The following is a 60948-nucleotide window of genomic DNA, read 5'->3' on the forward strand; positions in this document are numbered from 1 at the left end:
ACGTTATCCTCCATTTGGGACATTTGTGCCATCGCCAAAATAATAGCCTATTTTATCATCTACCTGAGGGAAAAGGAAGGAAACAAGGATAAGGATGGGGATAAGGACAGGTAGGGAAATAGGAAAAGTACCCTGGAAGAGGATACTAACGCATAAGCGTACCACAATGGGTTCAAACAGCGCCCTGAAAAGGGCACTGTAATAACGCATAAAGCGAAAGAGAGCCTATAGCTCTTTACCACAGCGGGTTAAGAACAATAGAATATCCTGAATATTCAGGTCTCTGAAGTCAGTTTCACTTAATAAGTGTTTACCGAATACTCGGAATCTGAAGCTTTATCCAACACTTCGATATCGGAATAGCTGGATCAGGACCAATGAAGTCATGTGATGTTCCAGTACGAGCTAACTCATCAGCCAATCCATTTCCAGCGATGGAAGAATGGCCAGGCACCCATACAAGGTGAACAGCGTTTGTTGAATGAATTAACTACATCGGCTGTTTTCCTACTCTCCGCATCGACCAATGTGGCGCTAGCTTCTATGCGCGAAAAATCGCTAAAAGTAAATCGCAAAAATATTGTATGGCGAATACCATCTAAAGGCAAATTATTCAAAGTGGAACACATTATTCGAAAAATATTTGGTAGTGGTTGTGCACAATGGTGACCACTATTAAGCCTACCAAATATTTTTTCGGGAAAAGCTTTGTATTTCAAGTAATTCAAGTTTAGATGCATTTCGCCATACAAAATTAAATTGATTTACTCCTGCTGATCAACTGTGGCTGCGCGCAAAGCGGGTAGTCCATTTAGCTACTCGATTTGAGTTCGACAAGCGATAACTATCTTCGACCTGGAGTTGGCCGAAGCAAGTGCTTTAATAGCAGCCTGGCTATCTGAACAGAAGTATATTACTTTGCCCATTACGTGCTGCTGAAGTGCTGATTGCACTCCGCACACAAGAGCAAAGATTTCGGCCTGAAAACGGTGCAGTGTCTACCAAGTGAGTAAGACAGATACAGCCTTAGCTCACGAGAATAAACACCAGCACCCTTTTTGCCACCACACAAGACATCCATAGGCCAATATTGGCCGAACAAAAGTTGTGTAGATCCATTTGATATACTTGGGTTTAAGACCCCAAGTTGTACCAAAGGTTCGCCGGCATTGCCCGAAGGCCATACAAGTATTCTTGATTCTGAACTCAATGTGAGGTATCCAGGAAAGCTTGGTATCAAGAATGACTCCCACGTACTTTACCTGTTCAGTCACATCGATTTCAGAATCAAAGAGATGCAAGGTCGAACGCCATTACAGTTTCGCCTTTCCGTAAAAAGAACAATAGATGTTTTACTCGGATTAACCGAGAGGCCATATTGGCGACACCAACCCTCAACTACCTGAAGCAGTGATCCAAAATGTACTGTCAAAAACTGTAGTTTGCATGATAGTCGTGGGTGTATGGTCTTGACTATCAGCAACAAAAACATTCACGTATGACCGGATGAAATATTCATGGGTGACTGTGACATTTTTTTAATCACGGCAAAAAATGTAGTGGATTTGCAAATTCCGAAAACTGCGAACGGAACATGCTTATATCTTAGGAACCGGAAGTGTGAAGAAGCGGAGACAAAGCTTTACGGATTGTGCGTTCCGAGGATCATAACCACCAATCGAGCAGGGGAACAAAAGTCAGTGGCTCCCAACTGAATAGTTACGACCCACGTCTAACAAATCAAAAAGTCTCATGCCATACGGATACTTTCGGACCTGGGTAATTGAGTTGAAACCCGATATCCTAGTCCATTTTGGAATTAAATGTGGCGCTTGGGGTTTCGGGGCAGTATAGGGACACTACTAAGGGTTTCCGCCATTCTCAAAAACGCCTCTGTAATGACTTTGAAATCAAATCCGCTAAAAATCCTCTGAAGCTTCTTGAAACGCCTCCGAAATTTACCTTAAACCCCCTGAAACCCCATGTTACGCACCTTAGATCCTCCAAAACCCCCGAAAACGCCATGTAACGCCTCCGTAACGTTTCTGAAAACCTCCTAAAATGCTCTGTAGCTCTTTGGAATGCCTCCAAAATCCTCCTAAAACCCCTAGAAACCCCATGTAACGCACCTCAGACCCTCTGAAACCCCAGAAAACGCCATATAACGCCTCCGTAAGGTTTCTGAAATCCACCGAAAATGCTCTGAAGCTCTTTGGAATGCCTCCAAAATCCCCCTAAAACCTCCAGAAACCCCATGTAACGCACCTCAGACCCTCCGAAACCCCAGAAAACGCCATGTAACACCTCCGTAACGTTTCTGAAATCCGCCGAAAATGCTCTGAAGCTCTTTGGAATGCCTCCAAAATCCCCCTAAAACCTCTAGAAATCCCATGTAACGCACCTCAGTCCCTCCGAAACCCCCCAAAATGCCATGTAACGCCTCCGTAACGTTTCTGAAATCCGCCGAAAATGCTCTGAAGCTCTTTGGAATGCCTCCAAAATCCTCCTAAAACCCCCAGAAATCCCATGTAACGCATCTCAGACCCTCTGAAAACCTCCAAAATGCCATGTAACGCCTCCGTTTCTGAAAGCCGCTGAAATGTTATAAAGTTTCTTGGAATGCCTCCGAAATCCCCCTAAAACCCCCAGAAACCCTATGTAACGCACACAGATCGAAAGGGGAGTGTAAAATTGTGTGACATATGATACACATGTTCGGAGCGTGGGATATCACAGAAGTTTACATGACATATCATGTAAAAGTCATAAAATATCATCACAGACAAACAGACGTAACACTTCGAACATTTTTCGAATCATATCATAGTCACGGAAACATGTTCGCCCAATGCTAAAAGGACTGAGTTTGGCTGACCATCAACTAGGTGGCGGTAGTGGGCAAACGTCAAACTCGAGCAAAAACTATGCGAGCGCCACGGGTGGTCAGTTGGCCAACTATCCAATTTTCAAATAGACCGTTAAATCGGTGTACGATGCAAAATATCAGAGTGTTACGTCTGTTTGTCTGTGATATCATGTAAATTTCCATTATATGTCATGTGATTCAGCATGACTCTGAGTGTAACATAAATTTACATGATATATCATGTAAACCATCATAACACTAAGTTTACATGACTGAAATGATGTTTACATGACGTGTAAATCTCATTATTTTTATCTGTGCACTTTATACCCTCCAAAACCCTCAAAAATGCCATGTAACGCCTCCGTAACGTTCCTGAAACCTGCTGAAAATGCTCTGAAGCTTCTTGGAATGCCTCTGAAATCCCCCTCACAGCCCCTCGAACCCCATGTAACGCACATGTGACTCTCCGATACCCCCGAAACGCCATGTAACGCCTACGTAATGCCTTTGAAATCTGCAAAAATCCTCTGAAACTTCCTAAAAAACCTCCGAAATCTTCCTTAACTACCCCCCTTCCTCCTCAAACCCCAAGTAACGCCCCTGACACCCTGCACGAGTTTTCCGCATTTTTCTTTCGCAGTTTTCGGAACCACTGGAACTCCAGCTCTACATTTCAAAACTGTCATTTCGTACTCCCATCATCTTGATTTGTGTTACAATCATGGTGCCAAATGTTACATTCATGGTAGACGACATTCATGCATCGACGGCAGCATGAATGTAGTGTGTGACGGTAGTATGCAACATTAGTCATGACGGTAAAGGCGTTGCGATGATAATGAAAATAATGTACTATACGGTTCACTGACCTGAAGGGCGCTTTGCATCAGGTCGAAAAGGGTGGTAATATACATACCAACTAACAATGCTAGGTAGGGTAACGGTTAAATTTTGGACCCCTAGAGGACATTGGTTTGAATTTAATTCAAAATTAAACAGATTCAGAGGGTATTTACACATAATGACGATGTTAGTCTGTTCGTAAAAGCCTCTACTGTCCGTTAAAAATATCCACAAGGTCATTTCTGACTGAAAATTTGATGAAAATAACTAATTTTTGAAGCATCAGTTATCACTGTTTTGGACACCCCAATATATTTTGGACCCTCTTCAGTATATATTTTGGACACCCGGTGTTTAAACTCGTTTGAAACTATTTTGGAAGAATTTGTCACTTGAATATGCTGGATCACATCCTAATCACTTGATTGACAAAGGCTGATTAGACGAACTTTGCGAATTTAATGCGCTAGAATGATAAACGTTTTTGTTTACATCTGCAAGTTTCCTCAGCACCCGCAATCTCTTTTTGTAAACATGATGCGAAACCCGCATGGATGGCGAGATTGGCAAAAAATAATTTCCAGTCAAATAAGGATGTTTCCAGTGAGGAAATGATTGCTGCCCGTGCAGAGCGATCTTATTCAGCGAATGATTCTAAAAATTTTCGTCATCTAATCATTAAACCTGTGTAAGTTGTGACAATAGGACACAGGGGGTCCAAAATATATGGGGGTCCAAATTATATTGGTTACCCTAGTCGTTGGCAAAACCATAAGTAGGAAAACCGCTATTATTATTGTCGTTTTCGTTTTTGCGGCGGTGCTACACCGCTTCGTGCTACACTTTTCACTGAAAAAACGAACATTTTCGGTGCAGTTGCGTTGGTGTGTGTAATAAAAACCAAAATATTGACAGCTTTGCAAACGCTGATTGGTGGACACGGTGCACCTGCTACACTCTCGATTTTTTTAGTAGTAGTAGTAGTAGCTTCGTGAACTGCACCCGCTGTAGGTATTCTAGCTAACATAGTACCCTGGTACCTGCTAAACAAAAATGGTCATATTTTTGCCATTTTGTCGCCGATTCTAGCAATCTTGGGCTAATGAATTAACTACATCGGCTGTTTTCCTACTCTCCGCATCGACCAATGTGGCGCTAGCTTCTATGCGCGAAAAATCGCTAAAAGTAAATCGCAAAAATATTGTATGGCGAATAGTATCTAAAGGCAAATTTATCGAAGTGGAATACATTATTCGAAAAAATATTTGGTAGCGGTTGTACAGAATGAAGACCGGTTTTCTGCCTACCGAATATTTTTCGGTAAAAGCGTTTCGTTTCGAGAAATGGACTACCAGCTTTGCGCGCAGCCACAGTTGATCAGCAGGAGTAAATCAATGGACTACCCGCTTTGCGCGCAGCCACAGTTGATCAGCAGGAGTAAATCAATTTAATTTTGTATGGCGAAATGCATCTAAACTCCAATGAATTATCTACATCGGCTGTTTTCCTACTCTCCGCATCGACCAATGTGGCGCTAGCTTCTATGCGCGAAAAATCGCTAAAAGTAAATCGCAAAAATATTGTATGGCGAATACCATCTAAAGGCAAATTCTTCAAAGTGGAACACATTATTCGAAAAAAATATTTGGTAGTGGTTGTGCACAATGGTGACCACTATTAAGCCTACCAAATATTTTTTCGGGAAAAGCTTTGTATTTCAAGTAATTCAAGTTTAGATGCATTTCGCCATACAAAATAAAATTGATTTACTCCTGCTGATCAACTGTGGCTGCGCGCAAAGCGGGTAGTCCATTACTTGAAATAGAAAGCTTTTCCCGAAAAAATATTTGGTAGCCTTAATAGTGGTCACCATTATGCACAACCACTACCAAATATTTTTTTCGAATAATGTGTTCCACTTCGAGAAATTTGCCTTTAGATTGTATTCGCCATACAATATTTTTGCGATTTACTTTTAGCGATTTTTCGCGCATAGAAGCTAGCGCCACATTGGTCGATGCGGAGAGTAGGAAAACAGCCGATGTAGTTCATTCATTTAATTTTGTATGGCGAAATGCATCTAAACTTGAATTACTTGAAATACAAAGCTTTTACCGAAAAAAATATTTGGTAGGCTTAATAGTAGTCACCATTGTGCACAACCACTACCAAATATTTTTTCGAATAATATATTCCACTTTGAAGAATTTGCCTTTAGATGGTATTCGCCATACAATATTTTTGCGATTTACTTTTAGCGATTTTTCGCGCATAGAAGCTAACGCCACATTGGTCGATGCGGAGAGTAGGAAAACAGCCGATGTAGTTAATTCATTCGAGTTTAGATGATTTTCGCCATACAAAATAAAATAATTTTACTCATGCTGACCAACATTGAACGCACTCCCTGCGGATAATCCATTCTAGAGCTCGATTTGAATAGGTCGTATGTGCTTTCGTCGATATAAAAATCGATCAGTTTATTTTAGTTACTATAGCAATATTAATTATTTTTCGAGAACTTTTAGTGATTGAACGGAAAGCCTGGTAAGTAAGGAATCGGCTGTATGTATGAGTTTTGTTTAATTTCAACAGCTTTCGCTTCAATAAGCGAATCCAACTGATCAAATTTTATATCGACGAAAGCACATACGACCTATTCAAATCGAGCTCCAGCATTGCTTGCGAATGTTGCTGACTGCACCCCAAATTGGACTGACACAATAGTGTGCACATACGTTCAAAGTGTGATTGCAACGTAGGGCCACGTCGGATCGAGTTGAGGTCTTCGGTGCACTTATTCCTTGTAAATGGAGGAATAAGTGCACCGAAGACGTCGAGACGATCCGAGGCAAATGTGCACTTCATTAAAAGCTTTCTATGTCAAGTAATTCAAGTTTAGATGCTTTTCACCATACAAAATAAAATGGATTTACTCCTGCTTGTCAACTGTGGGTGTGCGCCAAGCGGGTAGTCCATTGGAAATCATTGGAGATATACCATGACTCCGTGCGGCTTCCAATATGGCATCGAAAGGCACATTGTCGAAGGTACCCTCGATATCTAAGAAAACACCCAAGCTAGATTGCTTTTGAGCGAATGCTTTCTCGATATCGTAAACAACCTTGTGTAAAAGCGTCACAGTGGACTTACCAGATTGGTAGGCATGTTGGTTCACCTGAAGAGGCACGTTGGCCAGATTAACATCACGGATGTGATGATCCACAATGCGTTCTAAGCATTTCAGAAGAAAATAAGTCAAACTGATAGGTCTGAAACTCTTTGCTTCTTCATACGACGCACGACTTGCTTCTTCATACGACGCACGACCTACTTTCGGAATAAACTTCATAGTAATATCCCGCCAGGATTTAGGAATATACCCCGTAGCAAAACTGCAAACAAGTATTTTTTTCAAAACATGTGAAACGACATCGTTTCAATAATAATTACACAACGTTCGAGTCAAGCGAAAACGATAAGTTTCGCCTGAATTTAGGTTAAAGTGCTCGAATCAATAGTGCATGATTAGTTAATGTGAGGAAATTCGTTCTGGGGGTAATTAAAAAGGTCCAAAAAGCCAGCTAAGAAAATTATAAAAAGAAATCAATAGAATACGGAATGCGGAAATGGATAAAATCTAGTACTGCATACTAAGTTTCATGGTGAAATACAGAACTATGATCGGTCTTTCCCTGTTAGACAGCCGAGAAGAAAACAGCTAATGAAGATTAGAGTGCAAAGAGAAAATTATTCAAAGTTCTTTAAAGTAATAGTGAAATTAAAAGCAGTTTAACCGTGAAATTAATTTAATTAACTTGTTTTCCAGAGTTGTTATTCCATAGATGATCAACTGAGTAGAATATATGAAAAAAAAACGTGAGTCGTGTGAGAAATTACTACTGATCATCGTAAGTCTACGAGTGAGAGAAAATTAGAAGCAAGTTATAAATTACAAAATTTTTCTAATAGGTACAAATAGCAGAAAGTGAGAAACACAAAAATTAATCGTTAAAATCACTGAAAAAACGAGCAAGGTAAATATGGTATACTTTGGTAGAAGAAAATGTGTCCTAATATGTCAATTTTTGTTCAGCCAGCACGTGGCGTTATCCCGTTTGGGAACAAGAACGGTGGTGTCGGCCCCTCGCCGGAAAACTAATTGGGTGTGAGGACAGGGCAGAAGGAAGCTGGGACGATTCGCCTAGGTGCGCCTATCGCCTCGTGGCTGCGTGCCACTAAAGGCCATCTGGAGTGCGTAGGCCGTCGTGAAGGATTCTCGGCCTCGCCGTCCACCAACGTCACCAAGGTGGTTAACAACACTGCGAGAGATCTAGCAGGGGAAAGGTTGCCACGCCAGCGACATCGTTCCTTGACTCACGTGAAACTTCGCTTCCCCGTCAATGAAGATCACTTTCCGAAGCATTCCCGAAGTTGGTCCACAGTCGACCTAACCTCACCACCCACTGCCCGAGAAAAGCCGAAGGAACTCCCACATAGTGAGACGGTTTCGTAACCGCTGCCGACTGCATGCTCAAGCCTCACAGGTCGTGATACTCTCCCTCTCGACCTCTCACGAACAGCGGCGTCGTTATCATCCGATCGCTTCATGCGCTAGATCGGCCCCGACCTTGAGGAGGTTTCAACCCAATACCCGTCGGTCGCCGGCTCCACGAATCCCCCGTAGTGTACCACTACCATCTCACACTGCGACCGCCAACCATCTTGGTGTTTAGGTGGTTCCACGACATTTCAAGCCATCCGAGGCACGGCTGGCGTTGTGGAGTAAGTCGGCATACATCCGTAAGTACCTATGGACCACAGAATGTAGGTCAGTAGGTCAGGGAATAAATGTGATCAACAGCTTTGGAAAATTTTACAAATTTTGTTTTGATTATCCGCGTGCTGATGCACGGAATAGTTTTGAATAGTTTCCACTTTGAATAAATCTTCAGAATGACTTTTAAACTTACCTTTAGTACGATTTATTAAATTTGGAATCGAGAAATCAAGGACATTGGAATTTTGGATTTCATTGGGTTCAGACTTTGTAGGGTTGGGAAAATCTCGTGGAGGTCGGTCTTGCTGTGGGGTTGGACTTTAGCTAGCTGGGCAACCCGATCTGCAGTTCCTGGCAGACGATGTGATCGTCTGGCGCGAAAGCTGGGAACTTTAGAGGCTCCACCAAGACCTTCCTTACACATGTTTGAAATGATCAAATCTGGAGCTCGATTTAAAAAGGTCGTATGTGCTTTTGTCGATATAAAATTCGATCAGTTTATATTAGTCATTGTAGCAATATGGCAGATATTTTGCAAACTTTTAATGATGGAACAGAAAGCCTGTTTTGTGAGGATTCTGCTGTATGTATCAACTTTGCTCAATTACAATGGTTTTCGCTATAATAAGCGAATCCGACTGATCGAATTTTTAATCGATTAAAGCACATACGAAAAATTCAAATCGAGCTCCAGAAATCCCTTCTGGGGCAAAATAGGATAAATCCCATCTGCCACAGGAGATTTGAAAGGATCAAAGCTATTAAGTGCCCACTCAATCGATTCTATAGTTACAATACTCCGAGCCAAAGCCAGGAAATCGTAACTACAAGAAAAGACATCAGGTTCATCCGAAGATGTAATATCCACACATCCAGGGAAGTGTGTGCTGAATAAGCATTCCAGAACTTCCTCATCAGAGGAAGTCAGATCGCCATTTGGCAAACGAAGTTCATTTACCCGGAAATCCTTAGATTTCGCAAGGATTTTATTTAATCGACTGACTTCACTCAAACTGGAAACATTCGTACTTACCTTACCGATCAGGCTAAGGCCGGGTGGCCTCTGATGTACATAATAATCGTCTCCATTCCACTCGGTCCATGGCTGTTTGTCTCCAGTTCCGCACTCTGCGTAGGGTCCGCAGATCATCCTCCACTTGGTCGACCCACCTAGCTTGCTACGCTCCACGTCTTCTTGTACCGGTCGGATGACTATCGAGAACCATTTTAGTCGGATTGCTATCCGACATCCTGATGACGTGACCCGCCCACCTTAGCCTCCCGATTTTCGCGGTGTGGACGATGGCTGGTTCTCTCAGCAGCTGATGCAGCTCGTGGTTCATTCGCCTTCTCCAAGTCCCGTCGTCCATCTGCACTCCACCGTAGATGGTACGCAACACCTTCCGTTCGAAAACTTCAAGGGCGCGTTGGTCCTCTGCACGTAGGGTCCATGTTTCGTGCCCATAGAGGACGACCGGTCTAATCAGCGTTTTGTAGATGGTTAACTTCGTGTTACGGTGAACTTTATTCGATCGTAGAGTTCTGCGGAGTCCAAAGTAAGCACGATTTCCTGCCACAATGCGCCTCTGAATTTCTCTGCTGGTGTCATTGTCGGCGATCACCAGTGAGCCCAAGTACACGAATTCTTCAACAGCCTCGATTTCATCACCGTCGATATAAATTCGGGGTGACGGGCGCGCTGATTCCTCCCTGGAACCCTTTGCCACCATGGACTTTGTCTTTGACACATTAATGACTAATCCGATTCGTCTGGCTTCACTCTTTAGTCGGATGTACGTTTCCGCCATCGTCTCAAATTTACGAGCAATAATATCAATATCATCAGCGAAACCAAGTGCGGACTTCGTGATGAACCACTCGTGTTTATCCCCGCTCTCCTAATTATGTACACCCTCTATAGCAATGTTGAACAGCAAGCACGAAAGACCATCACCTTGCCGTAACCTTCTGCGAGATTCGAAGGGACTCGAGAGTATCCCTGATACTCGAACTACGCACATCACTCAATCTATCGTCGCCTTGATTAACCGTGTCAGTTTATCCGGAAATCCGTATTCGTGCATAATTTGCCATAGCTATTCTCGATTGATTGTATCATACGCCGATTTGAAATCGATGAACAAGTGATGTGTGGGCACGTTGTATTCGCGGCATTTCTGCAACACCTGGCGGATGGCGAACATCTGGTCCGTTGTAGCGCGTTCACCCATAAATCCAGCCTGATGTTGCCCCACGAACTCTCTTGCAATCGGTGATAGTCGGCGGCATAAAATTTGATAGAGTATCGTGTAGGCAGCGCTCAGTAGTGTGATCGCGCGGTAGTTCTCGCAATCCAACTTGTCGCCCTTTTTGTAGATGAGACACACGATACCTTCCATCCATTCCTCCGGTAATACTTCCTCCTCCCAAATCTTGGTAATGACCCAGTGTAGTGCTCTCACCAGTGCTTCTCCACCGTGTTTTAGTAACTCGCTTGGTAGTTGATCTGTTCCAGCGGCTTTGTTGTTTTTCAACCTCTTCAATCTCTTGAAGGTCAGGGGCCGGGAGTCTTTCGTCCTGTGCACATACTCCTAAATCTGTTACCACGCCACCTTCGGTACTTGCAACGTCGCCATTGAGATGCTCATCGTAATGCTGCCCATGCTGCATTCTTCTCGTTTTTCAACTGTTCACATTCGCCGCCGTACCAGTCGTTTTTGTGATTCGGAGTCGCGAAGCCTAGTGCTGTAGCCTAGGTACTACCTATCACGGAGACAAATTTCGGTCGTTCGAAACAAAAACATTCATGTTTATTCGGTAAACTGATAAAATATCTAAAACTAAAATAAAATTTTTAAAACTAACTCAATTACATATTGATTTCTACAATACCCATTGAAGAGCCCCCCCCCGTTCCGCCGTCGAGAACATGAACAAAACTCTCAAGTTCCAGCTGCAGCACCAAACAAGATTTCCTCTTGAAAAAAAAGTCAAGTTTCACCAAAAGTTTCCACGATATTACATTAATGGATTACCGGCAGGGAGTGCGTTTAATGTTGCTCAACAGGAGTAAAATCATTTTATTTTGTATGGCGAAAAGCATCTAAACTCGAATCTGGAGAAGTTGATGTTCGATCACCACAAAGAATAAACACTTAACAAAAGCTTGTTCTAACGTGACTACTAGGGAGAGTTCTGGCTACCAATTTTCCACAAGACTCTGGAATAAAAGAGGAATTCCAGGAGAAGCTGTTATTGAAAATGCTGAAAAACTTTTGGCGGGAATGCATGATAAGTTTCTGATAGAATTTCTGATTAATTTTTCAATAAAATTTTCTTTTATATAACTTGAAAATCTTTAGCGGAAATCCCGGACAAATTTTTCAGTCAATTTCTCCACAAATTTCTTCTCCTTTTTTCTCAAGGAATCTTATGATTTTATCAGAATTTTACCATGGATTCATTCTTATTTCAGTAATCAAATCTCCCAACTCAAGAAATTTTGACTGAAACTCTTCAAAATTATCTGCCTTAAATTCATGCTAGATTTCCTCTAAAAAACTCGTAAAAACTTTTAGTCTTCTCCTATTAGAGTTAGTCGTAAGCTGTGTACGTAAAATCAAACTCAAGAGTTCCAAAGGTACTTCTAAATTACGAAAAAAAAACTTTAACTTTTTCAAGAACTCTGTTGAAAATTTCTTCAATATGTTTTCGATACCTTTAGACGGAAAAAAATCTGGCAGGATCTTTATGACACCTCAATTTTTAGAGTTTTGTAGTTTCTCTAGAATTCAGTCGAATGTTTCTTTTCAGGACTTCCGGTAAGTTATCTTGAAGAATTGCACAAAAAAAAAATGTTAATCAGTTTTGGAGGAAAAATTTAAAAAAAATTAATGACTGGACAAATGGATGCAGTCTTTCTAAAAAACACAAGTAGACAATAATCTCTCTCTCTTTTCTTGGCGTAACGTCCTCATTGGGACAAAGCCTGCTTCTCAGCTTAGTGTTCTATGAGCACTTCCACAGTTATTAACTGAGAGCTTCCTCTGCCAATGACCATTTTGCATGCGTATATCGTGTGGCAGGCACGAAGATACTCTATGCCCAAGAAAGTCAAGGAAATTTTCTTTACGATAAGATCCTGTACCGACCGGGAATTGAACCCGTCACCCTCAGCATGGTCAAGTAGACAATAATGTGAAGTTCAAAAATCAAATCAAGAGAAGTTCGTAGTTCGTCGAATTTGCTCGAGATATTTTTAAACTCGGTGGCTTTGCGCCACTCTCGCGAACGAGAGACCACCGGTTCAATTTAAGATTTGCCCGACTATACGACGACTCTTACCTCAAGGGCTTTCTCGAACTGTCTCTGGCCGAAAAAAAAACCATAAACGTACCAAATCTATTATACAAAACTTACAAACTGAACCAATAACAGAAAATTTACGCAAAAAGAAACAAAGCGGAATAAATAACAACAAGTAAATGAAAGAAAGTATTTGAAGTGAATGTATTGTATAATCGTCAAAAGGGAAGAAACTAACTCAAATTAAAACATCAGAACAAAACAAACAATTGAATTCATTAACGTGCCATTGAGCGTCAAATTTGTGTTATGTGTTGTGTGTGTGTGTATTCATGGCCATGAGTGACATACCTGCGCAGGTTTTGTTCGTCGACGCTAGCTCGCTGTCCTGAATATTCGCCGGACTATAGGTGCGGAGGGGTGTCGGCGGTCCGGTACTCTGCCTGATCGTACGTTGGCCGCACGTAGGTAGGTCGGAAGTATTCCCCTTGACTCCGTTTATCTGCCAGTAATTGGCGAGCGAGGACGAGCGTTGTGGCTTAAAGCCCTAAATAAAAAGCGTCTTTGGACGCTGAGGTCCAAAGAGGGAACACAAATTAAAACAATATACACTAAACGAATTCACTTTTATATTTACCTTTAAAACAACAAATAAGCGCTCAGGGAACAGAGTGTCTGCCCCTGGCGACAAAATCCACAATTTTAAACTATTAAACGAAAAACGAGGAACATTAGAAACAAATTCACTTCAAAAACACCAATTTACCAAACTACAACTCTAAGAAACACTACACACCTTTAAAAATAACAAACTGGGAGAAGGTCGCCGAAGCTCACTTCTGCTCTCCAGCCGACTTTACTATAAAGTGATGGAGTCAAGTCGATTTCTCTAGTCAAGTAAATCTCCTGCTATTGAAGCAGTCGTCTATTGAATGTACAAACAATTATTTACAAGTGCGCCAAATTCAAATCGCACATGGCTGCAAAAACTATTTTGCGCCATCGAAAAAGTCCTATAAGATACATAATATGAATCGTCATTAGCTTAGCCTAGACACAAACGGATAATCTATACTAAATGAAACGGTTCAAACTCAAATTCAAATTCAACGAATCTAATTCGAATGAGATTTTACTTAAAGAAAATAAAAACGTCAAAAGCTACAAATTAACTAAAATAGTAATAAATTAAAGAAGCGAACTTTGAATTATAAATCTAAAATATATAAAAAAATAGATTTATTCAAATTTATCCAATTGAATTCAAACTTTATTTTACTTAAAAAAAGAAAAAAAACGTCAAAACGTTACAAGTTTCATGTACTACTCTTTTTTTCTTGTTTAATTTTTTTTTCCTGAAGTGAAGTTTTGTGGGGGCCCTGGTTCACTGGTTTCCGAGATATGGCACGATACGGTTCTAACTTTGCGAAATATTAATCAATCGAGCCCAAATTTGTACCAATGATGCACATATAATAGGTTGACAAACAGTCAAAATTTGAGATTTTTTGATGCGCTCTATGAAAAGTTATAGCATGTTAAACTTTTTTGTGAGAGAAAAAAAAATGCCTATCCCAAACATTTTGGCCATCCCCTGTATATTATGGGTAGTAGGAGAAGCTGTCAATCATATAGATTGGGTCGTTTATGTTCTAGCACAGACAAACAGACGTAACACTTTGATAATTCCCATCGTACTTCGATTTAACGATCTTTTTCAAAATTTGATAGTTGGCCAACTACCCACCTGTGGCGCTCACATCGTTTTTGTTCGAGTTTGACGTTTGCTCACTACCGCCACCTAGTTGATGGTCGGCCAAACTTGGTCATTTTAGCATTGGGCGAATATGTTTCCGTGACTATGATTTGAATCGAAAAATGTTCGAAGTGTTACGTCTGTTTGTCTGTGGTTCTAGTTTGACGTTTGCATAATACCGTCATGTATTTCACGATTGACAAAACATTGCTTTGAAGTTTTATTTAACCAAATTTTAAATAGATAAAGATACTAAAGACTACGCCAATCAGTTTTTTTTGTCATGATAGTTCTTAAAACTGATGAAGTCTTTTTGACAACAAACCGTTCGTTAGAAAAAAGTGATAAGTTGATCTTACATTTCAGTGTATTTTTTATTAATATTAATATTAATATAATAATAAATGTCAAAACTTACTTTAACGGTAATGATCTATCCTCGAGCGTACCGGACTGCCCTGTTGTCAACTCAGTAGCTCTATTCCGAGTTCGGTATTAATCTTCATGTGACCATTGCTAAAAATTATTATCGTCACTGTTGGAAATGGACTACCCGCTTTGCGCGCAGCCACAGTTGATCAGCAGGAGTAAATCAATTTAATTTTGTATGGCGAAATGCATCTAAACTTGAATTACTTGAATTACAAAGCTTTTCCCGAAAAAATATTTGGTAGGCTTAATAGTGGTCACCATTGTGCACAACCACTACCAAATATTTTTTCGAAAAATGTGTTCCACTTCGATAAATTTGCCTTTAGATGCTATTCGCCATACAATATTTTTGCGATTTACTTTTAGCGATTTTTCGCGCATAGAAGCTAGCGCCACATTGGTCGATGCGGAGAGTAGGAAAACAGCCGATGCAGGTAATTAATTGTGTCGCCTCTTAGAACAGGATAACCCGGATAAAAACGAACAATTAAGGCTATGGGAGAAACAATTGAAAAACAAAAGATTCTTATGTTAACATTGCTTTCTATTGTGAATGTATTATACAGTATTTTTAAAATTTAATTCTTTATAGTGATTACAATAGGTTTACATTAGATTCCATGGTTACATAGCCAAATAATAGATTAACATTTGAATTCATTGTTATTTTTGGATTCAGTGTTCAAACCATTAGTTTACAATAGAATGTATCAGTAACATTGAAATGTACCGTTTTTCAATGGTCTGGACGTTTGAAAAAAAAACAGCTTTTGATTGATTCCGAAACAGTGTGTATCGATGACAGCCAAGTTTCGTTGAAATCAGCTCGGTCGTCGGCGGTAAGAAATTTCAAAGAGTAGTTTCGTGTGCGGGAAAATGCGCTCAACTGCGTAAATTTTCCGCACGGTAGTAAATATAGTGTAGTGCAGTGCTAAATCCTTGGCTACATCATTCAACAGTAGCGGCATTTCAACAGGTTTGTATGTGTTTTGTTTGCACTTTTGCGGAAAGTTGAGTTGGCAGGGCAGGGTTGGTAGCGAATCACACTTTCACAGACAAATTCACAGGGTTGGTTCGACCTTTTTTAACCCTAAAAGGGATACCTGGGGTCCATTGGACCCCAGGTGCCTTTCAGAGCTCGTCTTTGATGGAACACACTCAGCGAGGTGACGAACTGAGGCCATGAAGGTATCCCTTTTAGGGTTAATATATAATAAAATCATCTAAACTAGTAGTTTTTGACCTATTTTTAAGATTTTTTTAACAATTTTCTAAACTAACATTTGAAAAGGGCTTATTTTATTGTACCAATATTTTAAAAAATATTAAAAGAAAATATTGAAAAAAATGGAAATATAGCAAGAAAAAGTTGCAAGCTTTTGCTTATGGATGCTACGAATGGTTTGCTTATTTTAAGACCTCCCCAGAAAGTATGAACGCATAGAGAAAATACTGGCGATTATTGATTATTGACTTTACATACTTGCGCAAACGTTCTGTATAGGGAAGATTCAAATATTACGTCCATCGTTTTTCGGCATTTCTAGACCCCCCCTCCCCCCTCTGTCACGCACTTTTCCTATACCCAATACAAGTACTGTCACACTTTTCTAGACCCCCCCTCCCCAAAATCATGGACGTAATTTTTGAACGTTCCCATACAGGGCCTGCGATGCGACAGCGCCTTCAATTTTGACATCGACAGTACTTTTTAGTTGGGTTTTGCCCCAGCCAGCGAACATCTAAACATCCAGGCAGCCCATCTCATGAGCCCCAACGAACGCCGACTGTACATAAAATTCTAAGGTATATTTGAACCCAAGTATCGTTATTAATCACCCCTTCTCATTCCTCAACAGTCACAAGGACGTCAATCCGGTGCATAAGCAATCAACCCTGAGCTTGTTCCGATGAATGCGCACGATCTGGATTGGTTCCTGCGGAGAGAAGAGGGCGAGGGCAAGGTGCACTGCGAAGAGTACGGCCGGATGCTGAATGCCGATCTAAGCAAGATCTGCATGAGGGACAAATAGTATAATGGACTTATTGTAAAAACTCTGATTTTTTCCATTCCTTTAATTTGACTGCAATAGTTTTATCATCAAACTCTTTTGGTGAAATCAAATGTGAAACTGAGTAGAACCGTAGAGCCATCTTTTGCATTTGGTAGCTTTGTAAGGTCTTTTAATATAGGTTCGCTCTTTAAACCTGGATACATGCATGCGTTTGAATCAAATTCTACATTGTATGTTGTATTCCACAAGCTGTAGTTCATCAAATGTCTTTAAGTGCTGCAATAATGGTTAAACACGCTGTAATGTTACATTTGTACCTCATCACCCACTAAATGCAGCTACATTAGTGGACTAATAACACTTAGCGCGCTTCGGCACGGTTCCATCATGCCGCTTATAGTGTTGCCACATATAATGCTTAGTCTGCTAAACCCAGTTATCTGGCTGTGGGGCATGGGAGCCAACGCTTCAACCATCAATGCAATTAAACATTACTCGATTTACTACATGAGTGATCCAAATACATATTTGATAATTGTTCGATCTGTTTTTGAAATGTAGCTTAAAATATACAAGCTTCTAGTCCAAATGCATAATAATAGTTCAATTTCGCTTCATTCAGGATTTGCTCAAGCAGTTTATATTTTTTGTTAAGTTAAACTTAGAGGCTTCCTTAGAGGTTGAAGTTAGAATTTTCTGTTTCACAATAGAAAACAATTTCCTTGACAATTTCCAAACCATTCGATTTAATGTAAAAATAGTGCAATACAGTATGTTCTGTATCACAATAGACAACAATTTCAAAACAATTGAATCTAACGTGGAGCCAGTAATAAAGTCACTGCTTAAAGCAACACGTTTACCGTACATTTCACTGTTAAGAACAATTTAAAAACATAAGAATCTTCTGTATTACGATAGAAAACAATTCCCACACCATTGAATCAACTGTGGAATCAGGACTGAAATCACTACTCAGAACAATACGTTTACCGTTCGATTCACTGTTTGAAACAATTCGAAAACATAAGAATCTTCTGTATCATAATAGAAAACAATACCCAAACAATTGAACTCAATGTAAAAACAGTACAAACAGTATGTTCGGCTTCACAATAGAAAACAATTTCAATACAATTGAATCAAATGTGGAACCAGAAATAAAATTACTACCCAGAACAATACGTTTACTGAGCATTTCACTGTTTGAAACAATTCGAAAACATAAGAATCTTCTGTATCACATTAGAAAACCATGCCCAAACCATTGAATCTAATGTAAAATCAAAGTTTAAAACAGTATGTATTCGTCTTATTTAACTGTTCAAAACAATACAAATACATAAAAATCTTCTGTATATTTGATACCACGTATCGGTATTACCAACATTTCATTTACATTAGAATCTTATGTTTTGCGAAAAAATATGTATGGAAAAAAGTCCTTTTTTGTATTGTTACGATACAATTCAATGTGAAATCCTCATTCACATTTGATTCTATTGTTAGAAACATTTGATTCTATTGTTTTTCTATTGTTATTATAACATTGAATTCTATTGTGAGAGCATGGTTTTCAATGGTACTGTCACATTAGAATCCTATGTTTTTCTATTGTATTTTTTATCCGGGAAGCTTGGTTTAAAGCAAAAATGTTTTATCAGCGCGTTAAGAAGTTGTAGGCATGGTAAACTCTTGGTTTTAATTTATTGCCCGTACTTGTAGGGAATGGATCACTAAAATAACTAAAACGGCCGCTATGAAATGAACTGATAGCGCCACCGTAGCCTTGTGTGTTTGACGTAACTCGACTGCTGTCACTGTGTTACCGTCCACATACAATGGCGCTTTTGTTTTGATGCGGTGAGTAGCGGCAAAGTCGGCTTCAATGATCCATTGATAATGTTATTATAAAATAATGAGTAGATGATTTGCTTCGGTTTCCCGAGACATGTGCTCGTTGTTAGGGGCAACGAGAACAAACGGTCATAGTAGTCGGGGACCTACTTGGAAGGCAGAATTGATCAATGCCGTTTTTCTTTTTTAACCTTGGTTGGAACTGGATTGGCGGAAAATGTGTAAACAAACAACGTCAAACATACAAAATCGGGTTGGGGTTCAAACTGTGATCTCATCCAGTTCCAACCCAGGTTGGAACTGGATCAAACAGAAAAACGGCATAAGACGTGGTGATATCAAGACGCTGTTTCAGAGCGCAACCCGCATAGAAAAATACCAATTGACATAAAGTCCAAACATTAAGTTTCTTCTTACTGATAAGGTTAGTTTTTCTCAAGATGTTCCTTTATTGTTGAACAATGTAAAATATGATGCTGACGACAATAAATTACAATTTGGTCAAACCATATCAGGTAGTAACAATATGTTATAGTACCCAAGTATTGTTGAGCTTTATGAAGATGCTAACTCGTTTGCAATGGTGGTAATATGAGGTCACTTTATATCAAATTGTGAGCCTCGAGGTGAGCCTTTTATATGCGCAACACACTTACACAAGTGTATTTCACTATAAATTACTGTTATTTAACACTTTGGCAAACAGTTGCATGCATATGTATTTGTGAGCGACAGGTTTGAAGAACCGTTTTGCTGGTAGCTTTTTGTGCGCAGATTCTCAGCAGATTCCCAGCTTGATTTCTCGCGGAACATTTTAAATGGTATCATCTCAAAAACGTGAAGAAAACAATGCAATTATTTTTATTCCAAGACAGATCCAACATAAAAAAGTTTGTTAGGTAAATACTGAGGGGTGATACACAAATAATGTCACGCAAAAAACAACCATTTTCAACCCATCTTACCCCCCTATGTCACACTTTTTGCACCTTTTTGTATGAGACCTCAAAAATTTCTGTGACGTGATGACCCATACGTTATGCAAAACCCTCCCTCCCCCTAAAAGCGTGACGTAATTTGTGCCGTCGTAAAATTTCGATTTTAATTATGCCATGGAAATGTTATGTCACAATTTTGAGAATAGGACCTTTTTAAATGTTACGCGAGTTCCGCTCAGGAGAAGCTGGTGCTTTGTAAACAAAATTTGCAACTCTAGCAAGTTAGCCAAATTTACGTTTTCGACTCCGTTCCGTGATGTTTTTTGAACTGGTGCGGGACCGGCAGGATCTCGTGCGGGGATCGCAGACGGTGACCACGAGTAGCGAAAACATGGAACTAGTTTTGGAGGTAAGTTTTTTTCTGGATCACGATGTTCCATTTAGAACTGAATTTGTCATCTGGTATTCTATTGCAGGGTTGCTGGAAATTCTTCAGTACAGGTTGCGGAAAATCTCGGTTGCGGAAGAAGCTGTCAGATCTGTCGCCGAAATTGTTGGATAATGCTTTGGTGAACTCGGTCTCGGTCATCTCAGTTCATCCAGCAGAGTCTGGAGCAGGCGGTTAAACCCGAGTTAAACCGGATGTGTGCGACGCAAGCGGAGGCGGTATTAACACAGACGAACGAATACGATTCGGAAAATACGGAAATGAGGAGAATCAGATGATCAGCTGAATCCAGAAGCCACTCCTCCCTCCTCTGGACTCCCAGGAACCTCTTCTTCACCAGCTCAGAAAGCGGATGTGAAAATACGTCGGTTGGGATAGAAAACGTGATGCAAATCGTTTGGAACCTAATCCGGCAGTAGGAAACCTGCAGGAATCGGTTGATATGTTGCTTCCAGGTTTACTATTTTTGAAACTTTTTATTTGTAGATTGTGTTACGTTACACCCAGACTTGGGTTTGTAATTTTATTCAATATATAATTATTGAAATAATCATTGAATATATAGCTTGTTTACTTAACAATTTTTTCAAGCAATTTGCTATTTTTAAGTAACTGGTTTGACAAGCAAACTATTGCTGTTACAATTTTCAATGAAATGAACATTTTTCGTCAAACAATTTGTGTTTTTCAAACAATGTACATTGAATCGGCCGAGGAATCGGCAGAAAAATGTTTGCTTGTGAAATCAGTTGCTATCGAAAATAGCAAATTGCTTGAAAATAAGTATCTATTTTTCTTAAACAATTTCAAACAATATAGTATGCTGTTTATTGCACCATATTAAACAATAAACGAACAATTTCATTTGATGTTCAAATTTTATGCATAATTTATGGTTCAACTACTCTGCAACAATCTGATATACAATAACATTTGTGGAAAATGGATTATATATCCACAATATGGCTTACTGTATTGCGAAATTTTTGTTCGAGAAAAATGCTGATTTTTTATTGTAACCTAACTTAACCGCCTATTCGTCATATTGTGATTTGGCCCATTACAATATGCCAAATGAGTTACTACAATATACTCACACTGCCACTTAATGTGATGACGAATTACATATGATATTGTTCAGGAATTGTAGTGAATTGTTGAGAACAATATGCGAGATAGTGTACATACAGTTCAGAACTATGCGGGAAGTAATTGAAGAATTAGATTTTCCGTTCATCATCTGATCGTGGTTTATTGAATCCAGGATTGGATCTTACTTTGGATTTGAGCTAGACCCTACAACCTGGCGATGAGGATAAACTTAGGTAAGCTTAAAAAAAAAGCAATGTTGAAGCTGAAAAGCGAAAACAAAAATGCCTGGGCTAGGAGAGTCCACTGAAAGAAGTTACTTAAATGCGTTGTAATAACTGAAAATGTTCAGTAAACCCCGGACCGAGAGTGTCTACTTTGAGGAAATGCTTAAACGCGGTTACAGAACTGAAGGAATTCAGTAAAACCCGGACCGGGAGGGTCCACTATGTGAGAAAATGCTTAAATGCGATGCCAAAACCAAAAGAGGCCGGGAGGGTCCACTAAAGATGAAAAAAAATGCATGCTGGTAGCACATGGGCTGGGAGAGTCCACTTACTTGGGGGCTAAAAAAACGGACCGGGAGGATCCACTGATTTGCTGCATGTTGCCAGAGCCTAAACTGGGAGTTAACCTAAAATAATTGTTGTATTGAATTATGTTGCATTTGAAGCATAATGGACTACCCGCTTTGCGCGCAGCCACAGTTGATCAGCAGGAGTAAATCAATTTAAATTTGTATGGCGAAATGCTTCTAAACTTGAATTACTTGAAATACAAAGCTTTTCCAGAAAAAATATTTGGTAGGCTTGATAGTGGTCACCATTGTGCACAACCACTACCAAATATTTTTTCGAATAATGTGTTCCACTTTGAAGAATTTGCCTTTAGATGGTATTCGCCATACAATATTTTTGCGATTTACTTTTAGCGATTTTTCGCGCATAGAAGCTAGCGCCACATTGGTCGATGCGGAGAGTAGGAAAACAGCCGATGTAGGTAATTCATTGTCCAGAACTGGGAGAGTTAAAAAATGGAAGTTAAAGAAAACGTTTGTTTACCAAAGTGTCTTATTTTGTAAATTGAAGTGGTAAAGTATGTTGCCTAGGAAACCATTGTACTACGTGCCTACCGATCTTGCATTACTTAACATAGGCAACCGCCCAACCTTCATGGTATCTGCTAGAGAGGAAGTGTTAGACATAACGCTTTGCTCTAGTAGAATTAATCAGATGAAGAATCTTTATCTGACCATCGCTACATCTTGTTTGAACATTTAAATGTTACTTCGCAAACATTGCGTTTCAGGAATCCCCGGTCAACAAACTGGGATCTTTTTACTGATTTGGTTGCGGCCAAATTTCATGGATACTCACCATCCATTGACAGTCCAAGTGATTTAGATGATGCCGTTGATACTACAACGACCTTCATCATGGAAGCTGCCCTCTACGATCTGTGAAGATCACAAGAGGAACCCCTTGGTGGAACTCTTATCTGGAGAAACTCAGGAAACAATGTAGAAAGAGTTGGAACAGACGACGTTCGGCTGGTTTGGAGGCTTTCAGGTCGGCTCGCAAGGCCTACAGGAAAGCTCTCCGGTTTGCTGAATGATCCGTCTGGAAAAACCTTTGTACGAATGTTTCCAATGTTTCTGCAAAACGGTGAGTCGATGAGGAGAGCGTCCAACATAGCTCTGGTCCTCACAAGTTCCTACCTCATGCTTCCACATAACAATAACGATAACAAAGACCGCCAGCTAAGAGTTGTGTGCTTAGCTGGTAGTGCAGCCTGGGCATTATTGTCCTTCTGACTTCAGCTAGATTGAGGAGGTACGATTCGAGCGAGAAAATACGACTCGATACAATCGGCAAAGACCCACGCGACGAAATAAGGACTACGATTGGAAACTTGGAACATGGAATTGCAAGTCACTAGGTTTCGCAGGATGTGACAGGATAATCTATGACGAACTACATCGCCGCAACTTCGACATCGTGGCGTTGCAGGAACTTTGTTGGACTGGACAGAAAGTGTGGAAAAGCGGGCATCGAGCGGCTACCTTCTACCAAAGCTGTGGCACCACCAATGAACTGGGAACAGGATTTATAGTGTTGGGCAAGACGCGACAACGTGTGATCGGGTGGCAGCCGATCAACGCAAGGATGTGCATGTTGAGAGTTAAGGACCGTTTCTTCAACTACAGCATCATTAACGTCCACTGCCTACACGAAGGGAGACCTGATGACGAGAAAGAAGCGTTCTACGCGCAGTTAGAGCAAACATACGATGGTTGCTCGCCGCGTGACGTGAAAATCGTTGTCGGCCACATGAACTCGCAGGTAGGAAGGGAGGAAATGTACAGACCGGTAATCGGGCGAAACAGCCCAGGGGGCCAGCGAAAGGCAAAATCCCCGTAGCTCACAACAAAAACACATTTAAAATTGTTTTTGCTGAAAATTTATGCATTACACATTTTCTTACTGATTTATTTGCTATCTCCGCGTTGTCGTGTAATTTCGAACGATTGCACCCTAAAATTTTGGTAACCTTTTGCTAGTTTTACACGTTTTATTTAAGTAATAATTTACGGTAATGACTAATTCGCAAATGTCGTGCACATCCCAGATCTGTCAGAGTGCCCAAAAGTGTCAATTTCCCAAACATGTCAAATTCATGTGGACTACGGCACATCTATTCGTGGTTGACGTCCGTGCTGCCCCGCTGAAACAGCCTGCACGCCGTATCGAATGATAACGGCCAGCGATCCGTAAACTTTGCAGCCTCCCGTGGTATGGTAGTCCGAAGCACCTTCTTCCCCCGCAAAGATATCCACAAAGCCACCTGGAGATCACCCGACCAACAAACAGAAAATCAAATCGACTACATTCTAATCGACGGTAAATTCTTTTCGGATATAACCAATGTCCGCACATACCGCAGTGCGAATATAGATTCGGATCACTACTTAGTCACTGTATGCATGCGCTCAAAACTTTCGACAGTTATCACCACGCATCGAAGTCAAACGCCGCGGCTCAACATCGAGCAGATGCGTAACGTAGAAGTGGCTCAAGACTACGCGCAGCAGTTAGCAGTGGCACTACCAATGGAAGAGCAGCTTGGCGCAGCTACACTTGAAGATGGCTGGAGGGACATCCGATCCGCCATACACGCAGAAAAAGCATGGTAAAATCAAAAATATTTCAGGTAAACTCAAATAAATTGTCAATTTGTTCAGGCAACAAAAATAAAACTGTTTGGAGCAAATCGAACGTCACATTTGAAGCAAATTCAATCCATTTTTGAAACAAACATGCATCTTCTGACAGGTTAAGTTAGAAACAAATGTATACATTTTTGTTTTTAAATATTTGTTTCCCAATTCAATTTACAAAGTCATTTCCTTCTATATATATATATATATATATATATATATAAGTTATCGCATCAGTTTGCCCCAACTCCGAAGAAGCCATACTTAGCCAACTAGGAGACATCCAACAACAACAACAACAGTTAGCAACATCGCTAGCAACTTTGAACGAGCCACACAACGGACGATGAGCAAGATCAGCAGTTTCCACGGAATCCACACCTGTCTTCAACCTTACTGAAACCAGCATGTCAGCATCGCGCCACCGGACGACGCGATCCAATTACGCATATGATAAATTAGCCAGGGAATTATTCCTCTTCCTAGCCAGGCCTCTGTAAGCTTAAAATAATAAACGACATTTAGTCTTCATCCATTAATCGACGAGTTCAGTTCTGTTTTGTTTTTTAAAAAACCCGATCCTAAAGCCGAACTCAAAGCTGGCGCAGTCTCGACTTGGGGGATAGCCACCCGTTGTGTTTCATAGTGAAATCGTAGTGTGAAAGCAGATAGGAAACATTGTGTTCATCTAGAAGCTGCAACAAGCGATCATCACCGGCAGAACCAACGTAGGAAGAGCGCCCCAAGGAACCAGAACGCTCGGTAGGCCCGACCAAATCATCTTACCCGCTCTTTGCGTCGCTGGCTGCATACCAGTCGACTCGAGGTAAGTGATCTTTTTTTTTATCTATTCAGTGTTAGTTATAAGGAGTGAATAAAGTGTTAGTTATAAGAAGTGAATAAAGTGTATGATAACTAGGAATATGGAGGCTTTACAAAGGTTGGTTGATGAACTCACCAACCAAATGGAGGCTCAACGGCTCCAAATACAAAATTTGGAGGAAATTAGGCAGGCTTCGGGGGTCCGACCTGTCCCTTCAGTAGTGTCACCTACAAACTTCGATGCATCTAGGATTCCTGATGCAATTAAAATGGTCGTACCGTATGCCGGCGACCCCAAATTACTAGCAACCTGGCTGAAATCAGTCGAAGATAAAATTAAATTTGCGGAAGCAACTTGCCCGTCACAGCAAGACATCGATCGTGCTATGCCCCTATGGACTAGCATCATACGAGACAAAATCGTTGATAAAGCTAACGAAGCTTTGGTGTCAAACCATACCCCGGTTGTGTGGGCTGATATACAAAGCACTTTGAGAGAATATTTTGGGGACAAGAGAGATCTCGGTACACTTGTCACCAAAATATCATACCTTCAACAAGGCCCGAGAAGCATTACCGATTTCTATAATGAATGCAGAGAACTTTTGGCGGATATAATAGCCAAGATTTCTCTCGACAACGACACGGCGGCGTGTGCTAAACCACTAGCAACAAGCTATGAATACATGGTAACCAACGCGTATATTGATGGTTTGAACGAACCCTACTCGACACTCACTAGAGTGTCTCGTCCGGCCTCATTGAATGAAGCGCATCAAAGCGCAATAGAGCAGTACAACGCGTCTCAACGAAAAAAGGATAAGTTCCCTAAACAACCAGTCACTTTTCAAAAACCAGCCTTAAATAAACCACAAAATAGCTGGCAAAATTCTAGACCACCATACAAACCCTTTCCTTCAGTTCAGCACACACCCTACGGCAATAGATTCCCACCATTTCCATCGCAAAACCCATCATTTAACAGATTCCAAGGTAATGCGTCTTCAAACAATGCGTCTCCGCCACCTCAAGCGATTAAACCCGATCCATCGGGTCAAAATAGATACCCTTTTGGTCAGAACAGTTATAAGCAAGTAGTTCCTTACCAAAGGACAGCACCTACACAAGTAAATTCGCACGAAAGTTCGGAAGAAATTCCTGCCGAACTCCCCTATGCCGAGGATCCTTACATCAACAACCCACAACAGCTAGAAATTTATCCACAGACGGAACCATGTGATGAGCTAAATTTTTGTACAGATCCGGATCAACAGAACCCGGAATGAAAAATAATTTCCTTCCGTATCTAGAAATACCCAGAAGAGACGGCAGACCTCTGAGATTTCTAGTTGATACGGGGGCAAATAAAAATTACATTACCCCTGAGCTAATACCTGCTAGTAGTATTGCAACTGGACCCCAGCAAAATATTAGGAACTTGAGCGGTACGCATCGTATTAATCAGTACACATATGTGAATCCATTTGTCAACTTTATAAAAGACCTACCTAAATTAAAATTCTTCTTGTTCCGATTCCATGATTTTTTTTACGGATTGATCGGATTTGAATCTCTTCGAACTATCGGTGCGGTAATTGACACAGCATCGAATACCCTTGCAATAAACAATACAACGATAACATTAAAAAAAAAGTTCCCAACTAAGGAACAACTCAACTTCCACGAAGGCGAGACCTTAGTGAAAGAATTTCCCGTTCGAATAAAGGATGGTGATTTCCTAATTGAACATGACATAATGATTGGTCCAGAAGTCATTATACCCTCAGGAGTATACAATGCTCATAATGGTATAGCCACCTTCCCGTTGATCAACCAGAGTAATAAACCAGCAGTAATGAGCATCGACAATGAGGCGATATTTACAGAACTCCTGAATTTTGAAGAGATTGCTCCTAGCCAATCTTCCAAAGATAAAATAAAGGTTAAATTAGACCTTACGAAAAACATTCGAACGGACCATCTAAACAAAGAAGAAGAAGAAAAACTCTTCAAAGTTTTAAAACAGGTTCCAGAGGTATTCTACACAAATGATGAAAAATTAACATTCACCAATGCTGTAAGACATACCATTCACACGAAGGACGAATTACCCGTCTATTCGAAAAACTATCGCTACCCCTTCTGTCATAGAGAAGAGGTCCAAAAACAAATCGTACAAATGTTGGACCAAGGAATAATTCGTCCATCGAACAGTCCCTGGTCCTCGCCAATATGGGTCGTACCCAAGAAAGCCGACGCTTCGGGTACAAGGAAGTGGCGACTTGTAATCGATTACCGGAAACTCAACCAAAAAACCACCGATGATCGATACCCTATCCCCACCCGAATAAAAAATACAGTAGAAAAACCGAACGTTGTATTGTAACAGTACTATTTAAAACCATATTTTTACAATAGACACCACTGTAAAAATAAAAATACAAAAACAATAAAATGTAATGTAGAACCCAATACAGTAAATTGTAAATAAGATTTTTACAATATACTATACGGGTGGTTAAGTATCGTAACAATATAAAAAAATATTTTTCTCCATATATATTTTTTTGCAAAACCATACATTATATTGTAAATGAATTGTTATAAATACTGATACGTGGGTTTTAATAAACCGTACATTGTATGGTACATGAATGGTTTCAAACAATAAAACGTACCGTAAATAAATTGTTTTTAATTGTAATTTCACTACTGGTTATATATTTAAACAAATGGTTTTGGAATTGTTCTCTTTTGTTATGTTGTATTATTTTACATTACATAAACCATATATTGTTATATTATCTTGTCATTTTCCTCCTGTTAAGGGAAGATTCAAATATTACGTCCATCGTTTTTCGGGATTTCTAGACCCCCCTCCCCCCTCTGTCACGCACTTTTCCTATACCCAATACACGTACTGTCACACTTTTCTAGACCCCCCCCCTCCCCCAAATATTGGACGTAATTTTTGAACGTTCCCTAATGGCATCTTAGGCTTATTAGATTTATTAGAATGCGCTTAGGGAATTCTCCAGAGCGTTTTGGATAACCCTTCATAAATAGGATCGTCCACGTTTAAGTCTGAGTAGTCTCTGATTGCATTAACAGTTGAAGCTTAGGCTCCCATGCCCCACCAGCCAGATAACCGGGTTTTGCAAACTAAGCATTATTTGTGGCAACACTTTGAGCGGCATGATGGAACTATGCCGAGCGCGCTAAGTGTTATTAGACCACTAATGTAGTTGCATGAAGTGGGTGACGAGGTACATAAGTATCATTACAGCGTGCTTAACCGTTATTGCAATATTGAGGCACCAGTTTGACTAAAGTATGAAATACATAACAACTCATGAGATAACTGTCAAGTTCGATTCAAATATAAGTTAGGTTAAAAAGCGAACCCGCAGACGAACCTATATTAGAAGTCATTTCAGTGTTCAGTCCAGTCCATATGTTAAAGATGGCTCTACGTCGAAGATAAAGTTTGTCAATCGCATTTGATTCGATTGTGGTCGAAGGCAAGTTCACATGAGAGAAGAGGAGAAAACTCCCCTAAATGCAAATACAGAAAGAATAGTGTTGAACTCATTCACTGATTTACGGTAATCTGACATGCATCTTTCCGGGTTGGCCTACATTCGTATTTCTCTCATCGCACTCTACACACCTAGCCCGCCATATCTCTTGGACCCCTGCTTTGACCTGCAGTTCTTAGGACATCTGGTTTACCACTGATTTAAACATGTTATTGACTTTAAATTAATGTTTCAACGTATTCACTTTTTTCTCTTTCCTTTCCTTTGCATCAAAAAAGTCACAAACATCAACAAAACAAAGCACGGAAAAAATCTTAATTAAAAATTCACGGAAAAATAATGTTTCGGAAAAGTGAATAGTTCAAACGTAAGAAAAACAGTATAATATATTGTTACATAAAAATCCAATGTAAATGTATAGTATAGCGAACCATTTCATTACAATACACTTTATTGTAGCTGGTACACTGTATGGTGCAGGAATGGTTTTCACCATACACCCTATGGTTGGTTTTTATCCGGGCAATATCACGGACATACTCGATAAGTTGGGGAGGTGTCAATACTTTTCAACCCTGGACCTTGCTTCAGGGTTCCATCAAATAGAGGTCCATGTAAAAGACATTCCTAAAACTGCGTTTAGTGTCGAAGGCGGACACTACGAGTTTGTCCGAATGCCTTTTGGACTGAAAAACGCACCTGCCACGTTCCAGCGGGTGATGGACAACGTTCTCCGAGAGCATATCGGGGTACGTTGCTTAGTGTATATGGATGATATCATCATCTATTCCACTAGTTTACAGGAACACTTGGTTAACCTCAAAAAGGTTATGGAGACACTTCGCAAATACAATTTCAAAATTCAAATTGATAAATGCGAATTTCTTCAGAAAGAGGTAGCCTTTCTTGGACACATTGTTACTCCCGAGGGAGTGAAACCTAATCCAGAAAAAATAAGTGCTATTAAAGGTTGGCCATTGCCCAACAACGAAACTGAGCTTAGAGGATTCCTGGGAGTAGTTGGTTATTACCGCAAGTTCATCAAAGACTTTGCACAGATAGCCAAACCCTTGACTCAGCCGTTACGAAAAGGAGAAAAGATTGAACATACGCATGAATTTGTTTCCGCGTTCAATCGGTTGAAAAGTATTCTAACTAGTAGCCATGTGCTACAATATCCAGACTTCTCCAAGCGATTCATTTTAACAACGGATGCTTCTAACTACGCGTTAGGTGCGGTTTTATCTCAGGGCCCCATTGGCCATGATAAGCCGATTGCATTCGCCTCGGGCACGCTCACAAAAACTGAGGAGAACTATTCGGCTATCGAAAAGGAGCTCCTTGCTATTGATTGGGCGTGTAAATATTTTCGACCATACTTGTTTGGCCGAAAGTTCACTCTTTTTACTGATCATAAGCCGCTCACTTACGCTCTGAATCTCAAGTCGCCAAATGATAGGTTGATCAAAATGAAATTGCGTTTAGAGGAGTTTGACTATGAAATCCAGTACAAACCGGGCAAACAGAATGTGGTAGCCGACGGATTGTCTAGGATTTCACATGAAATTAACATGAATGAAAGTGAATCATCATCATCATCGGATTCAGAGACGGTACATTCAGCTGAATCAGATAATGAAGACTTAATCCGCATGGTCGAAACACCGCTGAACTTTTTCAAAAACCAAATTCTTATTGAAAAGGGAGAAAAGAATGAGGAAAAATACGAAGAGATATTTCCAGGAATCTTCAGGCGGACAATGACGCGTGCTTTCTTCGGAGTCCCTATTGCAGTACAAATCTTCCGCGAATACATGCACCCTACAAGAGTAAATTGTATTCTCTGCCCGGAGGAATGGTTGAACATCATGCAAGTGACCTACAAGAATCACTTCTCACGCGCTAAAAGTTTCAAAATAAAATTAACACAGTTAATTTTACAGGACGTCACCATAGAAGAAGAACAAAATGACATCATTGAGGACACACACCAGCGTGCCCATAGAGGAGCAGTGGAGAACTACGAAGTCATTAAGAAGAAGTTTTACTTCCCTAAAATCAAGGACAAGGTACAACGCTTTATCAACCTCTGTGAGACGTGCCTTGAGAGTAAGTACGAAAGAAAACCTTACAAACTCAAATTTGCCGAAACCCCTTTACCAAGAAAACCTCTCGACATAGTCCATATTGATATCTTTATATCAAGCCCTAACATATTCCTTTCGGCAGTAGATAAACTTTCAAAATTTGCAATGTTAATACCCATAAAATCCAGGTCTATACCAGACGTAAAACGCGGCCTCGTTAAATTAATTTCAACATATGGAACTCCTTCCATGATAGTATGGGACAACGAAGCTGCGTTCAAGTTAATTGAAGTCCGAGGACTTCTCCAAAGGTTAAGAGTGCAGTTGTACTACACCCCATCGAACCACAGTGAGGTCAATGGAACGGTAGAACGATTCCACTCTACCCTTAACGAAATATTCATTTGCATTAAAAATAAATATGACGATCTCTCTAATAAAGAAATATATCGCATCGCGACTACTTTGTACAACTCTACGATTCATAGCGTTACTAAATTAAAACCAATTGAAATTTTCTATGGCATAAAAGAAGGAGAAGAGAGACCCTTAAACTTGGAAACCATACTAGAAAACCGCAATAGAATCTTCGACGAAATTATAGAAAAACTACAAAAAAACCAACAACAAACATTAGAAAACAGAAACAAACACAGAGAAGATGATCCAAATTTCATTAGAAACGAACGAGTCTACAATAAAATTCAAGGTATCAAAAATAAAAGAAAAGCCAGGTATAAAAAAGTTGTAATTAAACATAATAGAAGGAAAACTTACGTGGATCACAGAGATATTAAATTGCATAAAACCAAATTGAAACGGAAGAGGAATCCCTTACATAATTAACCATATAGTCTCAAACCTCTATCTAACCTACTAACACCCTGCTATATTTGTTAATTTACAGACCGGAATAATCCCCTTACTGATATTGACGATCACCCTTACTCAAGCACAAAAACTAACCATTAGAAACCTGCACGACGAACCTTTATTGCTTGTAAAGGAAAGACATTGTAAAATTCAAACTGGAACAATTAAAATAATCCACCCGATAAATCTGTCTTCTATAGAAGAAACAGCGGAGATCCTGATTAAATCATCTTACCATAATAATGCCCAAACTACTAATCCACTAACAAATATTTTAAAGTATAAAGCGAAGAAATTATACAGCAACATATATCAACTGAAACCTCAACCACACCACCGATCAAGGAGGTGGAACACCGTTGGAACTGTGTGGAAATGGATCGCGGGAACCCCCGACGCATCTGATCTCCAAGCCATCAATACTACGATGAACGACTTGATTGACCAAAACAACCAACAGATCATAGTTAATCAAAATCTCAACACTCGGATTCAGCAACTTACTCACGCTATACAGGAAGTAACCAATCAGGCCAACCTAAACGACTTGCTAATGGACGACATCGAAACAATTACATCCATCGTAAACGTAGATATTCTCAATCAGCTGCTCGAGGACATTCAAGACGCAATTCTGCTCTCAAAAATGTCTATTACTTCAAACAAAATCCTATCTATTCGAGAAATTACAACGATAAGAGAACTTCTTCAAGACCAAGGAATTAACATTCACTTACCGGATGAAGCACTACAATATGTTACGCCAAAATTCGCAACGAGTCACGGAACATTATTATATTTTATGCATGTACCACTGTTAGAGGAGAACACCGCGGAAATCATCAGACTATACCCAATCATCAATAGTAATCAATCAATCATCCAATTCCCAGAATTCATAGTCAAAAGTGGTAACCGTATTTTTGTCACACAAAAACCGGAAGACTTCGTTCAAAAATCTTCATTCTTGACGGATCTCGGGGATGAATGTATCAAACCGTTAATAACCGGAGTGAAGCCTAAATGCAACGTTGTATTCAATAATCAAACAATAATCAAACTAATTTCTGACAACACCATTTTGATATCCAATATAAGGAATCAAACATTAAAATCAACCTGCGGACCAGATAACCGAAGCCTAGAAGGAAATGTGATCATCAATTTTGAAAACTGCACAATACAACTCAACAACGAAACATTTAGAAACGAGGAATATATCGGCGAGCCCAATATCATGTATAACGCATTCTATAATCTCAAACCAAACTGGAAGCTACAGGAAGACATCGATTTAGGAAAAATTCATCACGACACAATACAAAACCGACGACACCTCGAGCATGTATACCTAGAACAAAACAATCTCAACTTTAAGTTTTGGAGCCTGTTTGGAGGATTTTCTTTTACCGGAATTACAGCAGTGATTATCATCATGCTAATCATAATCAGATACGGTGGAAAAGGACCGGGACGTTCCTCACTTAGGCAGGGAGAAGTTATCGCATCAGTTTGCCCCAACTCCGAAGAAGCCATACTTAGCCAACTAGGAGACATCCAACAACAACAACAACAGTTAGCAACATCGCTAGCAACTTTGAACGAGCCACACAACGGACGATGAGCAAGATCAGCAGTTTCCACGGAATCCACACCTGTCTTCAACCTTACTGAAACCAGCATGTCAGCATCGCGCCACCGGACGACGCGATCCAATTACGCATATGATAAATTAGCCAGGGAATTATTCCTCTTCCTAGCCAGGCCTCTGTAAGCTTAAAATAATAAACGACATTTAGTCTTCATCCATTAATCGACGAGTTCAGTTCTGTTTTGTTTTTTAAAAAACCCGATCCTAAAGCCGAACTCAAAGCTTATATATATATATATATATATATATATATATATATATATATATATATATATATATATATATATATATATATATATATATATATATATATATATATATATATATATATATATATATATATATATATATATATATATATATATATATATATATATATATATATATATATATATATATATAATGAGTTTGATGTACCTTTGAGGCAACAAAACTCACAAACGGGTGAGCCGTTCAGCATGACTCTTGCATGGTTTGATTCGTATTCATGGTAATGGTGGCTGTGTTTATATGTATAAAAAGTTACGAAAATCATCTTAAAAGAAGAGTAATTGTAGATTTACTAAATTCTCATGAGCGGTGAAGAAATTCAAAGCGATCGCACTAAAACCAATCTAGAGTGTGGTACCAAAATGAGCCCACAACAGTTGTCAAACAATCGAGACCAAAACGGCAGTACAACGTCTGCCGGGACAGCTAGTAAAGAATAAATAAATAATAAATAATAAATGAATAAATCCACAAGTAAATCTTGGGCATCCGGAAGAACAAACCACGCAACAAGCTGATACCAACACCAAAAGGCACCAAGCACACTACGAAATGCGCAGTAGGGTATTGTAACATTTGGGCAGGTGTACCTATTTTGGGCACTTGCCGCTATAACTAAGTCAATGAATTACCTACATCGGCAGTTTTCCTACTCTCCGCATCGACCAATGTGGCGCTGGCAATTACCCGCTTGGCGCACACCCACAGTTGATCAGCAGGAGTAAATCAATTTTATTTTGTATGGTGAAAAGCATCTAAACTTGAATTACTTGAAATAGAAAGCTTTTACTAAAAAAATATTTGGTAGGCTTAATAGTAGTCACCATAGTGCACAACCACTACCAAATATTTTTTCGAATAATGTATTCCACTTCGATAAATTTGCCTTTAGATGCTATTCGCCATACAATATTTTTACGATTTAGTTTTAGCGATTTTTCGCGCATAGAAGCTAGCGTCATATTGGTCGATGCGGAGAGTAGGAAAACAGCCGATGTAGTTAATTCATTGCTCCATGTTCTTCTGAAGAACATGAACCTAGGTATCTAGGCAATAAAATAAAAATCAGTAAATGTGAAGTCTGGCGAATAAATAAATGTTATAAATTACGTTATATAATATTACGTACAAATAATAATGATAGAAAAGTTCTTATCGATTCGCTAAATTCCAGTTCCATGTTTGACATTGTTTGAATAAAGTAGTCAAGCAATGGAAGCTTGTCTTCAATTAAGTCTTGTAATCTTGTGTTGCAACCGGACGATAAACGATAAGCATTTACATTCCTTCATATTTGATGGAAATTGTGGGGGGGGACGGACGACGATATGTTTCATTTTCGCGCCGTCGCATTTTTACTATTTTCAGCATATAAAAGGATCGTATCAGGAGTTGCGATGTTCATTGTCGGTAAAGTGTATCAAAGAGACGTATTAAATTATCACTAGTGTGCATCATAGCGCTTGCTCTTCGTTGCTGCATCCGAATCAGAGCAACAAGAAAAATGTGGGTGAAAAAGCGTTGTAATAGGATTAAACAAAATTACTGTAAACTCAAAACGCTAATGTGTGACTTTGATATCACCGATGATGGTAGTGCACGCTGTAACATGTGATTAATTGAAGTTTCAACTAAGACAAAGCTGCCTATGTACTAAAAGATCAAAAGTTTTTAAATGGGCCACAATGAGAACATCATATGTATAAAGAAACTGTTAGAAGTTATTTTTTCTTAAGTGAATTTAAATAAATGAAAAATAAAAAATCGTAGTGCGCTGTAATCTTAGAAAATGTGTTTGGCGATAGTCCATCTTACGAGCCGTTTTTATGAATGAAAATTTGACAGGAGGTAGCCTCACTACCACCATGTGAATATCAATATCATTATCAACATTGATGTCGTTTCGTAGAATGGCTCATTAACGGCTCATAATAAAAAGTAAAGTAAAAAATCTTAATTTCCTTAAAATGGCAAACGGCGTGAGTCTTATATGCTGAGTTGTTGTCCTGAGCGAATGCAAAAGGAAACAGAGATCACAATAGTTCAAAGTAATGGTCGCAGTGGTTTAAATCCCAACAAAAAATAACGTTCACTGACACTATCCCAAGCAACCACGCTGCTCAAGCCGTAATAAATGCATAAATACGGTAAACATAAAGCAACCATTACTGTGTATGTACTTACAATTAAAGCTAAACTAAAGTGGGAAAGGGCCCGATTATAGTCACATTATAGCCAACTTCAATTTGGCTTAATTGGGGTCCTTTTCCAAAGGTCTTTTTGGCTTAATTGAGGTACTTTTACTGTCCATACACAGTAATCCAGTAAAGCATGCTTTATATCCACCGTATTTATGCATGCATTACTGCTTGAGCAGCTTGATTACTTGGGTACGACAAGATGATAAACTTGCTCAAAATTTGTGTTATGTGATGAGTCAGTTTTCTCGAAATGCGATATTTTTTGTTTGTTTCACGAATAACATGTTTATTTACGGGGTCGTCTAGTATCCAGTTAACCCGGTGGATAGGTTTTGGATGGCTAATCCCAAGACGGCAGGTTCGATTCCCGGTCAATCCGGGATAGTGCAATTTAGTGGAACGTTTTTAATTATGTATTTTTATTAACGATACGGTGTATCTTACAAATGTACCCTTTGGAGGCGAATGAAATTAAATAAATAAATTTAAAGCCTCAAAAAAATTGTGCACTTCCATTTATTTTGTGGCCTTAATAGTCAGTATTGCAGCCAGAGCCGTAGCGTGGTCCCACGGCGCCCTTGGCAAGCATTCAGATTGGCACCCCACGACAATTAGACATTATTATTTTGCTAAATTTGTTTATTCAAAGTTATTAGTACGAAGGAAATCGTAGTTTTATTTTCGGATTTTTTAAATGAATTTTGTTTTCAAAAATACTGAATTGAATTTCAGGAGCTTCCAGAAATCCTCAAACGTTTTTACTATTTTTTGGCTATAGCTTCAACTGGTTTTACCAGAATTTTCTAATAACTTCACCAAAAGTTCCTTCTGAAGTTCAATCAAAATATTTCTTAGATAATTTGCAGAAATCATTAGACAAAAATGGAAATGAAGGAATACCAGGAGAAATTTCTAAAGGAATCTCTATATGAGTTTTTGTTGAAATCTCTGGATTTTTTGCTGGATTCATTGAATGAAATTATGAAAGAGATTGTGAAGGAATTCCTACATTTATCCGTAGGAATAAATGATTAAAATCTTCAAGAAATTTAAGTAAGCATTCTAAATGGAATTCATGGAGTATTTTTTGCAGGAACTCATGGAGCAATTCGTAAAAAAATGCCTGATGAAATGCCCGTAATAGTTTGTAGAGGACCATTGAAAGAGTTAAAAAAAAACTTGGCAGAATTTTTGAAGGAATCTCTGAAAAAGTTTCTTAAGGAATTTTTAGAAGAATTTCTGAAGGAATCTATGAATGGCTTTCAGAAAAAGCTTTGGAGAAATTTTGGATGAAGTCAATGGCAGATTTTCTTACGGAAAACCTGTAGAAATTTCTGAATTAATACCAAATTTATAATTTTATGGAGGAATTTATGAAGACATTCATGAAAAGTTTTCTAGTTGAATTCTAGCAGAAATTTATGGATCAATCCCTAGTGAGCATAGTACAGTTTCATAGAAGATTTTATTTCAAAAATCCCTAGAAGAATTTCGGAAAGATTTCATTCTCAGAGGGACTTCTGAGGGAATCCCTGAAGTGATATCTAATGGAATATCTACAGGATTTTTCATAGGAATCCATGGAGGAATTATAGCGCATTTAGTTCACCACTGCACAGTGGTCCACGAACCAGATTTACGAGGAAAGATGGATTTAACGCCTTCAAATGATTTTTTAGGCAAATATGGTCTTCTAAAAAGTTGTCCCCAATAATAAGGCCCTCTTTCAAATGTGCATGAAAATTAGGGTGGTCCATATTTTCAAAGAAATCGGTTGGCAATTTTTTTTTTATTTTCAAGAATAACTGTATACATTCTTCGGGATAGTTGTAGATCTATCAATTTTGAGCAAGTTTGCCGAAGACACTTTTTATGTAGCTTTAAAATTGACCGATCTAGAGGTATTTTTTTGAATAAGCTTAGGGTGGTTCAAGAAAAACCGGTTTTCTGGCGTTAACTTTTTCAGTTTCGATTTTTCATCAAAGTCGCCCAAGAAACACTTGTAGAGCATATGAAGACGCGTCGTTTCGTGCGCTGAGATGATCGTTTTTTTTTTTGGTTCAAAAGTTATAGGCATTTTTCTTAAAAAATCATAGTTTTTTAAAAAGGTGTTGTGACCAGAACCGTAGCGTGGGGTTGGCCAAGTTGGCCCCCGCCAAGGGCGCCAGCTTCTAAGGGGCGCCGAAAAGGTCAAAGGCTAGAAGGAATATTATGATGCTATTGTTTTCTTGTATGTTACAAAGACTTCAAAATATCTAAGATTGATCGAGTGTTTTTTACATTACGTTATTCTCAAAAATTCGTTCTCTAGATTATTTATCATGATGTTACCTGGGAGTTTTTTTTTTTATTTTGGGGAGTTATTTTAGTTGTTTTTTAACGAGCAAAGCAAAATCAATAAGATTTCAAAATTCTAGTGAAATCTTTTCTCTGAAAATTACTGGAAACTTATTTATTGACATATTTTAGAGTGTTTATAACAAGTATTTTAAATGAAAAATATTCGGCGATGCTGTTCATTCCCTTCAAACAAATGAAATATTTCGGGAATTTCTTCATAAATTTCACAAGGTATTTCTTTGGATTTTTTGCTGGGCTTCTTTAAGAAAATCTTTCAAAAACTCTTTCAGAAATTCCTCAAGGGATTTCTTTAAGAAAAATCAAAGAATTTCCCCAGAAATTCTCTCAAAATCTTATATTAAAAATTATTTAAAAAAAAACAAATAAAGAATTCTTCTGGAAATTCTTACTATAAATTCTCAAAGAATCCCTTTAGAAATGCCTTCAGGGAGGTTTTCAGGAAGTTATCTAAGGATTTATTCAGAAATTAGTCAAAGGATTCCTCTCGACATTTATACATGGATATTTAATAATTTCCTTCAATGGATTCCTGCAAAAACTGTCTATAAGGATTACTAAGTAACTCTTCAATAGATTTCTTGAGTATACCGCATTTAGTTCACCACTAGACTGCACACTGATTTGATTTCATCAAATCAAATTGATTTCTTCGGCGCACTAATACTTCAATGTATGCTGAATAAGTGCTCTGAAGACACCGAGTCGATTGGATGCAATCGCGCACTTTTATTTGCGTTTTCGCACTCATGAAAACTAGTGCGATAGTCCAGTGCACAATGGTCCACGAACCAGATTTACGAGGAAAGATGCATGCAGCCTTGCAGCCTTCAGCCATGCAGCCTTCAAAATTGGATTTCTTTATTAACGGCCTGTGTGGGTTTTGACAGTTTGAAATGACATTTAGGATATTTCAACGTCCTTCTATCAGATAAAATGAAAGGATTTCTGTTTTATGATATACTTGATGGTGTAAATCCAAAGAGCTGAATTTGGAGCGCTTAGTGCACAATGGTTAATTTTTCCATTGGCACCTTCTTAAGGGCGGACGGGACGGTCGAGAAAATATCCGCCATTGCTCTGTTGCTACTAAGATGGTAATCTCAGATTCTACTTCATATTTTGCAACAAAAACCTATCATTGTGTATGCTCATTTGCAGTGCATATGCTGATTGGTTTTCAGCATCTTCAGTGCGATAGGTCTCGAGATTACCATCTTCAAAATCGCGAGGCAAATTGTTAGAAAGAGAGGCAAGACAGGAAAAATAACACGGCGTCCCGTTTCACCTTAATGAATTAACTACATCGGCTGTTTTCCTACTCTCCGCATCGACTAATGTGGCGCTAGCTTCTATGCGCGAAAAATCGCTAAAAGTAAATCGCAAAAATATTGTATGACGAATACCATCTAAAGGAAAATTCTTCAAAGTGCAACACATTATTCGAAAAAATATTTGGTAGTGATTGTGCACAATGGTGACCACTATTATGCCTACCAAATATTTTTTCGGGAAAAGCTTTGTATTTCAAGTAATTCAAGTTTAGATGCATTTCGCCATACAAAATTAAATTGATTTACTCCTGCTGATCAACTGTGGCTGCGCGCAAAGCGGGTAGTCCATTAATAGCTCGTAGGATTGAGGAAATAGAGCAATGATGTCTTCGGAAAAGTGTATGAGAATGACCAGCGCCATCTTTTGACAGTTAAAGTTTTCGGATCCATCCCCCTAAAAGTGAGATACAAAATATGTTTTTCAACGGACTACCAGCTTGGCGCGCGCCCACAGTTGATCAGCAGGAGTAAATCCATTTTATTTTGTATGGCGAAAAGCATCTAAACTCGAATTTCTCGAAATGACAAGCTTTTACCGAAAAAATATTTGGTAGGCACCAAACCGGTCATCATTGTGCACAACCGCTACCAAATATTTTTTTCGAATAATGTGTTCCACTTCGAGAAATACGCCTTTTGATGCTATTCGCCATACAATATTTTTGCGATTTACTTTTAGCGATTTTTCGCGCATAGAAGCTAGCGCCACATTGGTCGATGCGGAGAGTAGGAAAACAGCCAAAGCATTTAATTCATTTGTCAATTTCTTGATTTTGCTTTGGCTGACCAAGCCATGTGGGAAATTACACTGTTGAAAATGCTTTGACATCCATGTGTACAACAGAACATGTGCTCGATAACAAATTGAGATTTGAAATTATGAAAAGAAATCCACGTACTCCGGTGAGACTCGAACTCACGACTCCCAATTCGCTAGACGGGCGCTTCTATTCCTTCAAGCTACGGAGTCACTCGACTATCTCCGTCGCCAGCAGGCCTAGAACTGAACTCGATTCCACAATCGCACATGGTTATCTTCTTTTCACAATCCAAACCCCCTTCGGATGGGATTAGATGAACATCTAACACATTGTCTGTTGTGCACATGTATGTCAAAGCGGGAGAGGAAGTTATTTTTAATGGACTACCCGCTTTGCGCGCAGCCACAGTTGATCAGCAGGAGTAAATCAATGGATTACCCGCAGGGAGTGCGTTCAATGTTGGTCAGCAGGAGTAAAATAATTTTATTTTGTATGGCAAAAAGCATCTAAACTCGAATTTCTCGAAATGAAAAGCTTTTACCGAAAAATATTTGGTAGGCACCAAACCGGTCATCATTGTGCACAACCGCTACCAAATATTTTTTCGAATAATGTGTTCCACTTCGAGAAATACGCCTTTAGATGCTATTCGCCATACAATATTTTTGCGATTTACTTTTAGCGATATTTCGCGCATAGAAGCTAGCGCCACATTGGTCGATGCGGAGAGTAGGAAAACAGCCGAAGCATTTAATTCATTTAATTTTGTATGGCGAAATGCATCTAAACTTGAATTACTTGAAATACAAAGCTTTTCCCGAAAAAATATTTGGTAGGCTTAATAGTGGTCACCATTGTGCACAACCACTACCAAATATTTTTTTCGAATAATGTGTTCCACTTTGAAGAATTTGCCTTTAGATGGTATTCGCCATACAATATTTTTGCGATTTACTTTTAGCGATTTTTCGCGCATAGAAACTAGCGCCACATTAGTCGATGCGGAGAGTAGGAAAACAGCCGATGTAGTTAATTCATTGTCGAGAGCTTCGGGCACTGCCTCCCAATCACTTATTGGTATGGCAATTAGTGCGCAGTCGGACTCTCGACGGGTCGGTCCTCGGACGACCGAATACGGTAAGGGTGACCGTAGCACCTTACAAATGTCAATTTCTTGTAAGGTGCTACGATCACCCTTACCGTATTCGGTCGGCCGAGGACCGACCTGTCGAGAGTCCGACTGCACACTAATTGCCATACCAATAAGTGATTGGGAGGCAGTGCCCGAATCTCTCGACAATTAATTACCTGCATCGGCTGTTTTCCTACTCTCCGCATCGACCAATGTGGCGCTAGTTTCTATGCGCGAAAAATCGCTAAAAGTAAATCGCAACAATATTGTATGGCGAATACCATCTAAAGGCAAATTCTTCCAAGTGGAACACATTATTCGAAAAAATATTTGGTAGTGGTTGTGCACAATGGTGACCACTATTAAGCCTACCAAATATTTTTTCGGGAAAAGCTTTGTATTTCAAGTAATTCAAGTTTAGATGCATTTCGCCATACAAAATTAAATTGATTTACTCCTGCTGATCAACTGTGGCTGCGCGCAAAGCGGGTAGTCCATTAAAAATAACTTCCTCTCCCGCTTTGACATACATGTGCACAACAGACAATGTGTTAGATGTTCATCTAATCCCATCCGAAGGGGGTTTGGATTGTGAAAAGAAGATAACCATGTGCGATTGTGGAATCGAGTTCAGTTCTAGGCCTGCTGGCGACGGAGATAGTCGAGTGACTCCGTAGCTTGAAGGAATAGAAGCGCCCGTCTAGCGAATTGGGTGTCGTGAGTTCGAGTCTCACCGGAGTACGTGGATTTCTTTTCATAATTTCAAATCTCATTTTGTTCATCGAGCACATGTTCTGTTGTACACATGGATGTCAAAGCATTTTCAACAGTGTAATTTAATTCATTGTTGAGATAGAGGGTTGACGTTTTCAGCAAAGCTGTAGAATTTTCGATCCAAACAACTCCTGAAGACGTCAATGTTGTAATTTTCGCACCAATGGAGATACAGGCCTGTGTTTGAAAGTAATTTTTAAAAAGGCAGACACGGACACGTTTCATCCCAGTCAACCAGTGATCGTATAAAATGATGATAAGATCACATAACATGTTAAAGTGGAGGCGATATGCGTACCTTTTACATGCGCCTAATGGAGGCATGCACGCATATGGTCTCCACTTTATCATTTTTTGCAACATCCTATACACTGAAATAAATTTTGTTGTGGGAACTGCCGATTCCATAGTAAAATTACTAGCCATACCTATGATTCTCAACCGACAACAATTTCCAGTTAATGGACTACCCGCTTTGCGCGCAGCCACAGTTGATCAGCAGGAGTAAATCAATTTAATTTTGTATGGCGAAATGCATCTAAACTTGAATTACTTGAAATACAAAGCTTTTCCCGAAAAAATATTTGGTAGGCTTAATAGTGGTCACCATTGTGCACAACCACTACCAAATATTTTTTCGAATAATGTGTTCCACTTTGAAGAATTTGCCTTTAGATGGTATTTACCATACAATATTTTTGCGATTTACTTTTAGCGATTTTTCGCGCATAGAAGCTAGCGCCACATTGGTCGATGCGGAGAGTAGGAAAACAGCCGGTGTAGTTAATTCAATCCACTAAAATACTGTCAACTTAACTAGCAGTGCAGTTAACATTACCAAAAATAATCTTAATATAACAAATGAGCATTGTATTTTTAACCATATTGAGTTGTAAAATGTGAGCCCTGGAAAAAATAACAATGTTTTGTTGTTGAGACGACTATGCTGCCGTAATTCTGCAAAGTGATGTAAGCGCCATTCAAAATGTCGATATTTGTTGGTATATTATATGTAATATCTGGTGTAAAGATAACACTGTGGTATGCCTGTTGTATTAGAATGCAAGATCTAGTCGTAATCTATCATCTATAGAAAGAAACTTAGAGGATGAGCAAGAGTTTTATGCATAATAACCAAAAAATGGGCCAAAACTATCAATGTCGCTTACGTCACTTTGCAGAATTTGGGCAGTATGCTTTTAGTTGAATTTACTACAATGCATTGTAATTTCAAGCATATTTCAGTTACCTTAACAGATTTTGTTGTCGGTTGAGAATCATAGGTACGGTTAGTAATTTCACTATGGAATCGGTAGTTTCCACAACAAAATTTATTTCAGTGTACGATTACTGGTTGTCTGGGATGCTTCCAGTGAGCTATTTGCTCTTTGAAGGAAGCATGACACTAGAACTAGACAACGGACTAGCATGCAACGCCTAGTGACACAGCCGAAAACTTTTCCTAGCAGCTGCACTCTTCAATACGACTAAAAGCTTGGTGACACTAGCCCTAGCCACACAACCACGAAGCCACACAACAACCCAAGTAACCACAAGCATTACAGGGGATGGCCAAAATGTTTGGGATAGGCAATTTTTTTTCTCCCACAAAAAAAAATCAACATGCTGTAACTTTTCATAGAGGGCATCAAAACATCTCAAATTTTGACTGTTTGTCAACCTATTATATGTGCATCATTGGTACAAATTTGGGCTCGATTGATTAATATTTCGCGAAGTTAGAACCGTTCGGGTAAAACACTATTTTTTAGACAACTAATTTTTAAACTGTCATATCTCGGAAACCAGTGAACCGAATTGAATGAATTTTTTAACGTTTATCAACAATATATTGATACTTAATACGACGTTATGAAATGTTATATTTTCTCACGGCGAATTAAGTTATACTGGGTTGAAATTTTTACCCATATAGAGGAAAATAAGTCAAATCTACAATACCACACAAAAATTATTAAATGAGTTCTTCCTTCAATCTAAATAGGCTCTAATATATCTGATTAGAGATAATTTGAGAACAGAAGTGGAAAATCTTTGGATATCAACACTAAAATTTATTGACATTGATGTGAAAAAATTACATTTTTTCGAGAAAAATCCAAAAAGTGTCAATCCATGATAACTTTTTTCATTGTTTAAAAAGTACCTATGTTTTAATAATTTGTGAAGCATTCACATATTGTTAGTGTACGTTCAAAATTTCATTCAATTCGGTTCACTGGTTTCCGAGATATGACAGCTCAAAAATGAGTTGTCTGAAAAATAGTGTTTTACCCGAACGGTTCTAAATTTGCGAAAGATTTATCAATCGAGCCCAAATTTGTACCAATGATGCACATATAATAGGTTGACAAACAGTCAAAATTTGAGATTTTTTGATGCGCTCTATAAAAAGTTATAGCATGTTGAACTTTTTTGCGAGAGAAAAAAAGTTGCCTATCCCAAACATTTTGGCCATCCCCTGTATATCATTGCACGAGTTAGACTGAATATCAGCATCTGCAATGCGAAATGCAGTAATTCCACACTTCTCATGCAATAATCCTTTAGATTGGCATTATCAATGTAATGATGCATTGCATTTTTCTTTACATTAGGGTTCAATAAAAGGTGATATAAGATAATTCAATAATTCAGCACTGCAAAAACTGAATAAATGCAATGTACGAACTAGCAAAGTTTGCTCTAAAAATACAATTATAAAAGCTTGACTCTAATGGTAAACAAATCAAATTAAGAAGATTCAACAACTTTACGGTCAACTCCATCAGTATTCAACATTTCTGATTCGACTCCCGACCAACTTAATCCCCATTTGAGCCACCGATCGACGACAGCAAAATCATTTTGTAGATGACCTTTTCTCTTTTCTGTAGGCTGCTATCACATGCCAATAATGATGGAAATCAAAATTAGCATATGAGCAGTGTGCGAAGGGTGTTTTAATTTTCTTATTGATTGAATATCTTCTAAAATGCATTATGTATTTATCAGTAATTTATCAGAATGTGATAAATTACCGTATTCTATTACATATGACATAGTCGTTTTGGCTTCTACCGTCTTACCCCGCTTATTCGACACCCTTTAATACGACACTTTTTAATTCGTACCTCGCTTATACGACACTTGTCGAATTAAAAAGTGTTCAAATGTCACAGCGATATACACTGTAAATGCAAAGCAATGCGATATTGTGCTTATACTCGCACCCGCAGCAGCTCCTCTTGCAGTCGCAACTTCCGGAAGTTCTGCGTTGATGGTTTTCGACACCAAAACCGCCTGGAGATCAACTGGAATGGACTGCGGAAGGTAACAATCGAAGAAAGAACGAGGTTTCCATTCGCGCCAGCACAATATCTGTTGAAATTGTGTTCAATAACAAACCCGAAATTCAAAACAAAACAAAAATAGAGTTGCCAAGTTTCAATGAACAAGGTGATGTAGGGTGACCAGTTTGTCGAATTAAAAGTTTACCCCGGTAATTCGACACCAATCGTTGTCGTATTAGCGGGGTAATACGGTACTGCAATGATGTCTCAATCAATCAAAGATCAGTTTCCTTAATAGAAATACACTAGAACGCCAATGGCGCTGTACTCAGTTTTCCTATTTAATTATATTAATAACTTTTTTTGTAATAATTGATTATGTTTAAGTGCCCATCTTGTAGAGGACCTTTTGTTTTGGTAAACAAAATTTATTTGACACTTATAGTACCGCTACTGACGCTGTAAGGGCGAGGCAAACTAGATGTTAGTCACACGAACAGTCGTGACATTGGATTTCTGTGGCTGGTTATTCTAATGTTTCCTTTTAGTTAATGAAAAATCTGTTGTTATCACTGCAGCAGAAACGGTCCAAGGCGCCAGCGCGATGGAACTCATCTAGCGGTCTTCAACACTTCTGGTTCGACTCCCGACTCGGCGACAAAAAAATAATGGTTAAAACAGTCATGTGTGGGGGAGGGGGGTGGTCATCGTACCGTCGATAACGAAACGGTGCTAAAAATAGATTTTTGTTTTGGTTTTTCGTGTTGCACGTATTAAGCATGTGCAAATGCAAATGTACAGCACATGCATTTATGTTACTTTAGCAATGGCTGTCAGCGTGCTGCCATATGTGGCACTAATTTGATTTTAGTGGGGCCCTTTTCGACTTTAATATTGCTTCAATGAGGGGTTTAAAGCAATGCAGCATTATATTCACAATTTTAATTATCAATATATGGCAAAATTGATGCACTTATATACGGCTTCGTGGTTACTTGGGAAGTTAACCCAAAAATTAAAAAAAAAAACACGTTTTTAAGCAAAACATACATTTGTTGAATTTTTAGACCCATACAATGTTTTGCAATGTTGTATATCAATAAAGAACACGAAGACAACGAAGTTGTAAAAATTAAATGAGACGAGTTATCGGAAAATTTGTGATTTTTTTCATCGACTTTTCGGGATTAACATCTTTCTTAGGGGCGAAAAGGTGCACATGAGGATATCCTTATCAGAGATTACATCTAAAAAGCTTTCAAATAAGGGTTAGTTTACCCGTCCACGATCGTCTATATGGCCAAAGGCTATCTGACGTTTGATCACCTTTCTCTGTTTCGCTTCCGAGGAGGATAGATTTATTTTCATACGGAAATGTTTCCCTATGAAAATATTAAACACAAAATTGCTATCTTCTGTGGCTGCTTGAGAGAGAAGGATGATGAACGCTGCCTTATAATAAAAATTGTCCTTACTACGATTTAATTGCACTCAAATCTACTTTGACAGAAAAATTCATAGCTGGTGTCATTGTTTCTTTTGTATTAAATCGCAGTAATTTACATACCTTATTTTTCCCAATGGATTACCCACAGGGAGTGCGTTCAATGTTGTTCAGCAGGAGTAAAATAATTTTATTTTGTATGGCGAAAAGCATCTAAACTCGTATTTCACGAAATACGCCTTTAGATGCTATTCGTCATACAATAATTTTGCGATTTACTTTTAGAGATTTTTCGCGCATAGAAGCTAGCGCCACATTGGTCGATGCGGAGAGTAGGAAAACAGCCAAAGCATTTAATGCATTATTCTATCACAGTATAAGAGTTTAATGCAGTTGAATACACTGCCGTGTGTTGTATGGCGAAATGCATCTAAACTTGAATTACTTGAAATACAAAGCTTTTCCCGAAAAAATATTTGGTAGGCTTAATAGTGGTCACCATTGTGCACAACCACTACCAAATATTTTTTCGAATAATGTGTTCCACTTTGAAGAATTTGCCTTTAGATGGTATTCGCCATACAATATTTTTGCGATTTACTTTTAGCGATTTTTCGCGCATAGAAGCTAGCGCCACATTGGTCGATGCGGAGAGTAGGAAAACAGCCGATGTAGTTAATTCATTATCAGAGTGTTTGTCCGTGGCTCGGGTTCAAAAACTTTATTTTAATGCATTAAATGCTTTGGCTGTTTTCCTACTCTCCGCATTGACCAATGTGGCGCTAGCTTCTATGCGCGAAAAATCGCTAAAAGTAAATCGTAAAAATATTGTATGACGAATAGTATCTAAAGGCGTATTTCTTTATTCATTATTCGAAAAAATATTTGGTAGCGGTTGTGCACAATGATGACCGGTTTGGTGCCTACCAAATATTTTTTTTGGTAAAAGCTTGTCATTTCGAGAAATTCGAGTTTAGATGCTTTTCGCCATACAAAATAATATGGATTTACTCCTGCTGATCAACTGTGGGCGCGCGCCAAGCTGGTAGTCCATTCTGATTAACATGCTTAATAAGTCAACGTAAATAACAGCGTTCTTGTCTAAAGCAAACATTTTGTCAAAAATCTGCGTCTATAATAATTTCTAGAAAGATGAACTAATTATTTTAAAGGCGAGTATGAAGGATTTGAGCTATAGCCGTAGCGGTTAGTTGAAATGGTCATAAAACATTAAGCGGAGAAGCAGCATTCGTCCTTGTAAGGACATTGCACAAAGAAGAGCACCGGAAAAAAATATTTGAATGATGTATTGGACACGGTGTAACAAGCTAAGCGAATGGATTACCTGCAGGGAGTGCGTTCAATGCTGGTCAGCAGGAGTAAAATCATTTTATTTTGTATGGCGAAAAGCATCTAAACTCGAATTTCTCGAAATGACAAGCTTTTACCGAAAAAATATTTGGTAGGCATAAAACCGGTCATCATTGTGCACAACCGCTACCAAATATTTTTTCGAATAATGTGTTCCACTTCGAGAAATACGCTTTTAGATGCTATTCGCCATACAATATTTTTGCGATTTACTTTTAGCGATTTTTCGCGCATAGAAGCTAGCGCCTCATTGGTCCATGCGGAGAGTAGGAAAACAGCCAAAGCATTTAATCCATTATGAAGAAAGAAATCATTTTCGTTTTTCAAAAACTCAAAAGCAGTTTTCTCGCTCAAAACCCAACCGAAGTCAATATAAAATATATCCGCACTCTATTTACTATTTGGGTTATCCAGTGAAATCATTTTCAATGGATTAAATGCTTTGGCTGTTTTCCTACTCTCCGCATCGACCAATGAGGCGCTAGCTTCTATGCGCGAAAAATCGCTAAAAGTAAATCGCAAAAATATTGTATGGCGAATAGCATCTAAAGGCGTATTTCTCGAAGTGGAACACATTACAGTCATGACTCGCTGGTTGGGGGCTTAATAGTTGGGTGACTTTTTAGTTGGGGCCCCGTTAGTTGAGCTGTCAGCCAACTAAAAAGTACCTGGATGTCATAATTCAATGTCAAACTGAAAATGACAACCAATCTGTAATTCCGAGGGGCGAGCTAATGAGTTTTTGGTTTCTTAAACTTTAATGATAATCGAAAAGAATTTCTATTTCATATTTCTTTAAAAAAAAAAAGAATATGTACAATTACTTCGAAATAAATGCAAAACATCGGTAATCTTTATTTTGTCGATCATTGAAAGCGTTTTGTGCTTGCTTTTGGTCCGGGTGGTTTCATAAACATCTATATTTTCACTTCACCGACTAAAAATGGGTGAAAATAATTATTTCTCGCATTGGCCATATATGTATCTTGCAAAACGTATCAGTTTTGCTCTAAATGTGAAACAAATTGAAAAATTTTGCTTTTTGCTTCCAACCTAAAAATGATTAAAAAAAAACAATGCGCACGCCCCTTGTGCTGCTGTCACTTCACCCAACTAGCGAATCGAATTCGTTGGTTGGGTGGAGGTTGTGGCTCAACGAGCGGGTTCCGACTGTATTCGAAAAAATATTTTGTAGCGGTTGTGCACAATGATGACCGGTTTGGTGCCTACCAAATATTTTTTCGATAAAAGCTTTTCATTTCGAGAAATTAGAGTTTAAATGCTTTTCGCCATACAAAATAAAATGTTTTTACTCCTGCTGACCAGCATTGAACGCACTCCCTGCCGGTAATCCATTAAGTATTTGTGAATTTTGGCGAAAAAACTGCTTTTGGACTGAGTGGTTCGAATAGAAACGGTTTTATTTTTCAAGCTAGCTCACACACATCTGCACACTCCCGACACACAGCTTGTAAACACGCACGAGCGTTCAATTTTCTTGCAACCACCTCTCTCAGCGCGGTTGTCAAACACGCCGTCGCGACGCTGTTCGGAAATGGTAAACATGATCAATCCACCATTATTCCAATTTTGTTCTCGTGTTAAAAGTTTATTATTTTCCATTCGCGATGGAAATTTTGATGGATAGTTGTTAAAAAATTAGCTGAAATAGGCTCAAAACAATGTTTATCCTTCTCCTCGCTTTCCAACGGCTTGACAGCGGCAAATGAAGATATTGTGACAACAGTTTTGATTACATCCGCAGCACCTAGATAACAATACTTTTCAATCAATCACACAGGTTCAACAAGGTTTAACATAACCTCAATCTTCAATGTTTGGCTCCCGATGTTTGGCTCCCGCTGAGAGAGCATATTGAGTCAGTCCGCGACACTCAGCTTTTGGATAATGGACTACTCGCTTGGCGCACACCCACAGTTGATCAGCAGGAGTAAATCCATTTTATTTTGTATGGTGAAAAAACTTGAAATACTTGGAATAGAAAGCTTTTACTGTGTGGTACCTTGTGGTATGCACATAACAAATTATTGTATTACTCTATTACGTTTAGCGTGTATGTTTGCATTGAGTATCTGTCATATGTGGAGATGTTGTTATTGTTGTCTGGAGTGTGAATCATTGTATGTAATATTGAAGTATCAGTAATAAAGTATATACAAATAATGAATACAGTTGTTAAATAATCATTACAGAGAAAGATTCTCACATTGGCGACGAGAACGGTGAACAGTGCACGTGAAATTAGTTTAATTTCGGCTCGGGAAATGTTGTCTTTCACGGAGAAAAATCAATCCAGTTTGAAACAACAAACACGTTTGTTGAATTACAATCTAATAAAATAGTAGTTTCAACCCACCTTTTGTTTGTTCCAAACTATTAGTTTTGGTTTGAAATAATCACACTAATTAGTTGTTTCTACTGCCCAAAGTTATCAACAGTATTTGTAGTTTCAAACCAAAGATTTGTTGTTTTCAAATACCGCAAGGTTTGTATTTACTAAAATGTAGTTTGTTCCGGTTCAGGTAATAAGCTAAAATTTTGGTTAGATGCAACCGGCTTGGCAGTTGAAGCAAACTACTATGTTATTTGGCGAAATGTTTACTGCCATTTTAGTTCAACGCAAACCAATTTGTTGGGTTGTTTCACTGTCCGTTTTCCCGCCTAACCGTCGACAGCAACCAAGATTTTGTCGTCCGTTCTCTCAAAAGAACAAACAAAAGCTTTGTAACCAGGTTTCTCGAACAGAAACCATTTAGTGAAAACCATCTTTAAAAAACTGGAATCGCGCATTATGTATTTTCTAAGGTGAGTAATACGATTTGAATATGATTCTTTTTGGGATAAATTTTTTATGTTTTTCAATGTTTCGTAAACAGATTACAATGGCTGGTGCTGGGGAGGATGACCCTGCTTTTGCGAGTTTTGCGACTATAAGGATTTAGCAGAAAACGGATCCTTTTGTTGTACCCATCCACCTCATGGTACCGAAAACTCGACCGAAAATATACCCTGGAAAACCACCATGCAATGAACCAGAGTGTGCCAGGATCGAATTATAAAGCAACACTTCAATCTACAAAAAAAAAACGGTTTGTTCGCCAAAAAGTGCGGCGGTCTAAGCACCGACGAAGTCTAAGCGCCGCATCAAACAATGGATGCGAGAGGACTCACAACTGAGCTTTTGAAGTTTTGCCTCGCGGATTTCGGCGATCAAGCATTTATTATTGGTATAAGTTAAGCTAAAATTTTTAAATAAATCTATTCTTTTAATGTTTTCTTTTAATATTTTTTTAAATTTTGTTTACTTTCAAGAAGCACCATTGAATATACGGGTAATTTCGACCGGACAGGTTGTTGTTTTAACCAATATATCGGTTTAATCTGAACGGCAGTCCGGTTTGAAAATAAACCGAAATTCGTTTGAAACAAACCACGATATTTTGTTGAAATTACTGCCAAGGCGTTTGTTTTGGTGGCTGTCAAAACTGAAGAACCGACACATTAGTAGTTTCAACTGGATATTGGTAGAATCTAAACAGTAAATCTCCGTAAAAAATAACTTAAAATATTAGTTGACAACAACTGCCCCGGGTAGTAATTTCAAACTAATATTTCGGTTGGGTCAAATTCAAACCAAATATCCGGTTAAATTAAACTGAAATTTGTTTGTGTTTACTATTTTTTTTCTCCGTGTTGGAAAAAAGAAAGAGATTAGTGGTGTGTGTGGTGCATGCAGAGTGGTGATGACTTGTGATTGAATTTCAACATTGGAATCAAAAAGGTAAATATTGTGTACTAGGGGTAGGCGGGGCAATATGGACACCCTAAGGTTTTTGCCAACTTTACCTGGCAAGATGTCAAAAAAGTTTAATTTTTTGATACATGTATCCTTTTAAAGTCTATTTAGCATCTATTGCATAAGAATGCGCACGAAGAAAAATGATTTATCCACTTCAAAAAATGTTATGAAAAATGTTAGTTTTTCATGACCGTCTTCAAGCATACGGGGCAGAATGGACACCCCCATGGGGCAATATGGACACCATGAGACTTTTACGAATTTCGTATATTATTTACACCTATAAAGTCATTTCATTACAAAACAACTATTATGGATGAATAATACGCCGAACTAGTTCAATTTTGTTCAGTTGATTTAAATTCAGGCTGTTTTGGATAAAGCTTCCTTTTTGTCGGCATGTACAGCTGTGCCTAGAACAACTATTTTCCACTGCTGTCGTTTTTTGACCAATTTGTTTCACCCTATTTCTACTATAGTGAACATTTAACCGAAAATATACTGAAATCGAAGAATTTGGTTGGTTTGTGATTTAGGTTATATTTTTCCCTTACCGCTTATTTCAAAAAGGTGAGTGTCCATTTTGCCCCGGCAGCAGAAGATATTTCCAAACTTGATTTTTTATATAATAAAGAAGAAAATATAAACATGTTAAGCATGAAGATACAGCAAAACTACTTGCATGTGTTCTAGAAATATCAGGTTTTAATCGACCTGCAATAAATTAATCACTAAATCTTATTTTAGATGGTGTGAAAATTATAATTTCCATGCACAAAAAACGGAGGACGCAACTTTTTCGTGTAAAATCAAGTATAATTTTAATTTCGAATGTTTCTTTCCTGAAACTACGTTTTGGACAAATGGACTATATTCTCCATTCATTAAAAGTTCAAAAAAGTTCGCATATTTCAAAATATTGAGAGTGTCCATTCTGCCCCGGATGTCCATAATGCCCCGCCTACCCCTAACTGTTCAATATGAATCAAACAATCTATTTGTACCTTCGAATAATGACAATGATTTACCTGTTAGAGATTTTAATGGTGATCGGTATTGTTTAGTTCAAATCGATGACAATCACTATTGTCATATAAAGAAATAAAGAACTGTGAAGAAAATCTAAGTTTTGTTGATTGTGATATTGATACTCGTTGAATGGGGTTGTTGTCCTAAATCTAGACTTAAATGCTGAATGATGAATGAAGTATTGATTTGTTAACCGGATGGCCGAGGAAGGCGTAGAGGTGAAACAATATTTTGAAATCAAATTTTGACGTTGCTGTTAAAAGCCAGTGAAGGCGATGAAAGCCAATGAAGGCGATAAAAGCTAATGAAGGCGACATTCTTGAAATAGCCGTAAAAGGCGGAAAGGATTACAGATAGAAAAGCCGTTGAAGGCGGAAAGACTTTTCGAAAGCAGGAAAATGTTATAGGCAGAAGAGCCGACTAAGGCGAAAAACTGTCGATGGCGAAAAGATCCGCCGGAGAGTGAAAAGCTGTTGAAGGCGAAAAAAACCGAGGAAAAAACCGTTGAAGGTGGAAATGCCGTTAAAGGCGGTAAGACCAGCGGCAGCTATAGTCGATTCTTTGTAGAGCCGTATAAGGCGAATTGTGTTATTAAAAAATTAAAGTACTAAAAACGCAACAGTGTCGTAAATTTCGTAAGAAACAGATTACCAGCCAACGCAGATTTAAGGGCTGTTTGCAGATCAGAAGGAATTTCTCGGCCTATCTTGATGCTTGGGAAATTCCTTGGCTGAATCGCTCAAGAAACCGTTTTTTCTTCGATTGCAGTACGCAGTTGCGAAGAAATGACAGTTAAAATGGCAGTCACCATAGAAAGTTTCTGCTAGGAATCGTTCTAGAAGTTTCTTGAGCGATTTCTCTTGAACTCCAATCTGGGATTTATAGTTAAATGGAACCATTAAAAATTAAATTTTACACCAATTAAGTGGCAGCTGAGAAGGCGAAAGACAAAACTAAACTTTAGGCTGAGCGTTAGGAACGAATAGTATTTGAATATGTTCCAAATGCGAATATAACTGAGCAGATACTGTGATTGTTGTGGCCCCACCTCAGGTGATATATATTGAATATTGAAGTTATCATTGCTCAGTAAAGTATAATAAGTCTACGAGACGTAAAAAGGGTTGGCTCCTCCTCCTCTTCTTGGCGTAACGTCCTCACTGGGACAAAGCCTGCTTCTGTTCTATGAGCACTTCCACAGTTTTTAACTGAGAGCTTCCTCTGCCAATGACCATTTTGCATGTGTATATCGTGTGGCAGGCACGAAGATACTCTATGCCCAAGGAAGTCAAGGAAATTTCCTTTACGAAAAGATCCTGGACCGACCGGGAATCGAACCCGTCACCCTCAGCATGGTCATGCTGAATACCCGTGCGTTTACCGCCTCGGCTATATGGGCCCCAAAAAAAGGGTTGGCTCTTGAAACCAAATTAGCATGAAGACATGATTTAACTAATGCTTTGTCCTCTCTTACAAGACTTAAAATGTAACTTCAAGATGATTAACATCAATGTGTGAGAATAATTAAACTGTATTGGTGCAAGATAGGAAGTCGAAATGACAGTTAAAGCATTCGTTGAAGCTAGACGACATATTCAGAGCAGTTGCTAACCACTAACCTGTTACGTATCATGCTAGTCAAATGGCTAGTGAATTGGATATTTAAAAAAATCGAACAATAAAAAAATTAAACTTTTCGGCTTAACTAGAAGTCTCAGAAATTCGAGTAAAAAGCGCTTTATAACCTATTGAATGCCACTAAATGTTTATGCGATTCAAGTACAGTGAGTTCTTGAGCAATCACTTCTGAAGTCTTTGGATATAAAATGAATCGGGTGTGGTCAGGAGGGGCATTTTGACTTATGATTGCCTAACACTGGATATAGTGCCATTCTTGTTAATAAGTGGGCCATCTTGCCAAGAACTGTGGTACAAGTTAGAGAACAAGGTACAGCAGTACACTCAACAACAAATTCTGCACAATAATTTCCTTACAGGAAGAGACCAATTTTGATCAGTTAAAGTATTGAAACTATTATTGAGGAGAATAACGTACATTATATCAAAAGCACAAGATATTGGAATAATGAAAGATAATCATTTCTGTAACTACAGGAATAGATAAATCTAATGAAAGCTGGATTATGAGGTTTGTTTTTCAGTCGAGCTTATTAATGCAAGGTACCATTTACTAACATGTTACCTTGTTTGAATTTTTAGATTTCATACACTGAAAAAACTGCAAATATTGTATGCATGTGTCGCACACATAGATTTTTGCAATTTGTCATAGATAACCCTTTTCATGTGTAGATACACATAGTTTATATAAGGTCCATCGATTTTATGTGTGATTAAGCGTGAAAACGAGTACGTGTGTACAAATAAAAATTATATATTACATCCATGGATTTTTACCAATAAACATGTGTGTACATGTATGAGTGATATTTGTGTTAATAAGTTCATTGAAAATTTGAATAAAAATGTGCTTTAAATAGTTTCAGTACATAGAATTAAATCGTAGAGGCAAGCGTAAGGGCCATAATGACACAGACAATCACGGTCAGTGTGCACTACGTCAGACTTGTAAGCGTTAACAAAAAAATGAGGATGTATTTCATCGAAAAGATGTGAAATAAGTGATATGATAGACAGATGATTGGGCTTTGCAATATTGCAGAATATTCTAGTCCGATCCAACGAACTGAGAATATTATTAATATGATTAGCATATGTAGAAAATCAGACTTACTTAAAGATAAAAAGTCCTAAATTTTGACGGTACATTGAATGCGAATAATTTGGAAAAGGCTTGTTGAAATAGCTTCATTAGGTATCTAATAACATGTTGAGGGGCTTTTGCAATATTTTGGAGGTACACCATGAAAGTAAGTCCTACAATTCAGAACCCAAAAGAGCGACATCAAAGGAACAAATTTTTGGTCTTGTAATGTTAAAATAGGTTTGATTGAGCACGAATCACCAGTAAATGCGGGAAAATATGCCTCGTAGAATGTAAACCTATTGAACGACAAAACCGTAAAAATAAACTCATTCAGTTCGAAAGGTAAATGGTAAATCATGAGAATTCCGAAATTATCGGAAATATGATTCCTAAAAACGTGGACACCTATATAAGTGAACCGTCGAAAAGTGCTCCAATAAGATGATCGATTTATTTTGTTATCTGAAGAAAATTGCTTTGTACATAATAATTTGCTACTATCATTACGTTTTCGGTTGGAAGCCGAAGTGAGTGGCGGTGCGAAAATTGATGTATAACCGACTTATAAACATAGCAACTCGATTCAGATTAGTGCTAATTTCAGCTCTTAAGTAGCCGAATGATGCGCAATACCAGCAACCGGTGCGCTAGAGTGGGTGCGAGTTTTGTGAACAATATGTATTAAATATAATTCAAAAACTGGATGTTTTCAAGTTTTCCAAATTACTATTTAGCTAAAACTAGTATTACAAATATTGCTTTGGACAAGTGACGTCTTCGAAATCCTGATTTGATTTAAAAAAAGTATCAATCACTTCGATATTTAGAAAACAAAATCTGTAAAGCCAAACTTCTGAATATATTCTGAATAAGAAACGAGTTCCAGCGAAGTTCGCTAAAAAACATAAAATGAAATAGTGTTTGTATGACACTTGGACACTTTGGATCGAAAACGAGTTAAGGGATATTGATAATATTTCCACTATAACATTCGTGCAGTGTTCCGACATATTAGTTAAAAAAAATGTCTGAATAATAATCTCTATATGTATATTCATACCTTTTGTATGAGATTCTTCTATGAAAGGACATGTCAAAAAAAAATCAGTGGGCAGTATACAATGTTTGCATGCTAGCTGTCATTGAAAACATTTGAGAAGAGGAAAGCAATTCAATTAATTCATCAACAGAGGTAATATTTAGCTTGACACTCAGTATTAAAAATATTTTGGGATTTGGGAAAATACTTGGGTCAAAATAATATTTCTTTTTAGGTACAACCATAAGTAACGGCCAAGTAATTTACCAAAATGCCGAGCAGAGATGGATGACCAAATGGATGACTGTACTACTAATTCTGATGTGAGACTGAAGCGAGACGTTCATAAACTAAGGAGACTATAAGCGAAAACAACGTGGAGTGACCTTGCTGCGGATCTGGAGAAAAAACGAGATGTGGTACCTTGTGGTATGCACATAACAAATTCTAGAGCTCGATTTGAATAGGTCGTATGTGCTTTCGTCGATATAAAATTTGATCAGTTGGATTCGCTTATTGAAGCGAAAGCTGTTGAAATTAAACAAAACTTATACATACAGCCGATTCCTTACTTAACAGGCTTTCCGTTCAATCACTAAAAGTCCTCGAAAAATAATTAATATTGCTATAGTAACTAAAATAAACTGATCGATTTTTATATCGACGAAAGCACATACGACCTATTCAAATCGAGCTCTAGAATTATTGTATTGTCGGGCCGCCACCAAACCGGACTTCGCACAATCAAGTCGTCACAATCAAGTGTCAAAAGTAGTGCGCATCCTTCCCGTTGTTGTCAGCAACACAGCGCACTAGATGCGGAACAGTTGCGACACTTGTGGACCAAGAAAATATTGAGGGATTTGCACAAAAGTGCACGCGGCCTATCGTTTCCGAAAGGTACAACCGCGATTTTCACCCCCTGTTTACTTCATGCTGATGGGAAATAACATTGCGGCGTTTCCTATGGTGCGGCTGTTCCTTTCGAAAACGATAGACCGCGTGAACTTTTGTGCAAAGCCCCTTTTTGAAACATTTCAACGGCCGCGCGGTGTTTACGTTTCAAGAAATCTGACAATAACAATTTTTGATTGAATGTCGGTCTTGATTCCAACCGGATAGACAATATTACTCTATTACGTTTAGCGTGTATGTTTACATTGAGTATCTGTCATATGTGGAGATGTTGTTATTGTTGTCTGGAGTGTGAATGATTGTATGTAATATTGAAGTATCGGTAATAAAGTATATACAAATAATGAATACAGTTGTTAAATAATCATTACAGAGAAAGATTCTCACATACTGAAAAAATATTTGGTAGGCTTAATAGTAGTCACCATTGTGCACAACACTACCAAATATTATTTCGAATAATGTATTCCACTTCGATAAATTTGCCTTTAGATGCTATTCGCCATACAATATTTTTGCGATTTACTTTTAGCGATTTTTCGCGCATAGAAGCTACACAGCAAAAAATAAATGCAGCCTGCCCGATGTAACTCATTCCGATGTACTAAATAACCGATGTAATCACGATTCCTATGTACGATTACATCGTTTTGATGTAAAATCTTTTGTTCTTATGTGTACATCGTCCTGTGTAATATTCATGCAACCGACGTATTGATCGGGTTGCAGCAGTTCGGATGTAATATTAAACAACAGTTTTTTCTGTGTAGCGCCACATTGGTCGATGCGAAGAGTAGGAAAACAGCCGATGTAGTTAATTCATTGATGATTGTTGATGACTGAAAGATGGTTTCTTGAGCCTTCATGGGTTCAAAATACGTGCTTCTTTTGAGATAGTAAACGTTATCAAACATAAATATTTAATCCGCGTAAACTAACTGAAAGCGTTATATACCTACTTCATACAGGCTGCGAACGGAATCGACGAGCATCCTATTTTGTGCCGTTTTAGTTCTAAATATCACACTAACAACATGCCAAGCCACAACTGCCGTTCCTCCCATATGCGAGAATGAGTTGATAGACGAAATGCCTCACCGAATACGGAAAGTCTGTGCCGCCCTGGAAAATTCAAATCAGTTTGCTGAGGCACTGAATGCCTACATACGAAAGGAAGCCGCGGGTATGTATTGTAGTAGAGAAGTTGTTTTACGTAAATTAATAATTATTTTTTCAATAAGTTGCAAAAATATTATTTTTTTCAGCGCAAATCATACAACGAGGCTTGCTTGCCGAATTATACAAAAAAAAAGAAAAAAAAAAGAAGTTTACAGGGTGTTAGGTTCGTGAGTGCAAACTTTTTAAAGGGTGATAGAGGACCATAAATTGTAAAAAAATTGTTCTACGCATATGGTCAGGTCTCAACCGTTCGTAGTTATTGAACTTTCCGTGTTTTTTACTATGATTGCCTTAACTGGCTATAACTTGAAAATGACCAAACTTATCGCAATTTTTTACCCTTATTCGGAAGATTATTGAATTTTCTATCAAATGGCATCTTTGAATCAATTGGTTTAGTTAAATAACTAATAGCAAATATAATAATATAATAACAAAAAATAATAAAATCTCGACATTTCATCGATCAGGGGAGGCTTAATAACTTTTTTCACGAACGTCGCATCGGTTTGCGGTCTTCGGAGGTCTGATTCCTCGTGAAGTATTCTACAGAAATCATTCATCGACTTATTTTCAGGGATCTAGGGCTGACTCCCAGCGATTCTTCTTTGAAGAAGTAAAATTTCCCCATAGTAAATCGTATGAAAAACTAAGAATAGCGGGCGCTAAAATATAGTTTTTCCGATCGATCTGAAATTTTGCACAGTTGATACGGGACCAAAGTGGAACTCAAAAAGTATACAGGAGTTAGACTTTTTTTTGTATTATCCCATATAAACCGTGTACCAAGCTAATTCCCATATAACATGGGACAATTGAGCGTTGAACGGCAGTATACAATACGCAGTGTAGCAAGCGAAGTTCAGCATTGCTATCATGTAACAGCACAGAAACTGGCGAAACCATATCAACTTGATTGAGCAAATAGCTTACAGCATTTTTGAGAATCAAGCACCGGCACTGAGATCGAATTCAATTTTCAAATACTGAACACGATATCCTTCCTTTCTTTCCAGCTCTCCTTTATCAAGGTGAGGATTTACTGGCACCGAGCAGCAATGGAAAGCGAACAGACGTGGACCACGTGTTTTTACGTTTCGGACGGAGACGCTAATTTCGAATTTCATTTATTAATCATTACGATTGGTTGAGTGAATGGTACGGTTCAGTTCATCTTGATTACATATGATCGATTTTTTTGTTTTTAAGTTGTTCACAATAATTGGCTGGTGATGCGTCACTCAATGCAATAATTTTTTAAATTTGTAATGCACCACAATATAATAAATCAAATTGTGAATATTTGGAAAAACAAATCATAAATAATTATAGCCGGCCCCCAATGTGATTTCGGTTTTAGGATATAAAATTATTGTAAATATGTGATTCCATTCCCAAAAGATGCTATGAAAGCTACACTTGAATAAATAAATATAATAATAAATTAATACTGCAAACGTTTTAATTAAATTGGAGTTATTGAAATGACACAGAGGCGTTTGTCTCTGAACTAAGACTAAAGGTAAGAAGAACGTAAAAATGATAAAAACTAAAATGGCATAGCCAGCAGGATTTTGCGCAAAATAATGCTAAGTGCTAAAATTTCTATAAAATCGTTTGTAATCGATTGCTTTTGGGAATCTTAAGATGTTAGTGACTTCACTTGTTATTTTGTAGAATGCCTACCCCGCTGGCACGAAATTAAAATGCATTACATCAGATATCCATATTCTATACCCAAGTAACCACAAGCATTATATCATTGCACGAGTGACTGAA

The 60948-nt window shown here is 38.4% G+C and overlaps 1 protein-coding gene across 1 annotated transcript; it reads left to right on the forward strand.

Moving 5' to 3' along the window:
• The first annotated feature begins 35171 nt into the window (after positions 1-35171).
• On the forward strand, positions 35172-60628 carry LOC109432827 (dromyosuppressin). The gene is made up of 3 exons (XM_019709172.3): positions 35172-35297; positions 58959-59173; positions 60186-60628. Coding segments are annotated over exons 1-3 (315 nt in total). The 5' UTR covers positions 35172-35295; the 3' UTR covers positions 60284-60628.
• The last annotated feature ends 320 nt before the right edge of the window (positions 60629-60948 follow it).

The sequence above is a fragment of the Aedes albopictus genome, chromosome 3 (genome assembly GCF_035046485.1).
Source record: "Aedes albopictus strain Foshan chromosome 3, AalbF5, whole genome shotgun sequence".
NCBI classification, from domain to species: domain Eukaryota; kingdom Metazoa; phylum Arthropoda; class Insecta; order Diptera; family Culicidae; genus Aedes; species Aedes albopictus.

Bases quoted from the DNA above. Each gene is read 5' to 3' on its own strand.
- LOC109432827 (XM_019709172.3), top strand. The intron at 59,174-60,185 runs GTATGTATTGTA...CTTTCTTTCCAG, and splicing joins CATACGAAAGGAAGCCGCGG to CTCTCCTTTATCAAGGTGAG.